Source organism: Capricornis sumatraensis, chromosome 11, assembly GCF_032405125.1.
Source record: "Capricornis sumatraensis isolate serow.1 chromosome 11, serow.2, whole genome shotgun sequence".
NCBI classification, from domain to species: Eukaryota; Metazoa; Chordata; class Mammalia; order Artiodactyla; family Bovidae; genus Capricornis; species Capricornis sumatraensis.
In genome coordinates, this window is record NC_091079.1 from 82261900 (window position 1) to 82333988 (window position 72089).

Here is a 72089-nt window from a genome sequence, read left to right on the forward strand (position 1 = left end):
TTTCACTTGTTCTTTTCATTACTGTGTAGGGCTCCAGTTGTGTGACATATCACAATGTATCTATTCTCAGTTGTTGGCATCCAGTTTGGGATTACAATGGATAAAGATGCTACTTGTGTCCACATGTCTTGGGTGGATTTAAGCACTCATTCCTCTTGGATTCTTGGGTGAGAAAGACACACATTCAGCTTTCAGGAAATCCTGCTGAACAAGTTTTCAAAGTGTTTGCCCCATTTTATACTTATATCAGGACTCTACACTACTTCCTGCCTTAACTGAGTAAGGGGTAACTGTTAGTTGGGGTTTCCCTGGGGGCTAAGTGGTAAAGAGTCCACCTGCAATGCAGCAGACACAGGTTCAGTTCCTGGGAAGATCCTCTGGAGAAAGAAATGGCAACCCACTCCAATATTCTTTCTTGGGAAATCCTATGGACAGTGGAGCCTGGCAGGCTACAGGCCATGGGGTCACAAAGAGTTGGACTCAAATTAGTGGCTAAAGAGCAAGAGCAACTGTTAGTTATGAAACAAAATGTTCCTTTGGTGGCTCTGCATTCTCAACTTCATGTACACATCAAGATTCCACCAGTTTCTATTAATGATAGTTTGTACCTGTTATTCCCTCTGCCTGGAACACTCTGCCACATATTCCCTGGCCAGTTCCTCCTCATATTCGGGTTGTAGCCCAAAGGACACCTCCCCAGTAAGGCCTTGCCTGGCTGCCCCATCCATGTGAGCACCTCTGCCTCCCCAACGGGTCACTCACTATTTCACTCTCTGCTTCATTTCTGGAACTTACCCTGTTTGTTCATCAGTTTAATTATTGTCTATCTCTTCTCACTAGGAATAAAAGTTCCGTGAGGACTAGGTATTGTCTGGTCCTCAGAGTTTTCTACAACCAATATAACCTGTGAAAGTGTGAAAGTGAAAAGTGTGAGTTGCTCAGCTATGTGCGACTGTGACCCCATGGACTGTAATCTGCGAGGCTCCTCTGTCCATGGAATTCTCCAGGCAAGAACACTGGAGTGAGTTGCCACGCCCTCCTCCAGGGGATCTTCTCGACCCAGGGATCGAACCCAGGTCTGCTGCATTGCAGGTGGAGTCTTTACCGTCTGAGCTTCCAGGGAAGCCCAGTACAACCTGTACAATCAATAAAATACTGCAGAAGTGACCAGGTGTAATAGCCATGATTAGGGAATAAACATATGGCATCTGCGTTGCTCTCTGGCGTCACCAGCTGTGAGGGAGGCCATATTGTGAGGACATTCAAGCAGCCTGGAAAAGCCTTTGTCTCCTGCCAACAGCCTGCATCATGTGAGAGAACTTAGGAGTCAGCATCTCCAGCCCCAGTCAAACCTTCAGGTGACCACATCCTGGTGGATAGCATGAGAGGCCTGAATCAGAGCCACTCAGATAAACCATTTCCAAATTCCTGACCCACAGAAATTGTGAACATGTTCATACTGTTGTGGCTTTAAGCTGCTAAGTTTTGAAGTAATTCGTACATGGTAATATTTAACAAATACCAGCACTCAGCAAGTATTTGTTGGACAAATGAATGAATAACTGAGTGAGTGAATTAGATTAAGAGCCGCACATCATTAAGAGGCCGCACATCAGTGGCCTCATGCCATCTGTTATCACCTGGTCAGAATGCATGTGTCACGGACCTCTCCACTCTCAAGCTTTAGTTTAAGCTCATGATCTTAGAGCAAGGTTTCTCAGCCTTGGTACTCTTGTTATTTGGAGCCAGAAAAGTTTTGTGTGAGGGGGAATCCTGTTCATTGCTGTAAGGTTTTTAGCAGAATGAGCCTCTAGTCTCCACCCAATAGAAACTCCTCCCTCCAATCCAAATGTTACAACTAAAAATGTCTGCAGACAATGTCAAATGTGCTCTGGGATACAAAATCACCCCCATTTAGGAACCATTGCTCTGAAGTAATCATTGAAGGATGGTTAGAAGTACTCACAATACTGGTTGGGTTCAGAGCTGTAACAAATTTTACAATTTTTTTAAGATATTTGATTGATAAAAATCTAATCAACACATAACCTACTTTTTTCCAAAAAATAAATAAGAACTTAGTTAAGCAAAGTACATCTATAGATGAAACAATTCTTCCTCATAAGTAAATGGCTCATTAATACATAATGTTGCTAGGTATGAAAAAAAGGCAATACCATGACCAAACCAAGTTCAACCTCTGGCTTTAAATAAAATATTGAGAAGGTGATTTGTCCCATGAATTTCCCTTTGGAAGAGGAATGGAAGTTACTCTTTCTCTCTCTCTGTTTTTTGTTTTGGAAGTATAATTGACTTACAATGTATACAGCAAAGTGATTCACACATATATTCAGACGCTTTTCCCTTATAGATTATTACAAAATATTGGGTACTGTGTCCAGAAATTACTCTTAAAGTAGAGCAGTACAGTACAAGAAACCAGTCTTCCTCAGATTCACTTATTTCCTGTTCCCTCTCACCTGGAAGCTTTCTCAGGATAGCCACGCAGCTTGCCTGCCTACTTGCTCCAGGTATCTGCTTAACTATCTCCTTATCAGAAAGGCCTTCCAAAGACTTCCCTCCTGGTCCAGTGGTGAAGACTCTGCACTGCTTGGGGCATGTATTCCATCTGGGTGCAGGAAGCTCCATATGCCACGAAGTGTGTCCAAAAAAAAAAAAAGGCCCTCCAAGACCAATCTTTTTCAACAACACATCCCACCCACCAAAATCCCACACTCTTCTGTAGAGCCATCGCCACCGTCAGGTTCACGGTAGATTCTGTTTCTTTGTTGTCGGCCTCTGCATTGGTAAAATGTCAGTTCTCTTGTATCCTTATACCTGCAAGCAGTGCCTCACATCAGGTAGGTGCTCAATAAACATTTGTGGAAGGGATGAATGTGGTGGGTCAAAGGCCAAGAAGGACTCAAAATGTTCGCCTGAGATGGGACTGGGTAAGGAGGAGGGCTGCCCACATATTTTGTGTTGTACATTTTGCATTTTGAGTCATGTGAAAATAATAACTACTTAAAACAATCAAAAAGTGAAAGAAAAAGGTGGCCAGTTCCCTTCTTTCACCAAATGGGATAAATCAAGCTGGCTCCAATGTCTCAACATTACTTTACATGACTGTCATGTGCAAAAGGTTTGTTCACCATATCTCATTCACCCTCAGTGCAAAACTGACTGTACTGTCATTGTTTGCACAACAAAACTTGATGGATTGTTTTGGATTCTCATTCCCTATTTGAGAGCCTCTTGGCTTCTTTCAAGTCATGCTTTGGTGTTTCTTCAGTTCTTTCAAGTATTTTTAGCCATATAAAAGTAAAAATAAAAAGCAACTCTATTACTATGTGTCATCTATAATCTTGAAGAACAATTATTTCGAGCATATTATAGCTACTTAACTTAATAGCTCCTTTCTGAGAAAAGAGAAGTAAAAATTCAAATTTTTTAAATCAATGAGTTTAAATGCATCCTGCAGACATTCTAAGATGATCCCATGGTGAATATTATTATTGAAAAACTGAAAAAGAACCTGCAAAAAATGAATACAAGAAGAGAAGAAAGAAAAAATTTCAATATTGAACCCAAACCTGGTGATTTGTTCCCATTTTCTTCGCATGATGGTTATTCAAGTGTCAAGCCCATCTTCTGTGTTTTCCTTTACATATCTCCTGGACTTCCCTAGTGGCTAAGATGGTAAAGCGTCTGCCTACAATGCAAGAGACCCGGGTTCAATCCCTGGGTCAGGAAGATCTCCTGGAGATGGAAATGTCAACCCACTCCAGTATTCTTGCCTGGAAAAACCCATGGATGGAGGAGCCTGATAGGCTACAGTCCATGCGGTCACAAAGAGTAGGACATGATTGAGTTTCTTCACTTTCTTTCTCTAGATAAAAATTGAACAGTACTTTCCTCTGTTCCCAGGGTGAAATAGCAGCGTCACTGGGGTGGGTGAGGGATCTTGGGAGACTTTTGCAAACTCCATAGCAGGTCTCATGGTGAGATATGCCACACCTCAGGGTTAGGGAAGGGAGACATGGTTGTAGGTTATGTTTTCTGGGAAGAAGATGCTGAGAAAGAGTTGGGGGTATAGAAGGTTTATTGGGAGGTAAGATTGACAATTCCTGGGTTGGGAAGATCCCCTGGGGAAGGGACTGGCTACTCACTCCAGTATCAATCTTTTGGGAGAGGGGACGCTGCCCAAGTGACACTAGTGATAAAGAACCCACCTATCAACGCAGGAGCCAGAAGAGAGGCAAGTTCGATCTCGGTCAGGAAGATCCCCTGGAGAAGGAAACGGCGACCCACTCCAGTGTTCTTGCTTGGACAATCCTATGGACAGAGAAGCCTGGCAAGTTACAGTTGGCAGGGTTGCAAAGAGATGGAAATGACTGAAGCGACTTCAGTTTAGTTCAGTCACTCAGTCTTGTCCAACTCTGCAATCACATGGATTGCAGCATGCCAGGCCTCCCTGTCCGTCACCAACTCCCAGAGTTCACTCAAACTCAGGTCCATTGAGTCAGTGATGCCATCCAGCCATCTCACCCTTTGTCATCCCTTTCTCCTCCTGCCTTCAATCTTTCCCAGCATCAGGGTCTTTTCCAATGAATCAGCTCTTCACATCAGGTGGCGAAAGTATTGGAGTTTCAGCTTCAGCATCATTCCTTCCAATGAACACTCAGGACTGATTTCCTTTAGGATGAACTTGTTGGATCTCCTTGCAGTCCATGGGACTCTCAAGAGTCTCCTCCAACACCATAGTTCAAAAGCATCAGTTCTTCTGTGCTCAGCTTTCTTTATAGTCCAACTCTCACATCCATACATGACTATTGGAAAAACCATAACTTTGACTAGACAGACCTTTGTTGGCAAAGTAAATGTCTCTCTCTGCTTTTTAATATGCTGTCAAGGTTGGTCATAACTTTTCTTTCAAGGAGCAAGTGTCTCTTAATTTCATGGCTGCAGTCACCATCTGCAGTGATTTTGGAGCCCCCTAAAATAAAGAAGCGACTTAGCAGCAGTCAACATCTATAAAAGGAAATGGGGAGAAAGCCGAATTGGGCAGGCAGAGCAGCCTGAAGGCCATCAGACTTGACTATATCTGCCAACCCCACGACAAGCTCAGTCACAGGGACTGCCTGCTAGAGGTGTCTCGAGTTGAGGGGACATGGCTAGGCTAGCACTGCCACCTTGCTCAGCCCTTGTCTGAGGATCCCCCCAAGAGGACTGTGACCTTGACTTGAAGAGCTGAGGCAGGTCCTGAAGGACCTGACAGGGGCAGGCTGTTGGACAATCACCCACCCCATGGCTGGTCAGTGAGTCATTTCTTGAAGAGGACTCTGAGCAACATGCCTCTCTGCCTCAGGAGGGAAGGGATGGGAGAAACTGACAGACGTTCTTCAAAAAGTCAGGGCAACTCTTGATGACTGGTCAGATCTACAGAGAGGTTAAAGAGACTCCTGACCACTAGGAGAGCATGGCCATCAGCAGACGTGGATCGGTTGGGATAATACCTCTTCTCACCTGACCCGCAGCAGCCTTCTACTGGAAGCAGCCCACTTATTTTCTGCCTAAGTTGCCTGTGCCCTCTTTACTGACCAGCCACGCTCCTTAGAGGCAACATGAAGGGCTCACCAGGGGACTGATTCATGGCCCCTGGAGGTTACATGCAGGGTGGGGATGGCTTGATGTGAAACGGTCCCATGTTGAATGGGGACAAACTAACTCTAGTTAGTTTTGAGGAGGGGTTGAAGCAGGTGCTCAGGCTTCATCCTGAAGGACACTGAGTGTTTTTTCCTTCTCTCCCGCTTCACAGAGCTGACATCCACCCTGTTGTTGCCTAAAGAGGCACCATGTCCTTTGCTACCCAGTGCCCTAATGAGAAACTCTGTCATCACAGGTGATCTGGGGATGTCACTTTCTTAAAGAGTCTGTCCTTTGAACTGCAAAATGACAACACTGACAGTTATTTCTTCTTTGTAAAAGAGTGAGTGAAAGATGAGATTTGACCCTGAAACTCTAACAACTGTCCCTTAGCTTTGGGTTTGGGCGACTTTCGTAAACCTTGAGCTCATCCAACTTGCTCCTCACCTCCTATGGTGGTTTTTCCCACAGCAGGAGCTGTCATGTCTCTAAATTTTGAATGTCAGGCTGATCTGCCTGCCGCTGTGGGTGATACGAACAGCTGACACTAACAGTTCACCATCTAATTAGCAGGACATTATCTCAAGCAGACCTTATTTAAAGTCATTCTGTATACATAAAACTGTTTACAATACTATCTTCAATACCAAGTCTTTGTAACTTCCCTGTATGTAAAGGCTTAAAAGCCTGATTTCAAACTGGAATTGAGCTACACACACATATACACACACATACACACACACACACATACACACACACGGCATGTGTATGTACGGCTTAGAATCAGACAGATGGGTTCAGGTTCGATAATTCCTTGCCTCTCCTACAGGTTTGCGATTCTTTGGCCTTCAGTTCATGGAATAAGAATCATCTATTCTCAGGCAGAAGCCAGATTAAAATGGAAAAGGGCAACCATTAAGAGGTTGTGTTGTAGGGAATTTTAATTTTTAAAAAAGTAACTGAGATCGTACTTTGAAAATTAAAATTTTAAAGAGTTTAAAGGTGAAAAAGAAAAGAAGAAATAAGAAAAAGTTATGAGTACTACCTAAACTCATTCATTTCTTTTTATATGTTAGTTAAAAATCAGAGTTATACCAACAAATACCAATATTCATTCTCTACACTAGTCCTTGGGAATTTATTTTTAATTGAATGGAATAATGACTTGGAAGAATCAAGCTTGTAGATTTTAGAGTCTGTCAGGGAGAAAACTTAGAAATGCTAAACAGATCACATTTTGTCCAAGTTTATACGTGCTACCATTCCAACGACTTAGATGAAAATATTTGCAATCATATCTGCAAACACAGATGAGGGGTTTAAGGCAAGATGAGGTATAAAATAAGTAAAGCGTAGAATGCAAATAAAAATAATAGTGGGACACAGGGGACTGTAGGGGCTAAAATACCAGTGTCAGAATCTGGCTTTGTGTCAGATTCTGACACAAAGTCAGAATTCAAGCTTTGCCCGTTACTGAATTGAAGGATCTGAATTTAAGAAAGGCAAACAGCTTCACCTGTGTGCATCTATACTTGCTATAAGAGTAAGGAGAAGATCCAAGATACCAGCCTCCAGAACTGCTCATGTGGCTAAATGCTCCCCAATACGTCTAAAACCAGTGCCTCTGTCCCCAGGGTGAGCTGCAGCTTTCATATCAGACAACAAGTGGATGACCTACAGCAAGAGGGAAACCAGGCTATTAAAATGTTTCTGGTATAAAAGCATGCTGCTCTGGTCATTTCTCCAGGCCTCCATTTTCTTCTGACAGCTCCCATGTATAAGTAAAAATTCACTAAAATTTCTATACTTTTCTCCTGTTAAAAAAAAAAAAAAGAATAAGGAAACCTACCTCATGTTAGTTTTGTGAGAATTCATATATAAAGCACTTGGTGCACAATTTGGTACACAGTAACTGTCCAATTAATGAAAACAACCTATAACAAAACACAACCTAAAATTAAAGTCTTATTGCAATAGTCATTTCTGGTTTTTTAGTGGTTAGCTTGTAGACTAGGATCACTGAAAAATGAGAATAAGAGTTGTTATTTATTGAACATCTACTATTAGCCCAGGAGAGCGGCAGACGTTATTTACATATCACTAATTTTCACATTTATCTGGTATTATTATCTCTATTTATAGATGAAGAAACTGAGGATCAGAAGGTCAGAGAGGTTGTTCAGTCGCTCAGTCGTGTCCGACTCTTTGCAACCCCATGAATCGCAGCAGGCCAGGCCTCCCTGTCCATCACCAACTCCCAGGAGTTCACTCAGACTCATGGCCATCGAGTTGGTGATGCCATCCAGCCATCTCATCCTCTGTCGTCCCCTTCTCCTCCTGCCCACAATCCCTCCCAGCATCAGAGTCTTTTCCAATGAGTCAACTCTTCGCATGAGGTGGCCAAAGTACTGGAGTTTCAGCTTTAGCATCATTCCCTCCAAAGAAATCCCAGGGCTGATCTCCTTCAGAATGGACTGGTTGGATCTCCTTGCAGTCCAAGGACTCTCAAGAGTTTTCTCCAACACCACAGTTCAAAAGCATCAATTCTTCGGCACTCAGCTTTCTTCACAGTCTAACTCTCACATCCATACATGACGACTGGAAAAACCATAGCCTTGACTAGACAGACCTTTGTTAGCAAAGTAATGTCTCTGCTTTTGAATATGCTATCTAGGTTGGTCATAACTTTCCTTCCAAGGAGTAAGCGTGTTTTAATTTCATGGCTGCAGTCACCATTTGCAGTGATTTTGGAGCCCCCCCAAAATAAAGTCTGACACTGTTTCCAGTTTCCCCATCTATTTCACATGGAGTGATAGGACCAGATGCCATGATCTTCGTTTTCTGAATGTTGAGCTTTACGCCAGCTTTCTCACTCTCCTCTTTCAGAGAGGTTGTAAGTGGCTCTATAATCTAATCTCTATTCACTCTGCCATATTGCCTCTGAGTTAGGATGCCACCAAATAGTCTATAAATAAAGTTAATTAACAATGTAACCAACTGCTGACTTCCACATCATTCTTGTCAGATGTGCTTGGTGGACTCTGGCATCAAATCTACTGCTGGTTTTCAACTCAATGGATTGAAACAAAAAGCAAGATGGGAGATTGCACTACCCTCTATCTGTCTCCAGTGTCTCTACCCTACTGGATCATAGCACTTACTGCCATCTAGCAGGGGCATGCCTCGAGGCACATCTTGGCAACGTTGAGAGGCTTTTCAAAGTTAGAAGAATGATTACCTTTGAAAAGGGTCAGAAAAATTATTAAGAAGAGTTATTTGCTAACATGCAGGCTTGAAGAATTTAAGTCCTTCACATTCTGTTAGCAACGTGTGCCTCGTCGCTCAGTTGTGTCCAATTTTTTGCAACTCCGTGGACTGTAACCCACCAGGCTCCTCTGTCCATGGGATTCCTGAGAATACTAGAGTCGATGGCCATTTTCTTCTCCAGGGTATCTTTCCAACACAGGGACTGAACCCAAGTTTCTTGCATCTTTTGCATTGCAGGAGGATTCTTTACCGATGAGTCATCAGGGAAGCCCCTTCTGTTAGCAATATGATCACCAAAATATCATTTTCACTTTAATTCAACAAAGGTTGAACTGAACACTAAGCACTATATATTTTTTAATTATTCTGCTTCATGTGCTTACGCTGTGTGTGTGCACAGTCGCTTCAGTTGTGTCCAGCTCTGTGCAACACTATGGACTGCAGCCTGCCAGGCTCTTCTGTCCATGTGATTCTCCAGGCAAGAATACTGGAGTGGGTTGCCATGCCCTCCTCCAGGGTACCTCCCCAACCCAAGAATCAAACCCGTACCTCTTGCATCTCCTGCATTGGCAGCAGGTCCTTTACCACTAGCATCACCTGGGAAGCCCATTCTGTTGTATATCTTCTTTAAATAACTTACTATTATACACAAGAATCCAAATATATACACCAAATAAATTAGGAAAGTAGTTCTCTCTTTAAAAAAAAAAATGAGGAAAAAATTTTGTTTTCTTAAAGACCTAATACACTTTGAAGCTGGGAAGAACCACTTCAGCATTCCTTTAAAGGTAATCTCCTCAAAATACTTATTTGATTTTTTAAAATATGTACCTAATAAGACAAAAAACATTAACATGTAGAAGAGATTATATAAAAATGGCAAGCAAGAACATGAAAATATACCCAGCCTCATTAGTCATTAGGGAAATGCATTTTTAAATTACTATGAGATAGCACCCACACACCCACTAGAGTAGCTGTAATCAAAGAGACTGACAATACTGTTTCCAAGGATTCAGAACAACTGGGATTTTCATACACTGCTTGTGTATGAAAACAGTTTGGCAGCTTCTTGTAAATTTAAACATATACCTACCATAAAAGCCCTCAGTCCCACTCCTAGATATTAGCCCCAAAGAAATGAAAGCAGATGTCCACACAAAAACTGATATGTCAGCGTTCACAGAAGCTTTCTTCACAGGAGTCAAAAGCAAAAAAAAAAACAACCAGATGTCGAATGATGCATGAGTGGATAAAGAGCCTGTGGACTACCGATACAATGGAATACTATTCAGTAATAACAAGAAATGAACTAAACTATGTGTGTGTGTTAGTAGCTCAGTCCTGTCCGACTCTTTGCAACCCCATGGACTGTAGCTTGTCAGGCTCCTCTGTCTGTGGATTCTCCAGGCAAGTATACTGAAGTGGGTTGCCATTCCCTTCTCCAGAGGATCTTCTCAACCCAGGGGTCAAACCCCCAACTGGAGGCCCACACAAATGTGCCCAGCTGATTTTTGACAAAGGTGCACAAGCAATTCAATGGAGAAAGGATACCTTTCCAAAAAAGAAAAGAATGATGCTAGAGCAACTGGACATCCAATGTTGTTGCTTAGTCGCTAAGTTATATCTGACTCTTTGCAACCTCATGGACTGCAGCATGCCAAGCTTCCCTGTCCTTCACTGTCTCCCAGCGTTTGCTCAAACTCATGTCCATTGAGTTGGTGATGCCATCCAACCACCTCATCCTCTGTCACCCTCTTCTCCTCCTGCCCTCAATCTTTCCCAGCATCAGGGTCTTTTACAATGAATCAGTTCTCTGCATCAGGTGGCCAAAGTATTGGAGCTTCCGCTTCAGCACCAGTCCTTCCAATGAATATTCAGCACTGATTTCCCTCAGGATGGACCGGTTTGATCTCCTCACTGTCCAACGGAATCTCAAGAGGCTTCTCCAACACCACAATTCAAAAGAATCAATTCTTTGGTGCTCAGCCTTCTTTATGATCTGTACACGACTACTGGAAAAACCGTAGCTAGGCAAAAAAGAGAAATGAATCTCAAACTAGTGTCATAGAATCCATGACAAGCATACAAAATAGGTAACAATTTTAGAACTATTTATGCCACTACTAGAGGAGAAGGAAATGGCAACCCACTCCAGTATTCTTGCCTGGAAAGTCCCATGGACAGACGAGCCTGGTGGGCTGCTGTCCATGGGGTCGCACAGAGTCGGACACAACTGCAGTGGCTTAGCAGCAGCAGCAGCAGCATGCCACTACTGGCTAGGATTACATTTGACTGCATATGACAAACATGCTTAATCTTTCTAACAAAAACAACAGAAATGCAGGTTAGGACTAGTACAGCAGTTCCAGGATGCTGTGAGAACCCCAGGCCCCTTCTGCTTGGTTGCTCCACTCTCCTTGATATTCCACTTAGGTCCAGGCTGTCCACATTCAGGCAGTGAGCATCCTTTCCCTTTCTGGACACTTCCCAGAAGTCTCACATCAAACATCCCTTATATCTCTCAGGTGTCACTTATTTCCAAGGCCCACTTAACTGGGTGGGCAGTAAGAAATGTGTTCTTTTACTCCAGGGAGCACTGTGCCCCGTTGACTATCAGAAATTCTATTAATGTTTCTAGAAGAAAGGAAGGAGGTGTATAGGAGCAAACTTGCAAACTCTTCCGCAGACCACATTTAAATTTGTTTCTTCGGTTCTCAAGCTTTTATCTTCTTAAAACGTCCGAACCAAAAATATGATGATTTTTCTATGAAAATACAAAACACCCAGTACTCACTAACTGATTCATCATTCATTTAATAAACATAACTTTACTTTCTCAAGAAACTCTAGGGGGAAAACTTCCTAATTATTAGCCGAAAAAGAAAATTCTTTCTTTGCCGACAAAGGTGCATATAGTCAAAGCTATGGTTTTTCCAGTAGTCATGTGTGAATGTGAGAGTTGGACCATAAAGAAGGCTTAGCACCAAAGAATTGATGCTTTCGAATTATGGTGCTGGAAAAGACTCTTGAGAGCCCCTTGGACTGCAAGGAAATCTAACCAGTCTGTCCTAAAGGAAATCAGTCCTGAATATTCATTGGAAGGACTGATGCTGAAACTGAAGCTCTAGTACTTTGACCACCTGATGTGAACAGTCAACTCTTTGGAAAAGACTCTGATGCCGGGAAAGAGTGAAGGCAAAAGGAGAAGAAAGAGTCAGAGGATGAGATGGTTGGATGGCATCACTGACTCAATGGACATGAGTTTGAGTAAACTCCAGGAGACGGTGAAGGACAGGGAAGCCTGGCATGCTGCAGGTGATATCTTAATTCTAATAGCCTCTTTTAAGCTTGTGTCTTAGGGTCTGAATAAAGTAAATATTTCAAAAATGACAATGTCCATTTTAGTTTCAATATTTATACATAACTGGATTATCCAGTTCTTGTTTCTCTTCTCCTTTGACTCTCCTATCTGACTTCATCACTAACCAAATCTCTCTTGGAGTCCTTTACAGAGAAATGAACCTAAAGAAAACTTACTCAGTTTTTCTTTAAAAAGAAATACTTCCTACTATTTCTAGGTTTAAATAAAGAGAATTTATCAGTGAATTTCCTTTATTCAGCTTATTATTCATACATAGCAATATTACTAATCTCCAACATGCTATTCTCTTTAAAAAATCCATTTATTTAGTTATTATTCCCCCATTCAACCAGTCTTTACCAATTATCTACAAAGAGTGGCTTTCCCACCAAAATGTGACTCTATTGTGGTCCAGCAGTGTCTTTTGTTTCCATCTTCCAACTCTCAGCATCTGTTACATCTGATATTTATTAAGTAGCTACTCAACAAACATCTGTTCAAGAATGAAAGAAAGAATAAATGTGGTTTTTCTAGAACCCAGATCCATTGATGGGGTTCTATTTTCCTAAAGACAATGAAGACCATCCATGATGATGTTGAGTGTTTCACTGATATTCCAGAATCCCCTGGTCCTGATAATATTTATTTGCCCTTCCAGAAAGGCCCTGAGATGTTTCAGCAAAGAACAGTAGGGTACCATACAAAAGCCTGTCTTAGAACTCACTATCCATTCTCTGACTCTCTGCAATAGACATTGGGGCTTTTACTGCATCTATAGTCTCCTCAATTCTCAGTCAAGACCAACACCCACTTCTCCCTGACCTCTGACACTCAACTTACCCTAATAAAATAATCAAGTCTTCTTTGTCAGCAGCTCAGGGTTAATTGTTCTTTCTAAAGCTTGACCTTCGTACTGTTTCTAATCCCTACCCTCTCGTATCTACAGCCACTGCCTAGCAGAATATTTTGACTTATTTATGCTGCTTGCATGCATAAGCTATTGCTGGCTGGACTGCTATGATAGGAAAGTCACAAAAAGAAGGTGACCTCATCTTATACATTGCTTAGCTAGATCTTTTGGCCAATGGTGATTCAGAGAAACAGTTCAACACATGTGTCCTTTCCTTTTACTGGTCCCTTACCAGTTTAAATGTTCTTATAGTTGTTGCTTATTCATTTTTTAGTTGACCAAGTCTGAAGTCTTCTGACTATACTAGCTTTTTTTAAAAAAATCAATCTTTAACGAATAAGTGAGGCATTAACTGTACAGAAGTTAGTCATGTTAAAAACACACATCTGACTGACCCAAAACAACCATCTCCTGTCCCATAGAGTGGATTTGGTTTAAATTTCCTGTCAAATTGCTGAAATAGTAAATGTTTCAGGGATTCTTTAGGATTTCATGGTTAAGAAAGTGTGTAAACTACTCCTAAGAATAATTTCAAGTTGAGAGAGATTGCCCCAGTCCAAGAAAACTACAATACAGAAATTCTGCTCTTAGGTCCTGAAAAACTTTATATCAGGTCCTGGGAAAACTGCCAGAAATTCACATTGCCCTTGATTCCTTTTCCAGATGCCTAAAGGTTCAGGGGCAGGCAGGGGGAGAGGGGGAGGGAGAGGATTTTTAAGTCTTCTAATATATATGCATTATTCTATTCTCAACCCTTAATGAGTCCCAAATGTTCCCTTCACTTATTCTTGGGTCCTCAGGGCTGAAATACAGTCCAGAAAGGGACAAATTCTTCTTCTAACCTTTTCACTCCATGATTACTTTTGAATTGTAAATCATGCACTTTGAAACTGTGAATTCCCAGCTGCTTTCAAACAATTGTCAAATGATGGAAAGCTCCAAGGGATAATCAGACATGGCAGTACCTGTACCATTTTTCATTTTGCTTTGTATGAATGAGAATCTCTCATACAAAATGATTTTTGAATTCAGAAAATATTTCTGGTAAGTATCATAAACCAGTACCTTCATTTCTGCACTACTAATCTCAATGGTACCTTCCAAAAGTTATTTTAATGCTTAACACCAAATTAAAGTTTTTACCTTTGCTTACAAAATATAAAAATATATTAAAAATATAATTAATCAAGAGGATGGGAAGACAAGCCACAGACTGGGAGAAAATAATTGCAACAGACTAATAGAAGACTGCTTTTCAAATTACACAAAGAGCTCTTAAAACTCGACAATGAGAAGACAACTGGATTAAAAAGTTGGTCAAAGGCCTCAACAGTCACCTCATCGAAGAAGATATACAGATGGCAAATAAGCATATGAAAAATGCTCCCCATCATTTGTCATTGGTGAAATGCAAGTTCAAACAACAATGAGATAACACTACTCACCTATTAAAATGGCCAAAATCCAGAACAGTGACATCAAATGCTGACAAGGATGTAAGAGCAGTAGGAACTGCCATTCACTGCTGGTGAGGATGCAGAATGATACAGTCATCGTGAAAGACAGTTTTGCGGTTTCCCACCAGGACTTCCCTGGTGGCTCAGACGGTAAAGTATCTGCCTATAGTGTGGGAAACCCGGGTTCAATCCCTGGGTCGGGAAGATCTCCTGGAGAAGGCAATGGCACCCCACTCCAGTACTCTTGCCGGGAAAATCCCATAGATGGAGGAGCCTGGTAGGCTACAGTCCCTGGGGTCGCAAAGAGTAGGACACGACTGAGCGACTTCACTTTCACAACACTAAACATACTCTGACCATGTGATCCAGCAGTGGCACTCCTTGGTGTTTGCTCAAAGGAGTTGAAGACTAATGTGCACACAAAAACCTGCATGTGGATGTTTATAGCAGCATTACTCATAATTGCCCGAACTTGGATGCAACCAAGATGTCCTATGGTAGGTGAACGGGTGTATCACAGTTTTGTGGTACATCCAGACAATGGCATATTACTCAATCCTTAAAACAACAACAGCAGCAAAACAACAAATCAAGGAGGAATCTTAAATGCAAATTACTAAGTGAAACAAGCCAATGTGAACAGCTGCTATTTTATGATTCCAACTATATGGCATTCTGGAAAAGAGAAAATTATGGAGTCAGTAAAATGATGAGTGGTTACCAAGGGTTAGGGGGAGAGACGAACAGGTGGACAAGAGAATTTTAGGACAGTGAAATTACCTTGTATGACACTATAATGATGGATATATGTTCTAATTTGTTGTTGTTGTTTAGTTGCTAAGTCATATCTGACTCTTTTGTGACCCATGAATTGTAGCCTGCCAGTCTCCTCTCTCCTTGGGATTTCCCAGGTTAGAATACTGGAGTGGGTTGCTATTCTTCTCCAGGGGATATTCCCGACCCAGGGATTGCATCCAGATTGCAATTGCACCCAATTGCCAATTGCATTGGCAAGCAGATTTTTTACTGTCGAGCCAGCAGAGAAGCCTATATGTCATCACACATTTGTCCAAACCTGTAGAATGTACAATACTCAGAGTGAACCTAAAGGTAAATGTTGAACTTTGGGTGATAATGACTGTAAATGTATTTTAAGAAAATACCACTCAATTTTATTAATTTTAACAAATATCCCACTCTGTGGGAGATGTCAAAAATAGGGGAAGCTATGTATAAGTGGGTGCTAGAACTATATGAAGCTCTGTACCTTCCTCTCAATTTTGTTATGAATCTAAAATAAATCCTACAATACTGGAGACTGCAATGGAGACTTAAAGCTTAAGATAGTAAAATAGTGCCAAGTTACAATCTTTGCTATAATCTTTCCCATTTTCCCATTAAAGTTACATAAAAACTTTTTCAAAATTAAGAATCAATTATTTGCAAGAGGTATTTCCACTAACTACAGTACAGAGGGAACTAAATCAAGAAACTTTATCATGAATACTTTATCCTCAATAAAGAAGAGCAAAATCGGTAGGAAGAAGTTAAGCCTTCACACTGTTATTCAATCAGAATCTCCAGATCCCAGGAGAAGGCACAGGAGAATTACAGAGAACCAGGGAGGCAGGGGTGGCTGGCTACAGAATGTGATGGATAGACCCCTGGCATAAGGAGCTGCAGATAAAGCATTGTGGGGAAGCACCCTGACAGCCCACAGTATTCAAGACTGCAGTTTTTTCATTTATCACAGCTGATTAAAGACAAACCCCAGATAGCCTCTGATTCTTGACAACATAAATTCCCCTCCTTGCAGATAACTGGACAATGGGTCAGGGGAAGATCTTGTCATGGCGGCTGCTCCACAAGTGATAAATGTGAATGTCTGCTGGATTCCAGCGTTTGGGTAGGTGAGTGTGTTCCTGTACTCTCCTACAACTTTAGATCTATCTATCTTTTCAAGAGGATGGCAAAGAGAAGCAGAGGACATTTCACCTGCTGGTTGGCCAACTCTAAGACTGGAAGGAATTTCTCTTGTTGATCTGTAATAGGAAAAACAATCACCACCTCAACACAAGATTGAAAAAAACTCTATAGTGCAAGGAAATAGAGAGCTATCGGAAGACTCCAAAGAAGAGCATACAACTGAAGATGGGAAAATAAGACTTTATTATGGGAAAAGAAGAATTTAGAAAATGTCTCTCTGTACTTAATGGAAGGCAGGAGAGATAGTGTCTATTTATTGATCATCAGTAAATTAAAAATATAAGGCAACTAAAATTTCACTGTGGAATTAAAAATGCCATTGGAGGCAAAAAAGCAAAACTGACTCTGCTGATGGTCAAATAAGTAATTTGTAGGATGAATATGAGGTTTTGTTTTTCAGGGAACATTTCTCACTTCTCCATGGACAGCGCTCACAGCTCAGATTTCTCAAAACACAATCTGCTTACCTTTATGAGCCCTTACTTCGCTGTGCTTCTCTGTAATTGCATTTGGTGTTTGGGTCTGTCCCTTGACCATGTGTTGCTTCAGGGAGGGAGTATGACTCATGCATTTCTATCCCTCCAAAGCAGCATAATCTCTGATCAGTGGGCCCTAGTTAAGGGTCTGGTGAAGGTATGAAATGAGAGCTCACCGAAGACCTCGGATTCTTATTGGTTTATATTTTCATTTTTTAAATCAGCATGTGAAAAACCCAGTCTGTGATCAAAGTATCACAGAACACCGTTTAGAGATTGGGATGTCAGGATAGAGTTAAAAGGTATGGACTGAAAAACAAGTTTTTTTTTGTTTTGTTTTTTTAAAGAAAAACAAGGTTAAAACAGTATACAAAAGAATAAGGATGGCATCAAGTGAATAGTAAATTAAAAAGTAGTGAGACTATTAGAGTGACTAAGAATTGAGAAAATGTTACTTTCCTAAAGTCATTCTAGGAGTCAATAGATTAGTTGAGAATACATAAAATACCTCTTATCACAAGAGCAGAGGCCCTTACTCTCACTTCTTTTCCCTCTCTATGCCTTTTTTCTTTCACATTTCCTCTTAAAAAAAAAAATCCTTACCATGCTTTGGATTTGCCAATGATATCTACAGACATTACAATGCGAGCCGTTATAACAGATAAAACCTAAATTTCAGTGGCTTAAAAAAGAAAAGGTATCCTTCGATAAAGTCCTATAGGATCAAGGCTGGCTTTTAAAGGTCTTCAGGGACTCAGACTGCTTTTATCTTATGGTTCCCCTCCTCTAAAGCCTTGGAATCCTCTCTATTTCAGCTGGCAAATAGTGATCCATTAATGGATTGAACAGAAGTTAAAACAAGGAGGTTTTTACGGACCAAAGCCACAAGAGGAGAACACGGCTTTGGATATGTCCTATTAGTGCTCAGTCACATGTATGTGTGCTAAGTCGCCTTTAGTCATGTCCAGTTCTTTGCGACCTTATAGGCTGTAGCCCCCCAGACTCCTCTGTCCAAAGGATTCTCCAGGCAAGAATACTGGAGTGGATTACCATGCCCTCCTCCAGGGAATCTTCCCAACTCAGGGATCAAACCTCCACTGGCAGGTCTTCTGCACTGGCAGGCAGGTTCTTTACTGCTTGTGCCACCTGAGAAGCCATATATAATATATATTCATTTAATCTTCAATACCATTTAATGAGTTGTGTTTTTATTACCACTACTTTATTGACAGTAATATCAAGACTCTGCATATAAGAGTCTGCATATAACTTCTATGCAGAGTACATCATGAGAAACGCTGGGCTGGAAGAAGCACAAGCTGGAATCAAGATTGCCGGGAGGGAGAAATATCAATAACCTCAGATATGCAGATGACACCACCCTTATGGCAGAAAGGGAAGAGGAACTAAAAAGCCTCTTGATGAAAGTGAAAAAGGAGAGTGAAAAAGTTGGCTTAAAGCTCAACATTCAGAAAACTAAGATCATGGCATCTGGTCCCATCACTTCATGGGAAATAGATGGGGAAACAGTAGAAACAGTGTCAGACTTTTTGGGCTCCAAAATCACTGCAGATGGTGATTGCAGCCATGAAATTAAAAGACACTTACTCCTTGGAAGGAAAGTTATGACCAACCTAGATAGCATATTCAAAAGCAGAGACATTACTTTGCCAACAAAGGTCCGTCTAGTCAAGGCTATGGTTTTTCCAGTAGTCATGCATGGACGTGAGAGTTGGACTGTGAAGAAAGCTGAGTGCTGAAGAATTGATGCTTTTGAACTGTGGTGTTGGAGAAGACTCTTGAGCGTCCCTTGGACCGAAAGGAGATCCAACCAGTCCATTCCGAAGGAGATCAGTCCTGGGTGTTCTTTGGAAGGAATGATGCTAAAGCTGCAACTCCAATATTTTGGCCACCTCATGCGAAGAGTTGACTCATTGGAAAAGACTCTGATGCTGGGAGGGATTGGGGGCAGGAGGAGAAGGGGACGACCGAGGATGAGATGGCTGGATGGCATCACCGGCTCGATGGATGTGAGTTTGAGTGAACTCCAGGAGTTGGTGATGGACAGGGAGGCCTGGCATGCTGCGATTCACGGGGTCGCAAAGAGTTGGACACGATTAAGCGACTGAACTGAACTGAACTGAATATCAAGACACAGAAAGTTAAGCAACTTGACTGAGCCAACAGGGTTGAGCACTGAAGAAAGTAAAACAAGTCAGACTACTAGTGAAAGTTTCTAGTAAATGTCCTAGCGTTCAAGTTCATAGGTTCTATTTGTTTTCAATTATCCTTGCCATATGTTATTCCTATTCTTCAAAGTATTTATCACTTGGGGCTTCCATGACATTCCCTATTCTTGCTTCCCTGCAACCTCATTACACTTTATTCCATGAACACATTGATCTGAGTTTGTAAAACCTAGTAGTTACTGTCCTTTCACCAAAAAAGCAGGAGGCATAAATCTAATTTAGCTATTTCCTAAGGTAAATCCACAACTTATTTATGCAGCAAAATCCCTAAACTTCCTCTAAAACAAAGCGCATATATTCTATCTATATATATACTTGAGATATTAAACAACCTCACTTTTTTTGATGGAGTGAGGTTTATGAGCAATCTGTTTCATCCCACAGATAGAACCCAGGTCATGGCAGTGAAAGCCTGGAATCCTAACCATTAGGCCACTAGGGAACTCCCATCAATTTCCTTTTAGGAAATATTTTTTAAACTTAGTATCTTCTGTCTTTCTGGTGCTGAAATCTGGTATAAAACTAGAGACAAGAATTTCTTTTAAAGAAAGCTTTTGAAATATTAGTCATTTTAAGTGAGTCACTCCCTAAAAGAATTTGCTTGGGAGTCAAAGAAAGGTGACTTTAATATCCCAGAAACAAAACTCTGATCAATTTGTTCATCCATTCTGTCCACTATTAATCTGTTCCGACGGGAAAATTAAAAACACTGAAATTGAACTGGTCAGTAGAAAATCCTCTTTCTCGTTTATATTTTACTGTCAGCTGGAACTTCAGGCCAAACGTTACTTGTAGAACACTCTTGTGGCACACTGAACACATCATACAGAACAGACAAGGTGCTCCGAAGCACCAGGCGCTGGAAGAGTGAGGAAACATTTTACCTGACGGTTACTGATAAATTCAATCCTCTGGGGAACTTGAGGCTGAACTCCTGGAAGGCTGTTTTGTCAACTGTGCTTAAAGCAGGGCCCTAGTATGTTCTCAGCGGAGAAGGCAATGGCACCCCACTCCAGCACTCTTGCCTGGAGAATCCCATGGACGGAGGAGCCTGGTAGGCTGCAGTCCATGGGGTCGCTAAGAGTCGGACACGACTGAGCGACTTCACTTTCACTTTTCACTTTCACGCATTGGAGAAGGAAATGGCAACCCACTCCCGTGTTCTTGCCTGGAGAATCTCAGGAATGGGGGAGCCTGGTGGGCTACCGTCTCTGGGGTCTTACAGAGTCGGACATGACTGAAGCGACTTAGCAGCAGCAACAGCAGTATGTGCTCAGGGGCTTCCCTTGTAGGTCAGTTGGTAAAGAATCTGCCTACAATGCAGGAGACCAGTCGGGAAGATCCCCCGGAGAAGGAAACGGCAACCCACTCCAGTATTCTTGCCTGGAGAATCCCCTGAACAGAGGAGCCTGGCAGGCTACAATTCATGCGTCACAAAAGAGTTGGACACGACTTAGCGACCAAACCACCACAGTAGGTGCTCAATGAAGTGATGTTGGAAAAGTAAACCAGGCCAAGATGGAGCTCACACATGGGTAGCAAGAAGAGTTCTGAGTTCTAGAAACTCTCGATGACTTTTGCAATTGGTTTGACAGGTCATCCAGGTACTAATCTTTTCTAAGTTCTAACAATTACCTAAAGGAAGACGGATCAAAGACATTTCACACAGTGAATGCATGTCTTTGAACTTCCTGAAGTTGACTGGGTGGAGGCCCTACCGTTTTAGGTTGGCACGTTAACGCGGCACCTGCAATTTCCGCCCTTCTCTTTCCTTTCTTCCTGGCTCCGGGTCCCTGTTCTTCGCCCCGCCCGCGGCCCACCGCCCGCTGGGTCAACCCGGGCCCTGGGAATAGCGCGTCCCCGTGTCAGGAGGAAACAGGTAATCATCACGTTTTAAACCACGGAAGCATGAGGTCTCTAAGTGAAAGCTTTATTTTGGACAGAAAAAATTCAACCTACGAAAAATGAGGGAATACAGTCAAACCTCTTTGCCTCCTGTCATGTTACGGCCTCCAGGGTCCCCTCAAAGCCTCCACCTAAGGACGCCGTCTTTCCCTCAGAGGCTGAAGGCCTTTGAGAGCCTCTTCCCAGGCCTCACCTCCCGCCAGCTCCGCCTGCCACACCTCACTCCCACTTGGTGCCCACCCATTGTCCCCTCGCAGCTGTCACTGCGCACTGATGCCCCAGCCCCGATTGGAAAAACCAACTGGTGGCTCAGCCCACGTACTGGGACCGGACGCCTCCCTCTGTCCCGAGCCTTAAAAGGCCTCCGGCCGCAGTCCCTGAGGCAGCAGGTAAAGGGGCGGCAGCGGAAAGGAAAAAGGGAGGGGCCGCGGGCCCCGATCGCCCCGCCCGGCGTGTGTCGGGGGAAGCTGGGGGGCTAGCACGCCACATTGACCCCACCCCCAAGTCCAGATCATAATGCCCGCACCGTGGAGCCGCTCTCGTAATCTAGCCCCGCGGATGGCCCCGGGGGGCAGCTACCGCCGCGAAGCACGGAGGGCGGGGCGGGCCAGGCGGATGGGAGGGGGTGGGGGGGGGGAGAGTGTGAAAGGTCCCGGATGTTGCCGAACGGGCGCCCCTTCTTGAGGGAGTAACTGGCGCAGGCGCAGAAGGGTCGCACGAACCCTAAGTGGGGGTGGGGAAAAGTTGCCTCCCGGCTGGTTTGGGGAGAGCGAGCCGGAGAAGGGTTGCGGGAGATCCGTGGGGAAGGCGAGGGAAACGGTGGGGATACTGGTGACCAGAAGAAGAAAAAAAGGGCTTTCTGTACGGGCACCCTCAGGACAGTAGAGAAGTTGGAAACCGAGAGGGCTAGGGAGGAGAGCTGGGAGCGGAGGGGACGCGCGCGCTGCTCCACTCGCCCTCCAGCGCGGGCGGGCAGGACGGCGGCGCGCTGGGGAGCGGCGGTTGCTCTGGGCCCCCAGAGCTGTGGGCACCAATCAACGGTTGCCATAGCAGCGTTTGACGTCATCGTGCGTGTGGTGCCCCTGCTGCCGGGGCTGGTGATTGGAGGAAACCCCGTGTCTGCGGAGCGGCTGTAGCCTGTGAGCAGCGAGATCCAGGGACAGAGTCTCAGCCTCGCCGCTGCCGCCCAGAGACTGCTGAGCCCCATCCGTCCGTCGCCACCTACTCCGGACACAGGTAAGGGACTCGGCCTCCACCGCCGCCGCCACCTCGCGCCGTTTCTTCCTGTCCCAGGCGAAGCATCCGAAAGCGCGGGAGCAGTCCCCGCTCCGCATCCCCTCAAGTCCCGCTCGCCCGCGGTTGGGAGCGGCGCTGGGCTGAGGCGGAGTCTCCTCAGGCGGAGACGGGCGGCGGCTTCTCTTCCGCTGGGTTCTGGCGGGCGGCTCGCGGCCGCCTCCGGCTACTTGCTTCCGGATCGACGCCTCGGCCCGGAGGGGCGCCCGGTCTGATCCGGTCCCCGGGGGTTGGGGGGGTGGGAAGGGCGTCCGCACGCCAGGTTTCTCCCAGGGACCCGCCCGGTCGCCAGTCTCCCGAGGGTGACCGAGGCAGCGCCGGCCGCGATCCGTTCTTTTTCGCGCCCCCCCACCCCGCCCCATCCCCCCGCAGCCCCCTCCTCCGCGCCGCCCTGCTGCCCGCTTCCGCCCGAGAGAGAATGACTCGGCGGCCGCGGGCATTGCAGTGGCGCAGGTGAGCCGCCCCCTCCCCGCCGCCCCCCGTCCCCTCCCCCCGCCTCTCCCGCCCTCTCGGCGGCGCAGCCTCCGCGCCCCGCGCTGCGGAGGCACCCAGCCCTCCTCCCCCACCCGGGCGGCGGCGGCGGCGCGGCAGCGGGAGGGTCGGCCCTGGCCACGGGGCTGCGAGCCAAGGCGGCCCGGAAGCGCCTGCCAGGTGGAGCGGGGCGAGGCCGTGCTTCGGTCGAGCCGGCCCCTGGGTGGGGCTCGCCTGAGACCTCGAGCCGAATTTCCCGGGTTCCGCGGGGGTGGGGGGGGGCGGGGAGAACTTGAATATTCCGGCGGAGTGGGGGGGATGGAGCTGGCTTTCTATCTCCGCGTGGAGGAGGGGGGTTTCGGAGCCCAGGTAGGGGAGAGCGATGAGGGTAGGGAAGACGGGGGACCACGGGGCTCGCTCGTCCTCCCGGGGGTTGCGGGGACCTGGTAGACCTGAGGGTTCCTGCGCGCGTGTGTGTCGACCGGGGTGGGTGAGCCAGCGCGTAACAGCCGGCGGCGGCCGGGCTCGCCTGGGTGTGGCTCGCCCCCTCCCCCACCGGCTGCAGCTGTCGGGCCCCCGGAGACTAAAGGAGCACCCGCGGCGGCCGGTGGCGGCCGGACGCCGACGGGACAGTGGGGTGTGTCCGCGGCCGGCCGCTCGTGGTTCCGCTTCTGCGGGCGGGCGGCCCCGGCGTCCGTGCCCCCGAGGCGGGCGGGCGGCTCCCCGTTCCCCGCGCAGGCGGGGGCTCGCGTCTCCTCCCCGCGCCCCCCGCCCCCACCCCACCCCGGGCCCCGGTGCGGGAATTAACACTGGGCTGTAGGTTGGGCTCCTTGACACAGATCCGCCATGACAAAGAGGGAGACGCGGGGACTCGCGCGGAGGCACCAGCCTGGGCGGAGCCAAGGAGGGGGGTTGCGGCTGGCGCGGACGGAAGGGTTTGCCCTTTAAAGTCACAGGCGGCCCGTTGTCGTTTCACCCACCTCGAAGTCTTCCGCCGGTGAAGGGTTAAATGGGTGCGGCGAGTCCTGGGAGCGCTGCTTATTCTTTGAGAAAACTAGTCCACTTCCCCTCTTTACCGAGGGGTTTGGGAGAGGAACCTTTATACTGGTTGTAGATAATTTTCTTTATAAGTAGCATTAGCCGGAGAGCATTTTTTAATTTCTAGGGGGAGAATTGGTAATTGCAAGTAAGACCTAGGAAGGTTATGCGACAATAGATTTTGGGTTTGACATTGAAAACAGTATACTTCCTATTAAGGCTAGCTTGTTAGTTGTTTAAATACAAAGGATTGGTTCCGATTTGGTTTTTTAAAAAGAAATGTTTTGTGGGATTTCCCTGGGAAGGTAAAGAAAGGGAGTCGGTTCCCATAGTGAGTGACAGTGACTCCTCTGTTCATCGTAAGTCATGTACCCTTTGGGACCACTGTAGGGGCTAGTATCTTCCTGTGCTGCTTTAGGATCTTTCAGAAGGATGTCTTAAGGAATAGAATAAGGGGGAAATTGAAAAGTCCAGAGCTTTAAAATGAGAAAGAATTAGGAAGTCTTGATAAGGAAGGGCAGCTTGAGTGATAATGTATTCAATTAATTTTTGACTACTAGAAACAAGGCAGTAAGTCTGCATTTAAACTGAACAGTGACATCAGAAACACTGATCACACTGGGAAGCATTTAGTATCTACATTTTAGTGTTCAAAGATGGTAAGAATTGAAGTTCCAGGACTCACGGTTGTTTTTTTTTTTAAAGCCCATGTGCATGTAACAAGGTACAGATGAATGAAGCCTTAGGGTTAGTTATTGATCCTTGGTGGTGGTTTTACAGTCACAGTATTAAAATAAGCAATATGGTCATTTCTTCCAGGAAATTGGCATGCTGATCAACTGTTGCAAAGATCAGTGGACTTGGGGTGGGAGTGTTATTAGCTAAAATTTAAACACTTGACAAGAGCAGATACTAACAGTAATAGGACATGAATTACATTAAAACTGACAGGAGTTGTGATTCTGAAAGTATGGTCGTATTCTTCATAGATGGTGTTTTCACTAAAGAAAAGCTGTTTGATTTTTGATTACACAGTGATATTTGAAACTAGAGTAGAGATTTTGACCAAGTAAGATAAGGATTGGTTTTTAAGGCAGCCTTTGTGGTCAAGTGTGCTTCAACTTTATGTGAAATTAAGGATCTTGTGAACAAAGATGAGATAATGTAATTTTAGTTTTGCTAAACTGATTTTAATGGCTTTAAATGTACACTGTGCTCATTGAGTATGCCACTTTTTTTTTTTCTTATTCTGAGCATCTTTTTGTGAAGTTCCATTGAATTCCACAGGTAGAGAATCTTCCATCGGTAATTAAGTTTGAAGTGTTAACATGTTTACAAAGGCTATGATTTTTAGTCTGTTTTACTGGAAAAAATATCTAAATGCTACTTTTTTTCCCCTGCAGAACATCCAGTCATGGATAAAAACGAGCTGGTACAGAAGGCCAAACTGGCCGAGCAGGCTGAGCGATATGATGACATGGCAGCCTGCATGAAGTCTGTAACTGAGCAAGGAGCTGAATTATCCAATGAGGAGAGGAATCTTCTCTCAGTTGCTTATAAAAATGTTGTAGGAGCCCGTAGGTCATCTTGGAGGGTCGTCTCCAGTATTGAGCAAAAGACGGAAGGTGCTGAGAAAAAACAGCAGATGGCTCGAGAATACAGAGAGAAAATAGAAACCGAGCTAAGAGATATCTGCAATGATGTACTGGTGAGAAACCGTTCAGTCTAGTGTCACTGTAATACAGAGTTTCTGTAATGATTATCAGTTCCATTACTCTCAGCTTTTTCTTTCTTTGGTTTCTCTTTTCCTTTTAAAAATGGGGTGTTCTAGATTTCCAAGTGTTTCAGAGTGTCATTACTAAAATGTTTGAACAATTGTGGTTAGATTTGTATAAAATGAATTCTGTAATGATTATCAGTCAGCTCAAATAGATTGGTGGTATATTTTGTTCTAATTGAAAAGGTAAAGTAATCAAATTATCATTTCAGTTGTGGTTAGAATATTTGTAGTAGTTCTAGAGCTGATTTTCTTAAAAGTATATAGATGCAGACATTTTACCTCTCTTGCTTTATGTGAGATGTAGTAGACATGGTAGACCTAGTAGCCTTCCCTGGGTTAGCCACTGAAATGTTAATATAATGAGTCAGCCGTGCAGAAAACTGGCTTGACAGTTGTTTTTGCCTTTCTGCATTTAAGTGTTGGAAGTCAACTTTGAACGTGACAACCACATTAAAAGATTATGAAAAACTCAAAGCTTGATTTTCCAGGTTCAGTCAAGAAGCATTTTAAGAATTCAGTGTCTACTCCATTGAAGCACTGCTTCTCTAAATAGCTTAAAAGACTTGAACATTACATTTTGGTTAATTTTTAAATTTTCTTACAAATGGCGACTTTCTGTGCCAAAAAAGTTGAAATAAAAGGATAAGTTGGTGGACAGTGCAACCGTTTAGCATATAACAGCCTGTGTACACTAACACTTTCATATTTTAATGAACAGGGAGTTCGTGGAATAATGTTTAATGTGGGTTTAACTAAATGATTACTCTTATATTGCAGATGGGTACTCTTACATACACATGAGTCTCTGTTTGACAGGGCTCTGGTATATATAGAGAGGCTGAATCCCACTTTCTCTGAAAATCCAGCTGCATTTCTTAGTATTTGAATCTTGTTCATGGAAGAAGTACTATAACAAGCAATACAGAATTATTTCTGATGGGGGTTTGAAGTTTTTGTTAAAATTATAATGGTATTATGATTCCTTTACAGTAGTCTAACGCTGATGGAATAGCTTCAGTTCCTAAATTATGAGTATTTTTCTCAAATGAGAATTTACTTTAGACTGTCTTTTTAAAGAAGAATAACGTTTTCTATCTTAATGTGGGCTATAGTCTTCTCATGTGGTATCTATCTTGTGGGTAGTTTGTTTTTGATTGCTTACTTGAAATCTTTATATTGATAGCTATCATTCATTACTAAAATGAGAAGGGAGTTCCATGCTTTTATTGAGACTCAGTGACAAATGCTTATCTTATGCTTTGCTAATGCGATAGGAATATTTAAAATTTGGAAATACCGTGTTTCCCTATAACTAAAAAAATCCTATTGGACTTTTCCCCACCTTCCTTGCTCTGTTTACTGGTAAGAACCTGAGTGTGTTATTTAATTTTGTTCACTCTAATGTTTCTCCCCCCCGTTATTATATCTGATAGATTAAATAATTAAGAGTTTTGTTATTTCCTTTAAGACAAAAGTCAGTTTTAGGAATAAGGGGATGTGGTAACATTCATCCTCTACTAACAGCTTATTTGCAATTCCAGGTAGGTATTTGCATGTTTTCCACACAAAAAGTATAAAAGCTCCCATCGTGAGACTTTTCCTGGGAAAAGACTGTAGCAGTTTTAGCTTTACTTTCCTTTGCTTTCCTTATCAAGGAAAAACAATACTGCATTGGATCAGTGGGTGAGAATATCTGGATTAATCTCTGAATAGCTTTTCCTGTTGAAATGATTATTAAGGGAGTTTGATGCTGGTTGCTGATCACTGTGTTCTCCTTCAGAATAGCACACTGGCTTCGCACCAAATCTAAATGAAATTTCCAGTTTGAAAGTATAAATGAAATTTCCACTTTGAAAGTATAGATAAATGAAAGTTTAATTCCTTTACTATGTAAAAGGCTCAGAGAATTCTAAAGCTTTTGCTCCCAACCTTAGTCTTTTCAGAAATGAAGCTCCATTAGTGATCTTTGCATGGCTCATCCCTGCTAATATATAGTAGATACTCAAATTATTTGTTAAGTAAATGAGCTTTTGGCTTCTTTTGAAAAAGAGGTTAAACTAGGTCAGCAGTACGGCTAATTTTCCAAAGCCTTTTCTGTTTCAGCTTGGGGAAACTTGGATATTTACAGATACTGTGATTCTTTACAGGCAGGCTTCTTTTCCCGATCATCTTTCTTCACACAGGTCCTGTTGACTCGGGAAACATCTTGCATAAAATTCCTTTTTTCCTGTTAAGTAAAATGGAAGAATAAAATACAGCAGAACTGTTGCTTCTAGAGAAAAAATGATTTGACCTGATTTGCTTGATAATTAGTGAACGTGTGCCTAATTATATCTCAATATCTTATATAATAAAAATGTAACCAGTTGTAATTTTTATTGCTCTAGTTTTCTTCTTTGACTTTTAATTTGAGAAAAATAAGCAGATAATTGCTTTTCAGAATTGATATTATTGGCTGATAGCATCATTAATGAACCAGACTTCATTGTTCTATACTGCCTAAGAAAATATTTATTGTCTTCCTTTTAGTAGGAACTAACCTCCATGGTTCAGTTTTTCTGAAGAGCTCTTTACTCTTATTTGGTTATATGTACTTATCAAATGTTTGTTTAATTTATACTATTTACTAAGCAGTGAAAGAGCAGGGACCATGTTACTTTATACAGAAGTTTTAGAGCATTACTGAAGAACATGGTCACTGGCCTTATTCTTCACAACATGAACTTCTCTTTATGCGAAATTATGGTTCTTCTCTTCCTTGTGTTGTTAAATTTGAAATTACAGTATGTGAACTAATGCAGTCAGCCTTTTCTAGCAGATCTTAGACCAAATATTCTTGTGTCAGTGGGGGAAGGGGTTGATACCTCTTCTGTCTAAAGTCACAAGAAGCCAAAAATTAGGTGGTTTTATCTTGAACCTGATGAAATGTAAAATGAAATGAGCATATGCATACTAGGTTGTACCTAATTCAAACTCAATAATATAGCGGCCTAAAAGAGCAGGTTTTGAGTCGTAACTGGTGTTACCTTTAAATGGCCGGGTGGCCTGAAGATATTCATCAAAGAAAACTGAGCTCAGTTAAATGGGAATAATACCTATTCCATAGGACTGCTGTGGAGAAGATCCGATAGAGCTCTTGGTGCCCTGATTATCTCAGTTTGGGGCTTCTCTGTAAAGCAGTGAGAGTGGTACAAACCTGCCTATAAGTTAATAGCGGTCTCTCTAACTTGGAAACCTAAGAATGAAATTTAAAGGATCCAAGAAACCTTAAAAATTCTCTATCTTTCAAGGACAGAGACCCATACTGGCCAGCAGGTTTTCAAAGGTTTCATTTTAAGAATAGAAAGCCACTGGAATAAGTTAAAGAATGGCTTCCTTATTAGGACATGAATTAGTAGAATTGTGAGTCTGTCATTTATAACAGTTGGCAACAGTATTTGTTGTGTGATTCAGTTAACTTGACTGAGTTCCATTTTGTTATGCTTCTCTACATTTTTAAGGTGGTGTTGCTGGGCACTGGTTTTTATCTCCATAGAACTGCCATTAAGCAGGAGCAAGCTGGGAAGTGCCTTGGGCTTTAAAAACTGCATTGGACAGTCTTTTGGTAATAAAATTCAGCAGTCTTTTTAAGAGTTTTCTTGATAACGGTTAACTATTGTACCTGGTGAGGTAGTTTGTAAATTTGGGAAGTCTGAGGTGTATGAAATGTAAAGGAAAGAAACAATGGAAAGATAGGTGTTTACTATTTGGTGGGAAGGGGAAGAATAACAGCTTGGTCAAGAGCAACAGGTGACTTATCCTTTTTCAGCCTAGCAATACTTTATATTTAATACAAGAATGAAGTCTTTCCTGCTGTTCTAGAAAGAGAAACAGGTGACCTGGAGAAGTTTAGTGATTAGATGAGCTGTGAAGATAGTTAAAAGTGAACTAAGGAATAGATTACAGAATTAAAAATTGAAATTCAAGCAGAAAAACCTAAGAAAAATCTTAAAAGTATAGGAGGAACATGTACACTTACGATGGACTCTTTGACTCTTCTGATCTGCCCAAGAAAGAGGAAGAAACTGTATTCAGCCCCAGCAGACGCATTTGAATTAGAGAGGTAGGGAAATAAAGGTACCCTAGAGTATCTTTATAGTTTACCAAGAGTAATTTTGCTTTTCAGTTTTTCTTCTAAAAACACCCAATTTGGGGACTTCTCTGGTGGTCCAATGGTTAAGACTCCACACTTCAAATGCAGGAGTGAAGGTTCACGCCTTTGTTGGAAGTAAGATCCCACATGTTTTGCAGGGTGTGGCCAAAAATTAAATGCCCATTTTTTTACTCATAAAAAAATCTTACAGTAACATCTCAGTAGTGGTACAGTAGAAGATCCTAGTTAATTGGTTAATTGAAAAGTAGTTCAAATTGTGTTCCTACGTATTCTAAACATTTTCAGTTAAAACAAATGTGTGTGTTCATTTGCCCATTTCTAGTGTGGAGCTAAGACCTTTTTGAATGTACATAGACCTGCTGCTAAAAGAGACGCAACCTTTATAAAATGTAATTTGAGTTTACATAGTAGAGTAAGAACTCAGAAGCTAAAAGAAAGTAATGAGAATTTTTCTAATCTTTGAATTGTTTGGATAACCCAAGTGATTAACGTGTGTGTGTCTCCTTTCAAAACATGCAGTGTAATTGCATTAGAAATGCTTCTTTTCATACTTAAATTTGATAACAAAAATAGCATAGCATTTTAAGTAATTATATCCAAGTATAATGGCATAGCTTGGGGAACAAATACAGGACTCAATAATGGCATAACTGCTGATAGAAACTAAAGGGGGTTTCAGAGAGTAGCTGGAAAATGTATCTGAAGTATTTAGCCCAAAGATAAAACGACATGGGCATTATTGGTGTTTGCCTAGGAATGAAAAAGGCCTGGCCTAAAGCCAGTCTGTTAAGTGAGGTTTGGTTAATCCAGCAAATTAAGTGATGGTTCATTCTATCAGAGCATTAGGTAGAAACAGTTGCTTTATTCAAAAGCCTTTTGCAGTAATTTTGCAGGAGATGAGATTAGGAAGAGAGAGAGGGTGCTGGTTAGAGCATGAAAGGGTCAGTTATGTTATAAATTAATGAATTTGGGACTTAATGGCCTTGCAGAAACTTTACCCAAAGGAAATCATGCCAGATTTTGCCTCTTCCAAGACATGCAAAAAAAAGTTGTGCTTTTATAAAGAAAATCAGAGCTAACTATGTCCTGCTAACATCAGAAGCAGATTTTCAGTACCCTCCATCATAGTTTATAATCATTCAAGTATTAACTTTGGGTTTTTGGAATTGGGGCTTCAATCTGTGAAAGACTGGGTTCCCCCCTGCCATGAATATAATTTGCTGTTGACTAGTCTCTCAGTTGTGTCCAACTGTTTTTCGAGCCATGGACTGTACAGCCCGGCAGGCTCCTTTGTTGGATTTCTCAGGCAAGAATACTGGAGTGGGTTGCCGTTTCCTCCTCAAGTGGATCTTCCCAACCCAAGGATTCAACCCGCATCTCCTGCATTGCAAGAGGAAGTCAAAATTATGGGTGTTCCGATGTCAGCTAAGCTCAGAAAAACTTAATGTAGTCCACTGAAATGCTAATAGGCCTTAGAATTTTTTTTTTTTTAATTCCTGAGATAATCCCTATTGTGATTTCATCCTGATTTCGGGCTCTCTTTATTACGGTTTTGCATTGAGCATAAACACTGCTCTTCAGGGAATTTTTTTTCTTCTTTTTTTGGTATTTGTTTACTGGGTTGCCTCAGGTCTTAGTTGTGTCATGTAGGATCGGTGTTGCAGTTGCAGGATATGTCGTTGTGGCGTGTGGGCTCCTCTCCAGCAGTGGTGTGCGGGCTTCAGAGTGTGGAGCTTAGTTGTCAGTTGACACGTGGGCTCTTAGTTCCCTGACCAGGTATCGAACCAGCTTCCCTTGCATTGGGAGACAGATTCTTGAGCACTGAACCTCTGCTGTCAGCTTCAGTGTGCTGCAATCAGGAGCTCCTCTTGCTTTTGAAACTACCTATTCTTTCTAACCTCTTAATTTTTAGCATATTTTCTAGACTTTTAACAATGACATCTTGGACTCTACTTTGAGTTCTTTTTCTAATTGTAAGTTAATTGCTGTGTTAGCTGCATCATTGGTTCTCAACTGTTTACATTCATGTTGATACTCATTTGTATGGTGCATTTCCTGTGGGTAGTACCCAGGATTATTTGCCACTCCCATTCTACTAGTAGTAGTTCTATCCCTTACTCTCCCACTCAGAAGCATATTGGCAAGAAAGTGATGTTGTAAGAATAAACTTGACCTAATTTTAATGGACAGAAGCTAAGTTACAAACTTTACATTGCTAGTGGTGGTCGTTCACTTGGACTTGTTACCTTTACTGTTTTTTTCCCAGTTCTGTGCTGCATACAGATAGCTCTTACTCTTATCTTTTTATAAAGCAAATGCTTTCCTTCTGTGCCTTTGGCTCTTGTTTGGTCTTCTTGTCCCTGATACAAGCCATTGCCAATTTCCATCTTATGGCCTGAGGGTTTCTTTACTCTGATTGGTACAAAAGTAATTGTGGTTTCAGACAGTGAATTTTAAGTAACTATAACTAGGCTCATATACATCTTTATTAATCAAAATAGAAACCATTACAGTCAACATATTTTTGCCAACAGAGGAAAGTTTTTGTTTATTCCTGTAGCATAAAAATCTATGCTTCATTATTCGATGAACTCTTGGAAAGCATTTTCTGCCTCCTGCTGGTTGTGGAAATGTTTTGCCTGCAAAAAGTTGTCAAGATGCTTTGAAGAAATGATAGTTGGTGAGAGTTCAGGCGAATATGGTGGACGAGGCAAGATGTTGTAGTCATAGCCCAGCTTGTTCAACTTTTGAAGTGTTGGTTGTGCGACATGGAGTTGGTCGGGTGTTACTGTGGAGAATTGGGCCCATTCTATTGATCAGTGCCGGCTGCAGGCGTGGCAGTTTTTGATGCATCTCATCGATTTCCTGAGCAGACTTCTCAGATATAACGGTTTTGCCGAAATTCAGAGAGCTATAGTGTATGACACCAGCAGCAGACCACCAAACAGTGACCATGACCTTTTTTGGTGCGAATTTGTCTTTGGGAGGTGCTTTGGAGCTTTTTCTTGGTCTAGCCACTGATCTAGTCATGACTGGTTGTCATAAAATCCACTTTTTGTTGCACGTCACAATCAGATTGGAAAATGATTCATTTAGAATAAGAGAAGAAAACACTTCAAAACAACAATTTTTTGATTTTCAGTCAGCTCAGGAGGCAGCCACTTACTGAGCTTTTTCACCTTTCCAATTTGCTTCAGATATCGAATGACTGTAGAATGGTGGATGTTGAGTTCTTTAGCAACTTCCTGTGTAGTTGTAAGGGGATCAGCTTCAAACGGCTGGCCATTACCCTCCTCGTCTTCAAGGCTCTCACCTCCTTTGTAAAATTTCTTGAACCACCAGTGCACTGTACCTTTGTTAGCAGTTTCTGGGCCAAGTTCGTTGTTGTGAGTTGTCTCTGCTCCTTTACCACCCATTTTGAACTTGAATTTAAAAATCGCTGTAATTTGCTTTTTGTCTAACATTTCTGCAGTCTAAAATAAATAGCAATAGTAGTGTCATTAGCAAAGAAACATAAAGCAAGAAAGGCGCATGAAAATAATGTATAACATAACCACATTTACTTTAAGAATGTATTTTAATACCAAAGTTCCAACAACGCAAAGCTGCAACTACTTTTGCAGCAATCTAATAACTTTCTTTAATCTTGATGTCTGAGTTGTTTTTGAGTTTAGGATTGGCTCTATTCCTTTATTCCCCTTAAAAACAGGACTGTTGACATTCGTATTTAATTTGTAAAACACTGTAAGAATATGATATGCTTAATATTTAGATGGCACAAGTTTGAATTTGGCTTGGGAAAAACGGCATGCTTACCCAACTGACATTCTTATCAGTTACCATTGTACTAAGTACATTTCTTTGCAACAGGTTGTTCTCCATTTTATTCTCTAGTGAGCATTTCCCTATAATAATGAAAAACTTGTATCTGTAAAAACTGCTATGCAATTGCAGTTTGTCATTGATGACAGTTTTACATTTTCTGTTAACGTATAACATAAGTAGTAGTGTGCTATAAAATAGTTTTATATCTTGGCAGATTTCACTAATTTTATTCTGTTGACATTCTTTTGCTATAGTATGGGTCTTGGGGACAGCAGAGCATGGATGAATATAGGTGACTTGTTAGCAGTGTGGCCCTGTTGATGACACACATTCACATTTGTTTTTATTGGAATAGGTTAGTAAAAGAGTTCAGCATATAATCTTTTTCTTAGTTTCTCACAATGGAATTTGTGAGCTTTCTTCTGTTCTCCTCCAAATAAAAATATGGTTATAACAGATGACAAAGAAAGAACATAAAGATAATCCAAATGTTAATTTATAGAGTGAAGTAACTCAAGCTAAGACTTTGTCCAATAGGTTGACTTGTATGCATGTTCGTTCTTTTAAAACCAGGAGTCCCAGGAATGCCCAATTTTTGTAGTACAGGGATTGACTTGAATTGCTTAATGAGTTAGACAACATTAGAGAAGTTAGAAATGTTTTAGTGGAAGTTAACTTCTGTCTTGCAAACAAGTTGGGGGATCTGGGAGTTCTTTCAAATTAACAGTATTACCAAGGAACCCAGTGGTGAGTTGAATGTTTCTCATCCAGGTGATTAAAGATAAATGTGTTTCTGAGATAGACCCGCTTCTCTTGAATCAACATTCAAGACTTGTGAATTGTCAGATCATAATTATTTTTTCTTCTTAAAACATACATTAAAACATACATTCTTGCCCAGAATTCCAAAGGAACACTTGAACAACATTCAACCCGGGGGCACTTGGTAAAAATCTTACTCAAAACACATTACCTTCAAAATGTTATTCTGGGAAATGGACAGTTGAGGACATTGATTTATGTAGGTGAGTTGTAGTATACTTAGAACAAGCAAGTTCTCAAGTCAGTAATTTGATGAGTATTTTTCTGCTAGATGTTTATGACATCAGAAGAATCATGCTCTTGTAATGACCTTTCCTTTCAGTTTCCTCTTTGATCGTTTCCACCATTAAGTCCATTATCATCAGACTTAATTGGATCATAGGGATAAGACTTGAAGAATAATCTTGTGTAACATTTCTAAAAATGTAAACTGCTGCTTTACTTTAAAAGGGTGACATAACCTAGCACAGTCTACGTAGACTTTGGTGGTTTGAATTTTCTTTGATTCATTTTTTTATGACCTTGGGCAAGTGTTTCATCTCTGTGACTCTTGTTTCCACATATTCAAAGTGGAAATGATAATAGTAGCATCTACCTGTAGGGTATTTTATGTAGAGTTAGTACACCCCTGTGTTGATATTAAATAGCAAGTATACTGCTTACCTTCTTTGGTATCACTTCTGTGCTTCTTTGATATCACTGCATTGAGGGTTAGTTTATTGGATATTAAATTTAGGAGAATGTTAATAAGTTTAGTATTTATTACCTGCTATTTTATAAGCTGTGTGCTATAAAGAAAAACATAATAAATATAAAAAGTTTCTACTCAACACTATCCAATAGTGGGATGTTGCTGTATAACTCAGGGAGCCCAGCCTACACTCTGATGACCTAGGGGGTGGGATGGGGGAGGGGAGGGAGGCCCACTAAGGGGGGCGGGATATATGTATGGTTATGGCTGATTGACATTGCCCTACAGCAGAAACCAACTAACATTGTAAAAAGTAAAATTAAAAAATAATACTAACGGGGAAAAAAGCCTCTGTTCATAGAAATCTCAGCAACCTAGAGGGGAAAGTGCTGTGTTGGTCAAATTCAGAAGAACTGGTCTTCAGCCTTCTATTTAAAAAGTGGCTGATAAAATCTGGTCCACTAGGGAGCTGTACATAATATACAACGTGCATATGCAAGTTTTTAAAACACTACAAAAAATGAGTTTTTTTTTTTTTTTTTAAACAAAACATCCTTCGTGATGGAAATACTGGGAAATGGAGCTTTGATGGGTGAGAAATTTCAGCCCAGGTCAACAGTAATGCCAGCTCTGAAAAGGGCTCTGGGGAAGGGGAGAAGGAAAACCCCCTAGTGTCAGTTTTAGCAGTTACCAGTCAATACTCGGTAAGTTCTTTTTGGTATGTTTCACCATCTTAATTTTTAGGAGGTACATTTTGAATCTTGGCTTTATCAAATTTCTTGTTGATATGCTAAAACGTATATGGTGCAGATTTACCAGTTCTTACTAATGGAAAATGCATTCAGTTAAGTGGCTGGTCAGAGTCCTGTATGATTCCATCCTTGAAGTTAAGCAACTCTGCCCATTTATAGCAGTGTGACCTTATTCATAAAACACCTAAAACATTACTTTGTGCCAGCATTGCACAGAAAGTCAAAAAGTGTACAAAATACCAACGAAATCAGTTCATGTGTGCTCGTGTGTGTGTGTTTGTTGCTTCATCATATCTGACTCTTTGCGACTCCATGGTCTGTCCATGGAATTCTCCAGGCAAGATTACTGGAGTGGGTTGCCATTGTCTTCTTCTCCAAGGGAATCTTTCTGACCCAGAGATCAGACCTGGGTATTCTGCATTGCGGGCCCATCTTTACCAGCTGAACTACCAGGGGAGCCCCAAATCAGTTCTTGACACCACCTAATTCTCTGGCAGTTTTGGTGGAGCACTTTTGGAAGCAACTGATGAAGTTGTAATTGAAAAGAAAGCAATGTAGCCACAAGAGGGAGTAAGAGAATAATTTCCAAATTGATGGGCCTTTTATCTCAATGAAAATAGCCACTTTCTTTTTACAATAGCCACGTTCTTTTCACTCTCTTTCCTCAAAGTGAAAGTTTTGGGAAATTCTCTGTGCACAAAGGAATTGTGCAATACCAGAATTTTGACCTTCTGCATTGTGCTGTTGAAATAAATTTCATATTGAGGATATTTAAAATGACATTTGTGGGGCTTCTGAGTTTTAAAATTGGATAATAAATTGGGAGGTGAATTTTATTGAATCAATGGATTTTAGGCTTAAAGGAGCATATGCCCTACCTGGTTTTTTCATTTTCACAGATCAAGATGCTGAAGCACAAGATTTTGTCTAGTTGCTTGACTTGTATGGGTGTTGGTTAATCTAGGAGAGATCCAGTTGCATTTAATTTGCAGAGTGACCACTTTTTGTTTCATTGGAATTTCATGTATTTGAATTGTTTGATAAGTTGGATATTAGAGAAGTTAGAGGTGTGTTTTTAGTGAAGGTTAAATCCCATCTTGCAAGCTGGGAAAAATAACATTTTCATTAAAAGTGATGGCTTTAGTTTTAGACTGCATTTTTAGAGTTTTATACTTGAAAATAACAGGAATCACACTTGAACGCCTTGTGCTTCAAGTTCTTGGCACCTTTTAACCATCAACATTTTTTATGCTTGATTGGTATAAATGTGTAATATCTATATCCTGACCTCTTTATCTTTGTTGTGTTCATGGAAAAGGGCTATGATTATACAATCTAAAAGAGAGGAATGGGTTGTAGAGGCTTGGTCTTTCCAGTGTACACATATCTAGTGAAGTCAAGTCAAAGGAGATGCTTCCCCAGCTGTTTTCAAATTGTAGTCCATAAATGTCTCATTAGAAGTTGATTATTTTGCTTTGATATTCTGGGACTATTTAGTATTTGCTTAGTGATTTTTTTTTTTAAGGTATATTTACATTAATGGAAATTAAAGTGTGACCTGTTGGTGGAATATAGTCTGAAACGAAGTGGGAACCTCGTCTCCACCCCTTATATTTTTATTTACAACTACATCACTGGTTTTCGTATTATCTCCTAAACACAAGTTTTACCAGCCCGATAAGGAAATTTGAAAAACTCAGATGAGCATGAAAAATGGTATAAGGTTGGAGTGCAGAACTCAGTGATAATCTTCCAGAAAAAGAATCCAATTTCCTCTTTAAAACTTTTATATAATAATTGTAATATTAAATAACCAAAAGGGAAAGTATCCTCTTTTACCATATGGTAATTAAATGGTCTTTTCTAGCCTGTTATTTTTTGACTTTTTATTTTGAAATAATTTAAAATGTTCCCATGTATCCTTTACCTGGTTCTCTTAATGGTCAAAATCAATAAATTAATAAAATAATGGATAAAATAAACTTATGTAACCCATAGCACTTACAAAGTGTACCACCATAATTGCCTAATTCTGGTCCAGAATTCAGTCCAGGATCACAGTTTGTCTTGTCTCCTTATTCTAGTTTAATCTGGATCAGTTTTCCAGTCTTTGCCTTTTTACGTATTTGCCACTTTTTTCAAGAGTTCTGGCCAGTTTCTGTTTTTGGTAAACTAGTCCTTGGTTTGGATTCATCTGGTGATTTTCTCATGAGTAAATTCAGATTGTGCATTTTCGGGGAAAATTCATGGGAATGACACTGTGCCTTCCTTGGTGTATCATATTAGGATACACATGCTGTTGTTCTGTTACCAAACCATTATTTTTAGGACATTATATTTTCAAATTTAAACAGCAGTGAGACTTCTAAAAACTCCCTATAGTATAAAAGTACCCATTAAATTTTTTTTACAATAGATGTGCCCCGTAAATACGATTTTTTCTAATCAATGAAAAGTGAAAGTGAAGTTGCTCAGTTGTGTCCGACTCTTTGGGATCCCATGGACTATAGCCTGTCAGGCTCCCCTGTCCATGGGATTCTCCAGGCAAGAATACTGGAGTGGGTTGCCATTACCTTCTCCAGGGGATCTTCCTGACCCAGGGATCAAACTTGGGTCTCCTGCATTGCAGGCAGATTCTTTACCATCTGAGCCACATAGAACTAAATATAGTTTGCCAAAGTGCTAATGTCATTTTATAATGAATGGATTACTTTTTTGAACGGGGAAGATATCCCAGCTTTATAACTTGTAATTTTCTTTTGAAATTTATTTTCATTAATTGGCTTCATGTATTCTAATTGACAGGCTTCCCTTGTGGCTCAGCTGGTAAATCCTCCTGCAATGCAGGAGACCTGGGTTCAATCCCTGAGTTGGGAAGCTCCCCTGGAGAAGGGAAAGACTACCCACTCCAGTATTCTGACCTGGAGAATTCCATGGACTGTATAGTCCATGGGGTCACAAAGAGTCAGACATGACTGAGCGACTTTCACTTCACTTCATTTCATTCTTATTGACAAGCCAAATCATCGCCTATAGCCCAGTGATATGAGTTCTTCATGGCAGGTGGTCATTCTTCAGAGCTGTAGTAAACACTTCAAAAAATTAGTAAATACCCATTATAGTCTATATAATGTCTGAGTCTCACTTAATAAAGGAAGAATGGTGGGTTAGAAAGTGTTCAGCGCATTAGAGAAGCTTTCCTGGGATGAAATTTGGAAAGAAGGTTTTGAAAAGAATGCTGTTATAAAATACAGTAGCTTGAATGAGGGGGTGTATCATGGTTTTCTATCTGAAACTCCTCTATTTGCTCTTGGTGGCAGAGTTTTACTACCGAAATCTAGGTGTTCTGACTTCCAAACAGATTTACTTCACCTTACTGCCTCAGACTATTCTCCCACCCTATCTCTGGTGAATTTTTGTTGTTTTGTCTTCCTTAGTTGCCCCCTCTAGAGTCATTACATAGAACCTAGAGCTTATCCAAGGATCCTGAAAACATATTGGGATGTACCTAGCTTGCCCATTGGCTGCTATTTCTGAATATATGTGCGTAGAACAGCAACCAGACACCTGTCATTTTTGAACAATTAGGTCTTTAATGGAGAAGGAAATGGCAGCCCACTTCAGTACTCTTGCCTGAAAAATTCCATGGACTGAGGAGACTGATAGGCTACAGTCCGTGGGGTTGTAAAGAGTCGACCATGACTGAGAGACTTTACTTTATTGACTTTAGGTCTTTAAAGAAACAGAACGTTTTTCCTCTTGGAGCAAAATATTCATTATCTAACCTTCAATATCAGCTTCAGTAATTGCCATCATGTTTTACCTAAACTGTTTAGAAGTTTGCGAAGATGATGAGCTCTCGATAGTCAAGATTGTTCTAAGTTTCCTCTGTTATATTTAAATGAAGCTGTTAAAATAGCACGTTAATTTGGCCTTGGAATTTGATGTTTGAGTGCTTAATATGTGCAAAACATGTGTCTTTAAGGAGCCTGTAAGCAGGTTGAGAGTACATACATGAAAAGTTGAAGGTGCAAAATCATAATTAAATTTTACTTTATATTGTTCTGAATAACAGATGTTGCAGAACATAGGATATAAAGTTAAAAAATTAAACTCTCTCTACATCATCTCAGTTATTCAGAGGTAATCTCTAACAGTCTTTTTTTTTTTTGTATCCTGGGAACTTAGAGTGCCTGTGCAGACAGTTCTGTCCTTGAAGAATATATACAAGTAGGATCATATAGAAACTGTTCTGTAAGTTGTATCCACACACACAACACTTTGATTATATTTTATGCTTCATTCCATATTGGCATACAACTTCTTTGTAATGTCAGTATAGTGTTTTATGAGTGTAACATAATTTAGTTAGTCCATTGTTGATATTGGCAGAAATTAGTGTATTGCTGAGAATTAGCTTGAGGGAGAACATACATTTAGAGCTTGGTATATTGAAAGGTGGATGGTTCAGATTGCTTCAAGTCAGCCAGCAGTTCTTAAAAAGGGATCTTTGGACCCTGGGCGTCTGTTGGGAGAGATTCATGAAGTTGTACCTATTTTCCAGTATCTCTTTTACAGATGAGAAACCTGAGACCCAGAGAAATTCCAGAACTTTGTCAAGTTGACATGGCTAGTAAGCAGTGTTTCCGTAGTTTCTGCCCTTTACACGTTTGCTGTAAAAAGAATAAGTACTAATGGAAAATGTTTCCTTTATGTTTTGTACTTTGATGTAATTTAATCCTGTGTTTTAAATGAAAGGGGTTTTTTGTGCATTATTTCACCACTCTTACTAGATAAACAAACTTTTGATGACTGAACCCAAATTAGAGTACTAAAATTGAGAGTGAAGTGAAGTGAAGTTGCTCAGTCTTGTCTGACTCTTTTGAGACCTGACCCCATGGACTGTAGCCTACCAGGTTCCACCATCCATGGGATTTTCCAGGCAAGAATACTGGAGTGGGTTGGCATTTCCTTCTCCAGGACATCTTCCCTCCCCAGGGATTGAACCCGGGTCTCCTGCATTGTAGGCAGACGCTTTACCGTCTGAGCCACCAGGGAGCACACTAAAGCAGATTTTTGAATGTCAAGATCCCCAGGCTTTAAATTTATGTCTGAGTAGAGTGTGCCTCCCCACTCCAGTACTCTTGCCTGGAAAATCCCATGGACAGAGGAGCCTCGTAGGCTGCAGTCCATGGGGTCACTAAGAGTCAGACACGATGGAGCGAGTTCTCTTTCACTTTTCACTTTCATGCATTGGAGAAGGAAATGGCAACCCACTCCAGTGTTCTTGCCTGGAGAATCCCAGGGACGGCGGAGCCTGGCGGACTGCAGTCTATGGAATCGCACAGAGTCGGACATGACTGAAGCGACTTAGCAGCAGCAGCAGCAGCAGCATCAGAGTGTGCCTACTGTGTCGGGTGCTGTGACTGGTTCTTTCCTATTTATATTAATACTCAGACCTCATAGCTGCCTTTTGAAGTAGATTTTCATTTTAATCAATTTATATGTTTTTATTAAAGGATAAATCATTATATAAAATTAAATTTTGTTTAATTCTTTTATAGATGAGGAAATTAAGGTTCTGAGAGATTAAGTTGCCTGAGATGTCAAAATTAATGATGAGACAGGGATATAAGTTTGCCTGATTTTAGTTTATATTGTTTCTATTACCCCAAACTGTTGCTCCAAGAAGTGCTTGGATGCCCAGAAATTAGGGCCTTGCCACCACCAGGTCAGCAGCAGTTTTGGTGTTTTAGAGTGTTCTCTAGTCTTAATTGTTCCTAGAGAGTTGATGTTTTACTCTTAATTTCAGTCTGTAGTCAGATTGAAGGACAGTGAGAGAGAGAGGTATATCATTAGAATAGAGGTGGATTTTCACTTTACAAACCTTTTATTAGAAATATTTGACCATGGTTAGGATTAAATGTTTATTGTAGTGGTGGCAGGTTGAGCCTTAAGAAGCGCAATCAGAACTAGATAACCTGTCAGTTTATAAGGTTCCTTAGTATTAATACACTCCCAAAGTCAAAGCCTTGACCTTCTTTGGATCAAGACATGTTAGAAACTACTGTTTATATATTCTGCCTTGGGTAGTTTAACTTGGGGGCAGAAATCATTACTTCATCCCATATATCTTAAGTGTTTTTACAACCTAGGAAGTTAATTATACTTGATACTGTAAAGGGAAAAAAAAAAATCTTTTAACTCTAAAATCTTAAACCCTTTTGTCTGTTGATGAGATTAAGGTTCAGCAACCTCTCCAGAATTACATCGTGTATTTAGCTTGGATTATGAACCATTTAGAGAGACATTTCAGATGTAGGTTTTATGCTTCCAATCCCGTTATTGAGATGACTACTGCATAAAGTCAGAACATGCATTAACTCTAATTTAGCGAATTGATTTTAGGTATTTTTTAAATGACCATGATTATCTTTACAAGACAGTAGCTATCGTCAAAAACAGATTTTTTTTAAGTGCTTGAGAAACTACTGTAAATCTAAATCAGATTCTGTTTCAGCGAGGTCCCTGTGTGTTCACATGGCAGCCTCTGTCCAGTGTGTGAGTGCACAACGTGAAAGTTTGCGTTTGACACGAAAATCCTTTCCTGTTATAAATTAGATTAGAAAGTCAGGGTACTATGTTATATGGAGAATTTCACAAGTGAAAGGTACATTAGTAGTCAGCCTAACCTTCATTTTAGAAATAGAAATTGTGGCACCTTGTTTGCATCTTCCCTTGTGTAATGCTGTGTCTCCTTTTAAATTCAGATTGTCACAGTGTCCCAGCTGTCATCACCTTCATTGTACCTGGTATACATGAATGAAACATAGGTTGTATTGTATACCTAGCGCAGGGTATTCTGGTTTATGTATGTTTTGAAAATGGCTATTAGTTCTTTACTCTTTGTTTTCTGTTCTCCAATTTTTCTTGTCACCCCTGCTTTCTAAGAAGTGCAGCTTCCTTTTTTTCCCTTCTGTTTTTATTCCCATCATGGTCTTGTCCCTTCCATCATGCTTTTCTCCTCTGGCTTTTAAATCTGGAAAACTGAATGTTTATTTCTCTTTGTGCAGTCTGATAAATTAACATACTTAAATCACCTCTGGTTAACTTAATTCAGTGAATTTGGTATCTTCCATATCTCAGAGTTGAATGAAACCACATCTGATTTATGAATCTCTGAAAAATAGTGATTTGCTCCTTTAAAATTTCTGTAAGAGTAGAACTTGCCATCTAATGAGATGACCTATTCCAAATTTGTTTCATAAGTTTTCTCATACTGAGCAGAAATCTGCCTCTGCCTAAATTTAGTCTTGTCTTCTGGAGCCATTCATGTTAAATTTTTTTTCAGCTTTCATGACTGTTTCTAGTTTCATCAACATTCTTGCTTGCTTTCCTAGATACCCTCCAGTTTGTCAAAGCTTGTCTAGATATTTTGGGGTGGGGCGTTTGACATCTTAGTTCCCCCACCAAGGCTCAAATCCTTGTCCCCTGCGGTGGAAGAGTGGAGTCTTAACCACTGGACTGGCAGTGAAATCTCTATTTTTAAAGGAACAACATACTCTAGATTTGGTCTCATCAGCACAGTGTAGAGCTAAAACATCACCCTTAACTTCGGTTTCTAATTACTGTCTCTGAATCATGTTCTGCTTCTTAGTAGGCAGAGGAAATGTAGGACAGTGTAGAGCGGGTCATACTGCCTCGTTGGAGTTGCACCTTTGCAGCTTAGCTGTAGTTTGAGCACGTACACTGCTGGGCCCTGTTTGTTGTCTTCTATGATACGGGGCTAATTGTAGTTTGTCCCTCAGAGGTAAGGTTATGGAAGGATCAATTAATCCGTATAAAGTGCTTAATTTAAGTGTTAAAATGCCATTTATTACTGAAGTAATATTTCTATTTTCTCTATTGTGTCTTGCTGCATGACCGATACAAACTAAAACAGTAATTTAATTCTTTTTCATGACTCTGGCTTGTCTGGATTCTTTTGGACAGTTTAACATGGTGTTGGCTGTAGTCATTCATTGCTGTCTTCCGCTGGGTCTGAAGTACGCGTGTGGCTTCACTAAACATGTCTCATGACTGGAGCTGACTTGACGTTGCTCTCTAGCAGGATAGTTTTTTTGTTTTGTTTTAACGCTGGCTTAGGGTTCAAAGAGAGCAATAGGGGAAACTGCTGGTCGTCATAAGGGTTAGGTCTGGAACTGGAATAGGAGTCATCTTTATCACATTCTGTTTGGTTAAAGCTAATCAACAAAGTTACCCTGACTCAGGAGCATGGTGGAGGCCATCTCTGGAGTCAGTCTACCACAGTTCTGTTCTTTCACAGTTAGCCTTTGGAACCAAATTTAATCTTTAATCCAGTCTTTCTTCCTTTTTTTGTTTAAATCTTAATGGTTTTTACTTTTATGTCATCAAAAGATTTTAAGTTTGTCATGTATCCCTGTCTCACCTTTTATTTTTAACTGCTTTACTGAGATATAAGTGACAGAAAGAACTCTGTATTTATTTAATGGGTACAGAGTGATGAGTTTGCTTTTTCAACTTTTTGTAGTCACCATTTTATCAGAAACATTCACCACTGTGTTGGCACTCGGTCCTTTTGGTTTATCATTAGGCCAGTAAGCAGCCTGGCTTTTGCCTTTTGTTACTTGTAGGTTCCGGTTCAGTTCAGTCGCTCAGTCGAGTCTGACTCTTTGTGACCCCATGGACTGCAGCACGCCAGGCCTCCCTGTCCATCACCAACTCCTGGAGTTCACTCAAACCCACGTCCATGGAGTTGGTGATGCCATCCAACCATCTCCTCTGTCGTCCCCTTCTCCTGCCTTCAGTCTTTCCCAGCATCAGGGTCTTTTCAAATGAGTCAGCTCTTCGCATCAGGTGGCCAAAGTATTGGAGTTTCAGCTTCAACATCAGTCCTTCCAATAAACACTCAGGACTGATCTCCTTTAGGATGGACTGGTTGGAGCTCCTTGCAGTCCAAGGGACTCTCAGGAGTCTTCTCCAACACCATAGTTCAAAAGCATCAATTCTTTGGCGCTCAGCTTTCTTGATAGTCCAACTCTCACATCCATACATGACCACTGGAAAAACCATAGCCTTGACTAGACAGACCTTTGTTGATAAAGTAATGTCTCTGCTTTTGAATATGCTATCTAGGTTGGTCATAACTTTCCTTCCAAGGAGCAAGTGTCTTTTAATTTCACGGCTGCAGTCACCATCTGCAGTGATTTTGGAGCCCAAAAAAATAAAGTCTGTCCCTGTTTTTACTGTTTCTCAATCTGTTTGCCATGAAGTGATGGGACTGGATGCCATGATTAGTTTTCTGAATGTTGAGCTTCAAGCCAACTTTTTCACTCTCCTTTTTCATCAAGAGGCTCTTTAATTCTTCCCTTTCTGCCATAAGGGTGGTGTCATCTGCATATCTGAGGTTATTGATATTTCTCCAGGCAATCTTGATTCCAGCTTGTGCTTCCTCTAGCCCAGCATTTCTCATGATGTACTCTGCATATAGGTTAAATAGAGTGACAATATACAGCCTTGACGTATTCCTTTTCCTATTTGGAACCAGTCTGTTGTTCCATGTCCAGTTTTAACTGTTGCTTCCTGACCTGCATAAAGATTTCTCAAGAGGCAGGTCAGATGGTCTGGTATTCCCATCTCTTGAAGAATTTTCCACAGTTTATTATGATCCACACAGTCAAAAGACTTTGGCGTAGTCAATAAAGCAGAAATAGATGTTTTTCTCGAACTCTTGCTTTTTTGATGATCCAGCGGATGTTGGCAGTTTGATCTCTGGTTCCTCTGGCTTGGAGAATTTTGAGCATTACTTTATTAGTGTGTGAGATGAGTGCCTCCAGTTAATGGCTTTAAAAAGTAGATTATTTTAATCAGATGTTTTGGGTAAATTCAGTGTTCACCTTGGAGGAAGAGGTACTTAATTGCTAATTGAAAAATTCTCAGTGTGAGTTACCCTAATGTAAAATGGTAGTTTTAGAGAGAGAGAAGCTACCACTCATAAAAGATGGGTTACAAATTCTCACGACATTTATTGACACCTTGCCTAAGTAACTTCTCCAAGTTTGTATTCTTACTTTAAATGATTTTCCCTTAACTAACTGCACGTTTGTGTCCTTTATCTTTACAAATACACAGTGGATTAGATAAAAGTCATTGAAAAGTGGAAGGACATGACCAGGCTGTGTTAATCCTTAGTTTCTATAGTGCCTTCCCTGCTTGACATTTTATCCTTGTTCTGTCTTGCTCACTGTTTTCAGTGCCTCACACAATGATATTTAAGTTTTGGAGAATAAGTCAATGTTAAAAAAATGTTGAAGCAGTAAAATATGAATTAGAAATACCTAGAGAACTGATTTCATGGTTAGGCTTTTACTTGTCACTTCTTTCATTTGGAGAGATATTCTTCGTATAATCATAAATTTACATAAATGAGCCAAAGAGCAGTTCACAATTGAGTAATACATGGAGACTTCTTTAAATTTATATATATATATATTTTTTTTCATGCTGTTTAATTTAAAGTTTTTTGTGAATTCTGGTTAATCGCAATACACGTTTTCTTTAGTGAGACTTCATAGCATAACCTTTAGCCTAGCCAGTCAGAAGTGGAATTGGCCCTTCCAGCTGTGGAGTGCCATAGTCTAAACCTAGACTGACTCCAAAGCCATTGTGCTGTACGGTCTCCCATAGTTGAATGAATACATTTTGTATTAAGATATAAAACTTGAAGAGGCCTGGGCATTTAATTTTAAAAACCACTATATTAAATGGAACGCTCTTATGCTGTTGAGGCAGATCCTCAAAGACCAGCCCTAAAGTTCAGAGTGTTCATGCCTCAAAAGAGAATGATGGCGTCTAAGGGACAAGACAGCAGAAGTTTGAATTCTGCCAAGTCTTCAGTTGTGGGCATCCTCTGTCAGAGAAGGCAGTGGTGCTCCAACCCCAGAGGGTCCCTGCATTTTGAGGTTTCACACTGTGTGTGCGTGTGCGTGTGTCCATGGACTGTAGTCCACGAGGCTTCTCTATCCTTGAGAGTTTCCAGAGAAGAACCTGGAGCAGGTTGCTATTTCCTACTCCAGAGGATCTTCTCCACCCAAGGATCAAACCCACGTCTCCTGCATTTATTGGCAGGTGCATTCTTTACCGTTAGCACCACCTAGGAAGCCTTAAAACTGAATGAAGAAATGAATGACAGAACACTTTTGCAGCTGAGAGGTGTCATGTAATAAGAATTTTGTTACCTAACCAAAGTGCTCTTCTGATTTCAGGCCAGCTAATAATCACAGGAAACATTATTTCAGGTTGAATTCTGTCACCTCCAACCTTTTCCTGTAATGCATTGCAACCTGGTCCTACTGCCAACTTGGAGCTACCCAGTTCATTTGAGTATATGTAGTTTTAAGTTGTAGGAAGGGGAGAGAAGCTAGATTAAAGCTTACTCACCCACTCACCATTTGGAACATGATAATGGGATAAACATAAAAAGTTACAGTTACTATTTAAAAGCATTTTTCAAACTGTTTGGCATATAAGGAAGTGCTGTATAGACTAAACTATTGGGCAACTATAAGAATAGAAACCAAGAATTAAATACCCTTATTCCTTGTAAAGATTGAGACTTGTTTGGGGCTAAGCCCAGGTGAAGATTGACTTTGATTTGTAGAGTATATTTAGTAGGAAGTGGAGAATTTTAAAAAACAGTAAACATTTTGCCTAATTCTATCTACTACTGGAATATTATCTTTCTCCTCCTTAAAAAATCACTAGTTTATTGTGCCTTAATCCCCCTAATACAGTGAAGTCAAGGTTTTCTGAAATCATTTGTAGAGTGTAATTATTAGCATGTATGGATTTAATTAGATTGTTATAGTTTTGAATAGAATTATGTAGGGTGAAGTTTTACTTGTTTGAGGTGATTGGTAAACATTTATCTTGTTAGCTGAGAATCACTTTAATGAACTAAAGGTTTACTCTTCAGATCTTTAATTCTCATATTCCTACCAGTGTCTTAATTTAGATAGGAAAAATAGAACTTTTACTTTGAACAGCTTTTTACCTTAGAAGGTATTACTTTAATTGTAGTTTTATAAATAAAGTTTTGTTCTGCTGCTTCTGTCATGGACTCTGGTAGTGTCTATTATATTAACAGTTTCTGCCTATGTCATATACCTTCATAGTCTCAAAAGGTTAATTTCTGTCTTCTTTCCATTTTAGTGTCATGACTGCCTTGAAACTGAAAAGTTTGCCAGTTTGTTAAATATATATTAATAAAACATAACACATGATAATAAAGTTTTGTCAACTTTCATGCTTTCACATTCATTGAAACATGTAGTCTTTATCAGCATGTAAATTAATAAGCATTATGAGGGAAAGGCCAGTATTCAAATCAGCCTTAAATAGTAAGCTGAACACTAATTTCAAATTTCGAGTATTGCTGTCCAAATTGCTTCTGCTTCTAAACCACAAATTTATGACCCTACTACTTTCAAAAGTAGTATTATTGGCAATGAGTGGGTATTAAAATTTTATCACTTAAGTTGTGGTGTGTATTTTGGAAATGCAGATTTTCTGAATTTTATAAATATTTTAGTCGTCTTATGACTGTTTCTTTTCTCCCCAAGTCTCTTTTGGAAAAGTTCTTGATCCCCAACGCTTCACAAGCAGAGAGCAAAGTCTTCTATTTGAAAATGAAAGGAGACTACTATCGCTACTTGGCTGAGGTTGCAGCTGGTGATGACAAGAAAGGTATGCTGCCTCAGCCTGTTGCTGGGCGCTACAAAGTCACAGAGGCCAGAGGTGGTCTCTTCTGTTCTGTTGTTTGAAGAGCAGCAAATGGACTCTGCTCACTCTTCTTTGCTCTTTCTCCCTTTTCCTCTCTGTTTCTCTCTCTTCCCCCAGTCCCTGTCCCTTCCCTTCTTTTTTTCCTTTTTCCTGAGACTGTACAGTTGACTCTTGAAGAACACAGATTGAGCTGCACAGATCCATTTACACAGGGATTTTTTTTCCTGTAAATATTACACATTATACAAGGTTGGACATGAAGGGCCAGCTATAAAATTATACTCAGATTTTCAGCTGCATCAACAGTTGGTATCCATCCCTGAGCCCCGTGTTGTTCAAGGGTCAGCTGTATACCTACTGCCTAGTAATTGGTTTCGTAAAATGTATGATTGCTCACAAGTCAATTTTATGTATAGGAATGTTTCCTCACAATTTTAAGACATAGTAATTACAGCATAACTGTACAGCAGTACAGACTAATTAAAAATTATACTGAGATGGTTACAGAGTTATTTTGTCTTGACATTGATCAGTGACTAGGGTAGGTTTCTAGCAGAAGCTTATTTTTTTAAATTTAAGGGCCAGTTTTAAAGTTGCTGCAGCTTAGTATATCAGAATTTATTACTGGATGAGTAAAGATTTGGTTCGAGGGATGAAAACAAAGTACTTTTCATTGATACATTTTGGTGCCTTTTATTATCCAGGGATTGTGGATCAGTCACAGCAAGCATACCAAGAAGCTTTTGAAATCAGCAAAAAGGAAATGCAACCAACACATCCTATCAGACTGGGTCTGGCCCTTAACTTCTCTGTGTTCTATTATGAGATTCTGAACTCCCCTGAGAAAGCCTGCTCTCTTGCAAAGACAGTATGTATTTTTTACCTGTTACGTGGAAATTCAGTAGTCGTAATTATTTGAGCACTGAATTGTGTTTTTTTTTTTTGGTCACAGGCATTTGATGAAGCCATTGCTGAACTTGATACATTAAGTGAAGAGTCATACAAAGACAGCACGCTAATAATGCAGTTACTGAGAGATAACTTGACAGTAAGTACCTGACAGCACTGTGAATGGTTAATTAATAATGAAGAAATTATAGGTGCATTTCTGTTTTATTGTACTTCAGATATTGTGGTTTTTACAAATTGATGGCTTGTTGAAACTCTATTGAGCAGGGTTCTCTGCTCATCTTATGTTTCTGGGTCACATTTTGGTAATTTTCAGTGATTCAAACCCTCCAACAAAGATTTCAGTGGCTAAAGGTTCAATTGATGATGAACTTTTGTTTAGCAACAAAGTATTTTTTAATAAGGTATGTACATTGGTTTTTTAAAACACATAATACATGCTTAATAGACTGCAGTATGGTGTCACTATAACTTTTATATGTACTGGAAACAAATTTATGTGACTTACTTTGATTTCTGCTTTACTGCAGTGATCTAAAATTGAACTCTTAATATCTCTGAAGTATGCTTATATATGTTTTATAGACTACGACAGGAATATTTCTAATCCTTTTTTTTTGTTTTTAATGTAAGATACTATCTGCTTTAAAAACTGAAGAAAACCAACAGAAGCTGAAATATTAGACCAAGGACTAAAAATGTGCCCTTTTACTAGTTACATATTTATTAAAATTCATGTTTTTAAAATAATTTTGTAATTCATGGTTTTGGACTTTCAGTTATATAGGCCATTTTATTTTTCATTTCAATGCAAATAATTCTGTTCTTTCCATTTTAGTCACAGGAGAGTTTTGCTTTTAGTTTCAAAAGTATGCTTAAGTTATCTTTGAAGTCTGTTAAAAATGGTGACCCTAAAGTTGCCTCTGTATTCATGTAGGGCTTCTCTGGTGTGGATCAAAGCTAAGAATCCGCCTGCCAGTGCAGGAGACTTACAGGTTTGATCCCTGGAGAAGGAAATAGCAACCCACTCCATTATTCTTGCATGGGAAATAACATGGACAGAGGAGCCTGGCAGGCTGCAGTCAATGGGACTGTAAAAGAGTTGGACATAACTTAGCAACTAAACAGCAACAGTATTAATGTAGCTAGGGGTAGGGTGTTAATAACTTCAGTTATAAAATTTCAGATACCCTGCATAGTCTTGACATCTATTTTGTCTAGTCTCTTAGGGAAAAAAAAAAAGAATTACTGTGGCAGGTCATGATTACCCTTTTTGGTATACTGTAGACCAAGGTCCCCAACACCTGGTCCATAAACTGGTACTGGTCTGTGGCCTGTTAAGAACTGGGCTGCACTGCAGGAGGTGAGTGGTGGGTGGGCAAGTGAGTGAAGCTTCATCTGTTTTTACAGCCCCATCACTTGCATTACTGCCTTAGCTCCACTTCCTGTCAGATCAGCAGTGACTTAAATTCTCATTCAGTTCAGTCGCTCAGTCATGTCCGACTCTTTGCAACTTCATAAACCGCAACACGCCAGGCCTCCCTGTCCATCACCAACTCCTGGAGTTTACCCAGACCCATGTCCATGGAGTTGGTGATGCCATCCAACCATCTTATCCTCTGTTGCCCCCTCTCTTGCCTTCAGTCTTTCCCAGCATCAGGGTCTTTTCCAATGAGTCAGCTCTTCACATCAGGTGGCCAAAATATTGAAATTTCAGCTTTAACATCAGTCCTTCCAATGAACACCCAGGACTGACTTCCTTTAGGAAGGCCTGGTTGGATCTCCTTGCAGTCCAAGGGACTCTCAAGAGTCTTCTTCAATACCACAGTTCAAAAACATCATTCTTCTGCACTCAGCTTTCTTTATAGTCCACCTCTCACATCCATACATGACTACTGGAAAAGTCCAACTCTCACACTCATATATGACTACTGGAAAAACCATAGCCTTGACTAGATGAACCTTTGTTGACAAAGTAATGTCTCTGATTTTTAATATGCTGTCTAGATTCTCATAGGAGCACAATAAATGTAAAATACTTAAATCTTCCCCAAAACATCTCTTGCCCCTGGTCCATGGAAAAATTGTCTTCCACTAAATTGATCCTTGGTGCCAAAGAGGTTGAGGCCTGCTGCTCTAGACTGAAAAACATTAAAACCACAATGCCAGTATCACACTGAGAAAGTACACAGTTAATTCCTTAATAGTGAATTTCTTGCATTCAGTTATCGCTTGTTTTTTTGTATTGTCTTTGTTGTATATTGTCTTTTTTTTCCTCCCCCCAATAGTTTTTTTAAACTTGCATTGAGAACCAAATAATCTACATATTGCAGGTGGTTGATATGTCAGGGTTTTCACGTTCTTCACATAGATACTAAATTTGAAGTTACAAGGCTTGAGTGAAAAGAGTGTTAAGTATCTGTCACGTGCCAGATAAAGAGCTAGGAGTGAAGATTATAGTTTAGTGCTACTGGTTTTTTATTAGCTTTAGGTCCGTTTCTTCTGGGGACTGTACATCATTGTATACATTTCACTTTTCTCAGCTTCATTTTATCTAGTCCATTGCCAATTTTCTGAACCAGTTTATATATTCTAGTGTTGAATGTTCTCAGCAGTTTTTTGAACAATATTGTGTAGTTGTTAGTTGTTAAACACTGAAAGTTATTTTAGAAAGTGTAATTGAGGGCTTCCTATACACTTGGAAGGTTATTATTTTCAAGAGGGTATGGTATAGTCCATTTTAAAGAGCGAATAATTTTATGTACATTAAATGAAGTACTGCAGTTTGTTAGCTAATTTTTCATATTTTTCTGGTTTGAAATGATGAGATACTTCTAAAAGGTAGAATTTGAGACCCAATCACTACTGAATTGTATTGTCAGCACTCTTTGAGAGGGCCTGATGTGAAATATGTACTTGCAGCTGAATTTTGGTATCTGTATAGCTTGAAGAGCATACTTGAAGAGCTGAGTGAGAAGAAAACCCAAGGTTCAGATTCTGATTTTATCACTATTATGTGCCTTCTCTGAGCCCTGGTCATATCACCTGTTACCATTATAGGGTTGATCGTCCACTCACTTACATGTCAAGCAAAGAAATTTTTTGTAGAAACTAATATTTGAGTCTGAATCCAGTTGACATACACTGTCAACACATAACCCTGGGAAGAGAAACACATTTTATCCAATTTTTCATGTTTATGTGAAAAATACAAAGATCCTTGAAAGTTAGAAGTGGAAAGATAATGTTGAAGGATAATTTTATTTTGTTTTATAAGACTCCCAGTTTAATAAAAGCAGTACAGACTTCTAGAGATCATTCAGCTAACTGGATGATTGTTCCAAGAGTCTCCTTTCCAGGCCAGAAATGTATTTGATTAGTAAAACTAATGGGTAATTTAGGGGATAGAAAAACATTAATAAGGTTCCCCTTCTTTCGTTTTCCAATGTGAAGCAGTATAGAATTTCAAGGTCATCTTGAAATAGTCCTTCTTTAATTACCTCTAAAAATTATTTTAGGGTGGTAAGACTTAGAAAAACTGTTGATATTTGAAGCAGCTGAGATAATTTTAAAAATCATCTTTTTAACCTAACGAAGAGCTGTAATATTAACCTAAACATCAATAGGCTTCATAGTCCTACCACTTTGAGACGGTTCAATTTTTACCTCTTGTAAGATTTGGTTCTGACCATACTGTTTTGTGTTTAACTATATATTTTGAATCAGACAGATTCACAAAAGGTGTGTTTTCCTAAACTAAAAATGTTAGTAAAGTTAAATTGTATTTTAGTCCAGACTTGCTCCTGACTCTTGAATGTCACAGAGTGTGGCACTCTCTTTAGAGTGGAAGTCTAAAGCTACGAGGTGGAAGTAGTCAAGTCAGCCTTGAGCGCCTTGAGCGCGGGCCGGGGTGAGGGGTATGGTTTAGTTGCACTGAACTCGCACACTGCAGCATTTGAAGACAGGCTATAATCAGATAGCCGTTGATGTTTAGAATTGGCATTTCTATGATTTCATCTACTTTTTCTTTACCTTCTATGAATAGCCAAGAATTTCCTTAATCTGATATTGTTATTTAAAGATAACTCTGGTATGTATTTACTGTGCTGAGAGAATGATTAGGTAGGAAATGTGTTATATTCAGGTGTTTTTTTAAATTTATTAAAGTATAGTTCATTTACAATGTTGTGTTAATTTCTGCTGTATAGCAAAGTGATTCAATTACACATATATACATTCTTTTTCGTATTAACTTTCTGTTATGATTTAATCACAGGATATTGGATAGTTTCCTGGAGGTGTTTTATATCTTGAGGCTGTTTTCAGTGCTGCTGTTTTTTAAGCCTTCCAGTAATTGTGCTTACATTCTGGTACCTTGGCGTATATAATAAAAAATTTTCAAGCTGAAATACACTAAAAATTCTTTCTTTCTTTTTTAACTAGTTGTGGACATCGGATACCCAAGGAGACGAAGCTGAAGCAGGAGAAGGAGGGGAAAATTAACCTGCCTTCCACCTTTTGTCTGCCTCATTCTAAAATTTACACAGTAGACCATTTGTCATCCATGCTGTCCCACAAATAGTTTTTTGTTTACGATTTATGACAGGTTTATGTTACTTCTATTTGAATTTCTATATTTCCCATGTGGTTTTTATGTTTAATATTAGGGGAGTAGAGCCAGTTAACATTTAGGGAGTTATCTGTTTTCATCTTGAGGTGGCCAATATGGGGATGTGGAATTTTTATACAAGTTATAAATGTTTGGCATAGTACTTTTGGTACATTGTGGCTTCATGAGGGCCAGTGTTAAAACTGCTTCCATGTCTAAGCAAAGAAAATTGCCTGCATATTGGTATGTCCTGGTGGGGAATAAAAGGGATAATTGGTTCCAATCACAGGTGTAGTTGTGGGTACTTTCTAGGTTTGGAGCATTTACAAAGCTGTAGTAGAAATGGATATCCCATGGATATTGCATGTTAAACCATGTGTTATCTGTGGAATACTCAGACTCAGTGTGCACACCGTTGACTGCAGCTACAGAAGTGTTCCTTTAGTGTGACCCAATTTACTCTGGATAAGGGCAGAAACGGTTCACATTCCATTATTTGTAAAGTTACCTGCTGTTTGCTTTCATTATTTTTGCTACACTCATTTTATTTGTATTTAAATGTTTTAGGCAACCTAAGAACAAATGTACAAGTAAAGATGCAGTAAAAATGAATTGCTTGATATTCATTACTTCATGTGTATCAAGCACAGCAGTAAAACAAAAACCCATGTATTTAACTTTTTTTAGTTGTTTTTTTTTTTTTTGCTTTTGTGATTTTTTTTTTTTTTTTGATACTTGCCTAACATGCATGTGCTGTAAAAAATAGTTAACAGGGAAATAACTTGAGATGATGGCTAGCTTTGTTTAATGTCTTATGAGATTTTCATGAACAATCCAAGCATAATTGTTAAGAACACGTGTATTAAGTTCATGTAAGTGGAATAAAAGTTTTATGAATGGACTTTTCAACTACTTTCTCTACAGCTTTTCATGTAAATTAGTCTTTTGGTTCTGAAACTTCTCTAAAGAAAATTGTACATTTTTGGAAATTCATTCCTTATTCCCTCTTGGCAGCTAATGGGCTTTTACCAAGTTTGAATACAAAGTTTATCATAACAGTAAAATACTACTAAGATAACTACTACTGTTCCCAACCATGTCCTATACTCCCTCCTCCCCCTGAAAATTTTTTTCAGAGACGGGGAGTTGATTGAAAAAAGTAATGTTATTCCATTTAAAATTTTGGTATATGGCATTTTCTAACTTAGGAAGCCACAGTGTTCTTGGCCCATCATGACATTGGGTAGCATTAACTGTAAGTTTTGTGCTTCCAAATCGCTTTTGTTTTTAAGAATTTCTTGGTATTCTTATAGCCTGCCTTCAGTTTTGATCCTTTCTTCTTTCTATTTGTCAGGTGCACAGGATTACCTTTTTTAGCCTCTGTCTTGTCACCAACCATTCCTACTTGGTGGCCATGTACTTGGGGAAAAGGCCGCATGATCTTTCTGGCTCCACTCAATGTCTAAGGACATCCTGCTTCCTCTGCTTGCATCCCACAGACTATTTCCCTCTTCCTATTCACTGCAGTGAATCTCTCCTGAGTTGATGAGATTGTGTTATCTCCCTATACACCCTACCTATCCTGAATGGTCTGTCATTGTCTTTGCCTTTAAATTCCTCCCCTTCCTCTCTTTAAATAATGATGGGGCTAAGTAATACCCAAAGCTCACCCTACCAACTATTTCCTCAGTACCTTGCAGAAAACACCAAACAAAAATAACCATTTTAAAAGAGGTGTATTTTTTTTTTCTTCTAGAATGTAAGCTCCTCAAGAGCAGGGACAATGTTTTCTGTATGTTCTATTGTGCCTAGTACACTGTAAATGCTCAATAAATACTGATGATGGGAGGCAGTGAGTCTTGATGATAAGGGTGAGAAACTGAAATCCCAAATACTGTTTTGTTGTTTGTTTTATTATGACCTCAGATTAAATTGGGAATTAGCCCTCTGGGACAACTGTCCCAAATATTACATTCAAATAAAAGTGCAATGGAGGCCTTGGGGTCTTTCTTTCAAGGAGTAAAAGATCTCTTATGCATTTGGGAAAACATGATAATGCATCTTCACTCACAGCTCTTTTCTTTTTCTGTTAATTTCTGCTGACCACCAGGCCAAGGACATGAAATAATCTTTTTATAGCTACAGGGAATGAAGCTAGACTGAGGAGATGGATCTTATTCACATAAATTATAAATGAAATCTAAAGCTTGTCTCATTTGCCTACTTATGTGCCTCAGTCATCTGCTAAGCTAGTTTGATTCTGAAATTGTGATAAAATTTCATTAATATTAGCTTTTACTATGTTTCTGCATAGTAGTGCCCAGTAGATAAAGGAAGATTTCAACCTGAGACTTTTTTTTGCCTTGAGATCCAAATAATAAATTTTTTATAACATTTCTTAAATTGCCCCCAATTCAGGCTTCATGTCTGTTTCTGTCAACATTCCCAGGAATTTGGAGACCTCAACAATGTTTTGTATTTGGTGTATGTGTAGTATTGGAGTTGTTAAATGTATATATCCACTTGAGAGCTGTGCCTCGTGAGTGGGCAGCAGTGTGATCAGTTAAAGTCTGAATTTTGCTGCCACTTTGGCCTGTGGTCCTAGCTTTTCCAGTTGGGGTGGAGGTCAAAGAGGATTAAAAGGTAATGTCAAGGGGCTTAGTAACTATAGGCGTTTTCTTGTCTTCTCTAAAAATAGTCACCAATCTTGCCATGGCCCAGAGCATATTTTTAAAACTAGTTAAAGCCAGTTTGTAATCTGCAGTCAAAGATTTATTTGTGATCAGGTCTTAACTTTATTGGGCTTCCCTGGTGGCTCAGATGGTAAAGCGTCTGCCTGCAATGTGGGAGACCCAGGTTCGGTCCCTGGGTTGGGAAGATCCTCTGGAGAAGGAAATGGCAGCCCGCTCCAGTACTCTTCCTGGAGAGTTCCATGGACTGAGAAGACTGGTAGGCTACAGTCCATGGGGTCGCAAAGAGTTGGACACGACTGAGTGACTTGACTTTATTGATCGATGGTGAGATGTTTAAAAGTCTTCAGTTGACTAAGTGCAGGTCTAAGAATTTGAGACTTCTAGTGGTGGTAGTGTCATTGTAAGTGGTTTATGTTGCCAGTAGGGGAGGGTGGCACTTTATGGATGCAGGAATATTGTAGTCTATTCCCTTAGAGGAGAGCCTGAAGTATGTGAGAACTTTAAATGGCCTTACGTGCTCAGAGAGAGATGCATTCCTGTAGAGAAACAGGTCAAGAAATAAGCCACTTTATTTTGTCACATACCATATAGGAAGTTATAGTGGAATCAAAATACTTGCAGTCTTAAAATGGTGGCTTAGACTAGGCACATGGGAAATGGCTGGACTTGGATCCTTTCCTGAATGTGAAATTGCATCTATAAAGTACTTTTCTGTTACCTTGATGGGACTGACAGCAATCGCAGTCCTGTAAAAATACAAGAGACCTAAACATAAGATCTGCTTACTGGGTCTTCATAGGTCTTCTGTTTTTTTTTTTATGTTTCGGAAACTACAACATGCCTCTAAGGAAACCGATACTTTTGGTATCAAGAAATGGTATTTAAGAACCCATTACAGTGGTAGGTCTACTTTAAAAGTCTGAAAACTAAAAAAGTTGCTTGTGTACATCCAAGTCTGGTTATACTACTCACCTGGTCCTTTGAAGTCTATGTCTGACTGTCAACCCCCAAGTATATCAAGGACATCTGCTTCTGACCTGTGTACCCATAGTATGTAAGAATATCCAACCATCGTGCTGGTCAAGCAAGTATGTGTGTCTTGGATGCAGAAACCAAGATATATTGAATGGATATACTTAGGCACAGCTATTATCAATCCTAGGTGATGCCACGGAGAAGGCAGTGGCACCCACCCCACTCTAGTACTCTTGCCTGGAGAATCCCTGGGATGGGGGAGCCTGGTGGGCTGCCGTCTATGGGGTCACACAGAGTTGGACATGACTGAAGCGATTTAGCAGCAGCAGCAGGTGATGCCAGGGATTCAGTTGAGTATTTCATGTAAGTACTCATAAGTACCATAAATTTCTGAAAACCCAAACTTACTAAAAAGTAATTAGTAAAATTATTTCCAATTCAAGAACTTTAAAACCTATCAATATTTCAGTACTTATATTTTTTAATAATAGAGGTTGGTTAGGGCCAGCCGCTGTTCTGAGTGTTTAAGGTGGACTTTATTTAGAGATTTTATGTCGGAGTCAGACTTGGAAAATGGATGGGGCCTGATGGAGGTTACAGTCTGCACAAAGGCATCAAGACAGAACTTGAAAGACTTCCCTGCACTCAGGTGAGAAGCCCTGTGAGATTGTAGGAAGAAACAGGCTCTGCCTTCTTAACACCTGTGGCTTTTCACTTGTAATGCTTTTGATCACATCAGGGGAGCTTGTCTAAAATGCTTTCTACCAGCAGCCAGTCTCAGGGATTCTAATTTTGAGCTATAATAACTTGGTGTCCACATTGCTGAAGTCTAGGTGGAGAGGGAATATGTAATGTTTGGGTATTTGAGAAAACAAGGGTGTGTAAAACATTTCAACAACTGCTGCCCCTCCCCCCCCAAAAGCTTCAGTCTGCAAAACAAAAAGTCTGCTTAGCAGATCATGTCACAACAGGTTTTTCACCTTACTGATTCTGAATTAGTTTGGGAGCAGTTAGGTTAAAACTTCCGTCAAGAGGAGAGAGGTAACACATAATTTTTATGTTTTGTTTTAATGAACTCAAGTTCTACTGGTTTTGTTAACTCATCATGCACAAAAATCAAATCCAGGGAGTACCCTGGCGGTCCAGTGCTCAGGACTTCACACTGACTGCAGAGGCTGCAGGTTCAATTGCTTGTTGGGTAAGATCGCGCAAGCCAGGCAGCAAAAATCAAACCAGAAGGATGAAAGATTTAAAAGCAAACTTTGGAATGGTCATAAGATGTTTGAGTAACTTGCTGACCTTGAAGTTTGTAAGGAAAAGTCTGGTAAAGATGGACCCAGAAAACTAGAAACATTAAAGCCCAGTCAATATATGAACTTCAATATAAATTCAACTGTATAGGAATTCTTACACCTGGAAGTGGAAGGAAACAACTGAGGAAAGACTGGCCAAAAAGTGAGTATAGATAGGTAAAGAATTATAATAAAAATAGGAAAATGGGCAGATTCAGAACAGGCATTGTTATACAAGAAAAATATCTGATCATTAAATACATGAAAAGAGGCTTAACAGAGAAATGCAAACCAAGACCACAATTGATCTACCATCTTACTCCATTTGACTAATAACAGTTTGAAAGTGGCCATACCAGACATTGGAGATGGTGTGGATGGAAATGTCACATATAGTATTGATTGGAGTTTAAATCACATCCCTTTGGACAACAATTTGGCATTATCTTATAAGGTTAAACATTAATATCCCTACAGCCAAGCAATTCTCTCTCTTGAACACCTCTCTTAAAAATACTTGAATGTGTGCCCTAAGAAATTGAAATAGAGTATTCAGAGCTAAACTATTGGGAAAAAACCTGGAGACGATCCAAACGTTCATTGAAAGGAAATGGATAAATATTTTCCCGATGAGATAGTCTTCATTCATGAAAGTAAGTCAACTACAGTCCTGTCAATAACATGGTTGAATTTTAATAACATTGAGAAAACAGCCTCAGTAAACTACATAGTGAATGTGAAGTCGCTTGGTCGTGCCTGACTCTTAGCGACCCCATGGACTGCAGCCTACCAGGCTCCTCCATCCATGGGATTTTCCAGGCAAGAGCACTGGAGTCGGGTGCCATTGCCTTCGAGTAAACTACATAATACAGTACAATATAAAGTTCAAAACAGCAGATCTTTTGCCTAGGCAAACAAGTGATAAAACTTTCTGTACCAAGGACTCGTATGACCATTACAAAATGTAGAAGAGGTTAACTATGGAGAGGGATGGGCTAGGATGGGAAGACAAGGTGAATACGTCACTGGTTGTCTGCTTGGGAGCAGGGCAGTGGGTTCATAAACACTCAGAGATCCATTCAAGAAGAGCGGTGAAACGAGGATTATGATTAACCCAGTTCTGGGCATTGAAAGTCAAAGGAAAGGAACTAAATGGAAACAAAGTACAGAGGGCCAATAAACTAGTCAAAAGCTTGCTTGAATGGCAAAATGATTGGCAGTTTTAAAAATACGGAAAATAGCAAGATTCGTGAAGCTGTCAATACTTAAAAATCGCCACCCCGTGCATTACACCCCAAAACTCCCATCCTTCCCATTTAATTGTGCAGGAGCAGGAAGCAAGAACCAGAGCTTTGGCCAGAAGAACAACTGAGCCGGTAAAGTATGTTAGGAAACACTGAAACAAGTGAGAAATGAAGAGTCTCTCAACATGAAAGAGGAACGTCTTCAGGAACTTTTGATAGCACATTCTGGGTTTATCCTAAAGAATTTTGGGGGTCTGAAGAATTTTGTCATACCAGCCAAACCACTTCAGCGAATTCAGCCTGAGTTTCTTCACTCCTTAATATTTAGAGGAAACATGTTGCATTCAGGCCTAAGTCACTGAGGCATCTCGTACCTTATGTGTAGCCAATTCTTAAATTTTTCAATATTTTTTCATCTCTTGGTTTCTTCAGGAGTTCTTAGTTGGTTTCTGTAGGGAAAGTCTATTGACTTGAGTTTAAAGTACAAAATCCACTTTTTTATGATCTGCACACAGAAAGACTTAGGTCAAATAGAAATACAGCTGTTGGTCCTTTGTTTTCTTTCCCAAGATTTGCAAGATAGATATCCAGGTAATCATTTTTAGAGACTTTAGTCCACACTTGATCTTGAGGATCAAAGTTGAAGAGCCAGAAAAATTGAAAAAGACAGTTTCTTCAGAGAAAGCTTTAAAGTGCTAGGCCTGTCCCTCCACCACCACCTGCCTGCTCAGGGGAAGGAAGGAGGGGGCATTTCAAAAACTTCTGGAATCTACTGTGTGATGCTCTGTGAAGCTAGGTTCACTGGGAATTCTTGGGTCGAGACAATGTCTAGCTGGTGATGCTGATAGCAGATGGGGAGCAGTAATGGCATTTGAAATGGTTTGCTCTCTCAGGATTTCTGAAGACAAAGAATGTGGACATGCTTCCAGGAGGCCAGGATCAAGACCAGGAACTTGGTCTAAAAGCGTTGCCTGGCTGAAGGGCAGAGCAGCAGCAGCTGATGGTGAGAGAGCTCAAGATTTAATCTGTGACTGGTCTCCAAAGAATCAACGGATGGCTAGGAAAGTTGGCTTTTAATATGTCATGGTCAGGGGAGAGCAATGCTCATTCTTTGGTTCTTGACCTGTGAGAGCTGCCCCCACCTAATGCAACCCCGTTGGAGCCAGCGCAGCTGGCCGCCGAAGGAGGAGTGGGCCAGGTGAGGATATGGAAAACAAAGCTACCCACCCATCCCTCCATCAGTGCACCGTGAAGGAAAGAAACTAACAGGATGTGCAATTAGAGCTTCATCTCCACTTTTAAAACAGTCTCAGCTCAGTGAAAAATGACAAGGGTGAGACTGCAAAAGAGTGGAAGGGTTAGCGCTCTAAGAGCTTGAGTGAAAGAGCCATCTGAAAGAAACTGGAAAAAACGGTTTTTGATATGACTAACAAGGTGAAAGAGAATAGAAACCAAAATGAAGAAAATAAGGAAGACACTGAAAAAAACTGACGGTAATTGAATAATAATTGAATAATCTGGCAGGTAATCTAAAAAAACTCAGCTCAGTAAACTGAGAAAACGTTCCTACTTGATTATTTTTTCTTTCAAGGAACAAGCAAAAACACCAGTGAGGAATTTTACTTTTCCCAGAAAATAAAATCTGTCTGTCTAATGACACAAAACAGCAACTACTTTTTCCTGAGAAGAAAGCCTTATAATCAGTCTTTTATTAAGAAAAAACATATATTAATATAGTCCATGTATCTTACTTTTAAAACTTTGATTAATATAGTCTGTGTATCTTACTTTTAAAACATTTAGCAAAATTTGAGAGTGTCCTCTCATCAAAGAAATAGGATCAACGTTGTGGAACTTTAGGTGATTTAGAGTTAAAAACCTTTTTTGATTGCATATTCTTAAGAGTAGCAAACATGAAATAGTCTGTAAAATTTTCGACTTAGAGAAAAGTTGTAAAAATAGGAAGAATTTTTATGTACCTTTCCTCTAGGCTTTCCAAATGTCAATATATTGCCATATTTTTCTCCCTAAGTAATTTTTCTGAATCATTTGAGAGTAAATTTGAGCGCTGATGCCTCCTTACCAGTGTATGCTTGAGTGTTTATTTGAAAAGAGAAAAGACAGTCACAGGAATTCCCTGGCAGTCCAATGGTTAGGACTCGATGCTTTCACTGCAGGGGGCGCCTGGATTCAATCCCTGGTCAGGGGTCTTAAGATCCTGAAAGCCACCACACAGCCAAAACAAAAGAAAATAAGATAATCATATAAAACTATATAATTATCAAAACCGGAAAATTTACACCTGTGATACTATAATCTACAGACCTTATTCAAATCTGCCTGTTCTGCTAATGACCTTTGTGGCAGAAGAAAGGAACTTCTTTTCTGGGTCTAAGATCCAATCCAGGATCTTAGTTACGTCTCTTTAGTTTCCTTTAACCTGAAACAGTTTCTTGGTTTTTGTTTTCATGGCATGTTTTCAGAGTACAGACCAATTGATTTGTATGTCTCTTTTCTCGATTGTGTACTTTATTTTTCCCTGATGTTTTCTCATTAGTTCCAGGTTGTGCCCTTTTTTCAAAGAGTTGCATTGAAATGACCTGGGGTCCTTAGGGTATCGTAACAGGAGGCATGTGATATCCCCACCCCATTACTGATGCTGTTAAAGAAAAAAAAATCTCTCTTAAGAAAGTAGAGGGCACATTATTTATTCAACATTCTCATTGTTTTAAAATTATGTAAATAAATTGCCCAAATACCACACTCTCCTTCTTGACGGGAGACCCCAAAATTATCCTGACCTCTAGCAGGAATTCAACAATGAAAAAACCATCCTCAGCTAGATGACACATACAAGAGGACACCAGGAAAAGTGTACCCTCCCTACTCAGGGCAAGCATTCTGGAGACACCCCAGCCACGTTACACCCAATAGGAACAGTGAATTAAGCTGCCAGAGGGCAACAACTATGTTCTATTGATCATTCTGTTCTTCACTCAGCATAGAACATGGCGCAAAATAGATCTTTAGCAAACAATTGTAAATAAGCCTTAACCTTCTGGCATCTGTGCTAACAAACAAAAAGATTTTTCCCTTTTTGACTCTCAAAAACCTACCTGACTTCCCAGTTGGCACCAGTGTTAAAGAACTCACCTGCCAATGCAGGAGATGTGGGTTCTGGTCTGGAAGATCTCCTGGAGGAGGGCATGGCAACCCAAGCCAGTATTCTTGCTGGAGAACCCCATGGACAGAAGCCTGATGGTCTACAGTCCATGGGGTCACAAAAATGTTGGACACTACTGAAGCAATTTTGTATACATACATAGTAAGCAACAATGACTTACTAGAAATAGGTGTTCAAATATATTGTGTTAGAAGAATGAATCTCACTTGTAATTTGCTCCCAAGACCGTATTTCCAGAATGAAGTCTGTTTTATATTTAACAGCTATATTTTTAATATAAAAAATAGCCTCAAGGGACAGTGAAAATAGTAGTATCACTTTGAGTTATTGGCAAATTTGGAAAGCTTAGGGTGCATTTTAAAGATGTACCTGGCTTCTAGGGTTCTAGTCCACGGTAGGCTTTATTATCTATAATAATAAAGGGCCTGTCCTGTGCCCTGTGGATTGGTGGGGTCCGCTCTTGTTCACACAAGGACCTCCACGAGGATCTGTCTGGCTCTTAATAGCCTGCAGTCAGAGTGTTATATCCGCCTTCCCTCACCAGAAATTGGCCCGATGTTAAACCCTTAAGCTCCAGGGAGGAAAAGGCCCAGTGTTCTGCAGCATTAAGGGACAAAGACAGCAGAGTTTATTTCAGGCATCTTGTGCTATGACTTTTCCTACAGGACCCCGAGACATGAGCTGAAAAGCACGAAGGATGCCTGTTCACCCAGGTTTTTATGCAGTGTAATAGAGAACTCCTAAAATCAGAATTATTCTTTAAGACATAAATTATCAGTGCATTCCTCATGGTGGGATTTCAGGCAACAAGGGAGGAGCTATTTTTGTGCCCTCCCTAGCATCTCACGACTCATAACGCTGCCCTTGTATGTAAGGCGCCTACCCTGCTGTGACTTGATGTGACACGTGGAACTGGCCTGAATGGATAAGTCCAGATGTGACAGAAAATATCTCTGCCCCTGCTTCTCCCTCCCCGCCGCCTCTTTCTGTCCGGAGATGGCTTCAGTAAGTCGTGGGCCAGGAGAAAAGGGAGCCTTTGCTTCACAAGCTCCTGGCCATTCTGCTCTGTGGAAATGTCAGAAGAAAGGACTGTGCAGCGCCAGAGAAAGGGGTGATTCTCCTATCTTTCCTAGTTCATTAAACTCTCCAGTCTCAAGCCTGGGAAAAAACACTTAGTCCAACAACCATCTGATGAAAGAATCATGTATTTATTTATTCATTGCTTTATCCACTGATGAACTGTTTGATAGATTCATGCATGAATTCAGCATCTAGTGAGTAGCTGCTCTGGACCAGACAATGTGCCGGTCATTGGAGAAGCTGAAATAAAAGGCGTATGACCCACGTGTGGTCAGTAATTCAAGCACAACTGTTATTAATATAAGGTGATTTAAACAGGGGAGCACTTGGACAGGTCCTAAGCCTCCACATGGAACATTTCTCCTAGTAGACTTTGCCTGGAACCTCGAAGGCCTGTATCTCCCAGCCTTCGGAGGCTGTCCATTGATTCACAGGAAGTTCCCATCTTCAGACAGTCCCTATACCTACAGACAGAAACTGACCTCCCTGAGCCTCTGTCCCACAGCCCCTCACTCTGGGCACCAGCAGGTGAGGCATCTCCCTGTTATTTAATTGTTGGACCCTCACAGGATACACATGTTGTTGGACTGGAGGAAGGCATATCCGTTTGGCTTCCCCTCATTGATTTACGCAAGAACATCTACAGACGAATTCCCTGGTCTTAAGGCTCCAGAGAATTTCTCCTACAGAAATCGACAGTTAACAGCTCCTGAAGTGAGCCATCAACCTGGAGTTTCTCTTTCTTCTTTGTTACATCCTGGCTCCTAATTTTCTTCACAGTCTCTTGGAATCCTCAGAAGGGAATTAACTTACTTCATCTTCTGTTGCGTAAGACTGACTATAGAACTTCATGAAGCAAGAGATCCTACCCACCGGCCCAAAGGGAGAATCCTCTTCTGGGTTGAGTGGGCAGCTCCATATCCATTTCCCAGCCTCCCAGCCTCTTGTCAAGAGATGACAAGAGGAAGACTCAGAAGTACCCAGAAGCTTCCAAGAGTGAGTGGCTGACTTCCCCAGAGGGTGCTCCCAAGGAGGAGTTCAGAGAATGATGGCACATCAGTGAGGACTTCAGAGAACTTCAACCCCTCCACGTTACAAACGAGGAAACCAAGAAACCCAGGTGGCGCCACCTGCCAATGCAGGAGACACAGGAGACATGGGTTCGATCCCAGGGTCGGGAAGACCCCTGGAGGAGGAAACAGCAACCCACTCCACTGTTCTTGCCTGGAGAATCCCCATGGACAGAGGAGCCTGGCAGGCTACAGTCCATAGGGTTGCAAAGAGTCAGACACAACTGAGGTGACTTAGCACGCATGCATGAGAGAAACCCAAAAGAGAGGTGATTTTCTTCAGGTGGACCCAGCTGGTGGGTGGACAGGATGAGTATTTCCTGAGCACTCTCCTCAGGTACAGCTCTACTCTGCCCTGGGGCCTCTGGTTGTCTTTGTAGAGACAACTGCCTTCCAGCTCACATGTGGACCCTGGATGTCCGGAGCTGACTTTATTTGTTGGTCATATTCCTTTACTTCTACGTTTAGAGTCAAAACCTGCACTGTCCAATGCAAGATCCACTTGCCACGTGTGACTGTTAGGAACTTGAAATGTGTCTGGTCCAGGCTGAGATGGGCCAGATTTCCGAGGGTTAGTATGAAAAAAGAATGTAAAATACACTTGATAATGTTTTTATGTTGATTATAGGTAAAAATGATAATATTTGGCACATACAGAATTAAAAGGCATATATTTTTAAAATTAATTTTTACTTTTTAATGTGACTACAAGAAAATTTTAAATAACATATGTGGCTTGCATGCTATTCATGATGGCCTAAAAAGTAAAAATCACTTATTTTTTTAAAAAAACTTTTCAAAAAGTTAAGAAAAAACTCTTAAATGTAAAATGAACATGTGTCAAGGATTTTTTAAAACTCATTAATTAATTAGGGAACCAATAAGATGTTATGACCAGTACAAAGAACATATGAAAAGCCAAGATGTTAGGAATTAACAATGACTGAGTCATGAAATGTTAGGACACAATTGCTGGGTTAGATATAAAACCAGTGAAATCTTAACAGTTATTTGTTCCACTCAACAGAAATTATCTGCATCTCTACTGGAAAAAAGTTTATAAATTAACAAGTAACTTCATTACATCTAACTTTTAATCAGTAGGAAACAATGAGATGCACTAAGTACATTCTGCTGGAACAGTCCTCCCAACAGAAATAAAATACAAACCACAGACGTAATTTAAAATTTCTGATTAGCCATATTTAAAAAGGAGTTGGTTAACTTTAGTAATGAATTTTATTTAACCCAATATATCTGAAGTATTATTACTTCAACATGGAATCAACATGAAAAATTTTAATAAGCTATGTTGCAATTTTTTTCCATGCTAAGTCTATGAAGTCAAGTGTAGAGTTTCCACTTAACAGCACATCTCAATCCAGAGGCCACCATTCAAAACCTCACAGGCAGAGTGGCTAGTGGCTATTGCATTGGGCAGGGCAATTATAGACACTCTCAGGTGCTCTTTTACCTGCTATGATGTGAAAAGGATGTGCCATTTTCATCTTCTCTGTCTTATTTCCAAATGGTGCTTTTTACACAGCGTATCCAGACCTCCATATGAAATAGGTGGGGAAGTTTGTGGGATGTTTGTGGGAAATCTGAGGATGTCTGGGATGGAAAAGTTTGTGCAGTGAATCTGAGCGTGGACTATAGATGATTGAATATGATGATATATGTCATATATAGCTCAGTGTCTAGCACATAGGAGATGCCCCATAAGAACCAGTAGCCCCTCTAGCGAGAGGAGTCATTCAGATGAGTCATCTGTACACAAGGCATGGTAGAGACTCACCCCAGCCAGGGCTAAAGTACTGCTGGCTGAGAAATGCTTTTCAGGAACTTCCCCCGTTTTTAGTGCTCACTCACCCAGAATTCTCTGCAGCCTCCATGGGGCTCAAACACGTTCAGTTCAGTTCAGTTGCTCAGTCATGTCCAACTCTCTGTGACCCCATGGACTGCAGCACACCAGACCTCCCTGTCCATCACCAACTCCCGGAGTTTACTCAAACTCCTGTCCATTGAGTCGGTGATGCCATCCAACCACATTAGCTTCCTCCTTCTTATCCCCAGAAAGGCTGAAAAGGGAAAATGCAGCTTCAAAACTCTTGCAGGCAAGTCAAGTCCCCTCAGACCTAAGCAGCAAACAGAAGGAACAGCTGTGCTGTGCACTCCACAGGTGGCCTGGAGGTGAAAACCAGTCCGGACCCAGCCCTCAGAGCCGACTCTTATTCCTCAGGCTAAGAACCGTTCACTTGGTAAAGGAGGAAGTGAGGGCAGGGGAACCTGATAAGAGAGGGCCACAACCTTCAGTAAAAATGCAGATGCGTGAAAAGCTTTTATAATAGTTAAAGACGTGTGATATTCAGCCTTGAATGCTGGATTCAAGCATCGGATTCAAGCACCAGTCCAGCTGTTGACAGCCACTGCCTGTTCTAATAGGCTGGCAGCCAGGCCTTTCCAGTTAAGATGTTATTATTCAAATAGTACCTCTAGATGGAGGCGCCCTTCACTGAACCTCTCAAGATGCTTCATGATGCCAAAAGGAACTTACACTTCATGATGCCAAAAGGTCCTTCACTCATACTACTTCCTGGCCCTCTCTCTTCCTTGCCATCTCCCTTCTCCTCTCTTCTCCACTAGATTCAGCATCAACAAACAAGCCTGCTACTCCCCTGTAGCTTGCCTGGCCCTTGGAAGAGAGACTTCCCAATACTATGCACTCTGTTGATTGGACCAGAGATGGTCAGCTGAGCCCCAAACAGTTGACCAGTGGTTGGCTAGTGAGTCAGGTGTCCTGGATTGGACAACTGAGCTAGATCAATCATTCTAGAATTCAAATGAATTCTGTACCTTGTGGTCAGGTAGTGACAAAGCAAATAAAAACAAAGAAAATCAGAAATGGTACTAGAAGTGTATCTAGATTCTGGGCTTGGAGCCTAAGGCAGCAGTTTTGGGGCTCATTTACAGGCTGATGAGCCCACAGAGAAGCTGATCTACAGAGAAAAAGGAAGAGATGTACAGAGGGAGTCAGAAGTGAGAGAGAGTGAGGGATGGAGGAGGGGAGGGAGGAGTAGGAGAGACATAATGAAAAAGAGGTGGGTTCTTTCTGGTGGTTCAGAGGGTGGTTTCCATGTGGTTCCTGCCAGTGCAGGAGACACGGGTTCGATCCCTGATCTGGGAAGATCCCACATGCTGTGCAGCAACTCAGCCCACGCGTCTACTGAGCCTGTGCTCTAGAGCCCAAGGGCTGCCGCTACTGAGCCGTGCACCCTAGAGCCTCTGCTGTGCAGCGAGAGAGGGCGCCGCAGCAAGAAGCCTGAGCACAGCACCCAGAGCAGCCCCCACTCGCCGTAACTAGAGAAGAAGGCCTGCACGGCAATGAGGACCCAGCACAGCCAAAACCAGTTCTAAAACTTTTTTTTTGTTGTTTGAAAAGAGACAGACCATGTGTCTCCTCTGTTCTTTCCAGTGTTCTGTTTCAGATCGATGACCCTGGACTACATAACTCATTTCCTGGCTTAGGTTCCAGGAGATCCCTCAATCCCTCAATCCCTCATTTGAAGAGATTTCTATTCCTTGAGGATTTCCCTAGTGGCTCAGACGGTTAAATGTCTGCCTACAATGTGGGAGACCCGGGTTCATCTCCTGGAGAAGGAAATGGCAACCCACTCCAGTATTCCTGCCTGGAGAATCCCATGCATGGAGGACCGTGATAGGCTACAGTCCATGGGGTTGCAAAGAGTCGGACACGACTGAGTGACTTCACTTTCTATTCCTTGAAGTCAAATCAGCCTTGGCTAGAATATTGTTCTTTGAGATTCAGATTGAGTGCCGCCTCATACAAGGACCACTCCCCCCAACCACCACCACCCAGCACCCTTCCCAACTTTCACTGTCCTTGGCTGTTTCCTCTCTAGGTCCAAGGCTCCTCCAAGTCAGGGGCTTGTCCTATGTTTCTTTGTATTCTCAGCACCCAGCACTGAGCTCACTAAATATCTGTTGCCCCATAGATGATTGAGAGAATTAAGCATATCTTAATGTTTCCCATCTCCAGTAAAAAATTCTTACCTTTGCATGGCTTTTGTAGCTTATAGAACCCGTTCATTCCCAGGCTTCTAGCTCATAGATGACCTGGTCAACCTGACTATTTGTATTCTTCTAGAATGACACAGACTTAGTTAGAGCTGACTGCTGGAGAGGGCTTCCGAGGCCCCTCTCACGTGGGCAACGGACCAGTTCAGTGACCTGCCTGACGTCACACAGTTGGTGACATGACTGAGACTGGAAGTTGGGTCTCCTGACCTCAATTTCCTGTACTTGTAATCTGAATCCTTGCACTTATCTCCACCTTAATGAAATTTAGGCTGTGACGATCTCCCTGAAATGCTAAGATGATCCTTGAAGAAGGCTTTTTCAGTCCCACCTCTGAGCATTCTCACCTTGCTCCGAGGACTGCCTGCTTAGCAAATCTAGGGCAAGGCTTTAAAAGGACATCATCAGCTCTCTAGCAACTGGGGCGGCTCTGCCCTCTCAAAGAAGCACTTGGCTCCCCGGTTGCTCTCCCCAGCTATAACCCTGCACAAAACCATAGTAATCCGGCCTCTGAGCTCCACGCTGTCTCCATTCCCCAGAATCCCTCCTCAGCTCATCCATTTCATTACCAAAGCAGTCCCCACGATTCCCTTGTCTTTGTACCACTGAGAATGCTGAATAAAGCAGCCAAGCTCCAGAAGCAAGCTTCATCCTTCCTTGCTTCTATTAGCCACTCCTCCCCACCTCCCAGCGGTAACACGTGGGATGCCTAGTTCTCAAAATGTTACCCTTTAGTCAATATGCGCTTGATAAAAGAACAATTCTCTACAGCATTTCAAGTGGAATCTCCAAATTTTAGGTGCATCACAGTAGTGGCTTTTCCCCTGCATATAAGACATTTACAATACTAGGAATATATATACTAAACCAGTAGTCTGAGTACATCACAATAACTAATGCAATTAAAAGCATTTTAGCATTTTGGAAACGCTATTGAGTTTGTCAAAGAAAATGACTTATTCTCTTATTCTACACTGTCTTCTATGACAGGCCAGTATGTCATTTCTGACAAATGAAAAATATTCTTTGAAGCTCTCTACAAGGGGAAAAATAATCCCCAAATTATGAGAAACACTTCTTTATGCTCCACAAAAACAACCACCTCTTATTTTTTTATTGATGTGAATTCATGTTACACAATGTTAATCATTTCAGAGTGAACAATTCAGTGTCACTTAGCACATTCACAAAGTTGTGTAAATATCACCTCTGTCTAGTTCCAAGCCATTTTCATCCCTCCAAAAGGAAATAGAATGCCCATTGAACACCTGCTCCCTTCCACCCCTGGCAAGCACCAATCTGCTTTCTGTCTCCATGGGTTTACCAATTCTGGACACTTCATATATTGAATCACAATACCTTCCATTGTAGATCCCCTGTCATCTCACAGAAGAGACCTGAGAGGTTAAGGGACTGTCCCAGGGCCAGGGAGCACCAACCACCAAGCCCCTGGGCCCACTGCCTGCTATAGTGCTTCTGAAGCTCACTCTCTTCTTGGCTCCTGCCTTTGTCTGTTCAGGTTATAGAACAAAATACCAGAGACTGGGTAGCTTATAAACAACAGGGATCTATTTATCAGGGTCTGGACTGAGACCAGGTGCAGGCATGTCAGGTGAGGCCCCTTTTCCAGGATCAGGTTCCCGTGTCCTCACGTGGCAGAAGGGGCCACAGAGCTGTGTGGGGTCTCTTCTGGGTCAGTATCATTCAGGAGGGCTCCAGCCTCATACCCTAAGCACCTCCCAAAGCCCCGCCTCCTGATACCACCACCTTAGGGGTTAGGAGTGAACAAATGAGTGTAGGGATGCACAAATGTTCAAACTGTAGTAATGCCTCTTCCCGGTCACCTGACCTCAGGTCATGCTCTAGCTAGATCGCAGATCCCACAGGTCCATTCCTGCCTCCTCCTTCAGCACCTAAACAACAGTTCACAGCTTTCACCCTGACCCCACCTTCTGCTCCTTCCTACCTTGAGGTGTGCCCTCCAGCACGACTTAACTGCTTCTGGTGACAGGATATTCCAGCTCCCATCATTGCTTGGTGCCTTTGCAC

General features: G+C 41.0%; 1 protein-coding gene and 1 non-coding gene across 2 annotated transcripts; one reads left to right on the plus strand and one right to left on the minus strand.

Moving 5' to 3' along the window:
* Nucleotides 1-22323: 22323 nt before the first annotated feature.
* On the plus strand, nucleotides 22324-56415 carry YWHAZ (tyrosine 3-monooxygenase/tryptophan 5-monooxygenase activation protein zeta). The gene is made up of 6 exons (XM_068984013.1): nucleotides 22324-22496; nucleotides 25466-25770; nucleotides 48727-48850; nucleotides 49591-49754; nucleotides 49839-49934; nucleotides 54239-56415. The coding sequence occupies exons 2-6, from the start codon at nucleotides 25477-25479 to the stop codon at nucleotides 54296-54298; spliced, it is 738 nt and encodes a 245-aa protein (XP_068840114.1). The 5' UTR covers nucleotides 22324-22496; nucleotides 25466-25476; the 3' UTR covers nucleotides 54299-56415.
* On the minus strand, nucleotides 41072-41143 carry TRNAC-ACA (transfer RNA cysteine (anticodon ACA)). The gene has a single exon. It is a non-coding gene; the product is annotated as a tRNA-Cys (tRNA).
* Nucleotides 56416-72089: the final 15674 nt, after the last annotated feature.

What these genes read in the sequence shown, in the direction of transcription:
- YWHAZ (XM_068984013.1), top strand. Translation starts at nt 25,477, where the DNA reads ATGGATAAAAACGAGCTGGTACAGAAGGCCAAACTGGCCGAGCAGGCT. An exon ending in ATATCTGCAATGATGTACTG is followed by an intron (nt 25,771 to 48,726) that starts GTGAGAAACCGT and finishes TTTCTCCCCAAG; the next exon opens with TCTCTTTTGGAAAAGTTCTT. An exon ending in TACTGAGAGATAACTTGACA is followed by an intron (nt 49,935 to 54,238) that starts GTAAGTACCTGA and finishes TTTTTTAACTAG; the next exon opens with TTGTGGACATCGGATACCCA.